We start from the raw sequence: 72,089 nt of genomic DNA on the forward strand, positions 1-72,089 counted from the left end.
ACTTCTTGCCTATCAAGTGGTCTCGATTCAACTCTTTCAGACATAGAAAGGAATTGAATCACATCTTTCTACTTAGTCTATTATGATTGAAATGTAACAAAAGGAGACTTAATTTCTCAAAAAATAACACTTCTACTATGAATTACCTTTTGTGCAACAGGGTCCCAAAGCTTGTATCCTTTCACACCATAATTGTAACCGATGAAGATACATTTCACAGCCTTGTTCTCCAACTTTGTTCACTTCTCCTTTGGCACATGTGCATATACCTTGCAACCAAAAACTCTAAGATGTCTCAATGAAGTTTTTTGACCTAACCATGCTTCCATAGGCTTTTATCAACAAGAGCTAATATAGGAGACCTGTTAATCAGGTAGCTAGCAGTGGCAACAGCTTCATCCAAAAACTTTTGTTCTAGACCAGCACCACTCAGCATACTCCTAGCCTTCTCCATCAATGTCTTATTCATTCTTTCTACAACTCTATTCAGTTGTGGAGAATACAGAGTTATTTTTTGTCTATTAATTCCACGGTATTTACATAATCTATCAAAATAATTAGAGAAAAAATCACCATTATTCTCAATCCTCAAACATTTTATTTTCTTTCTAGCCTACAACTCAACCATTGCTTTAAATTCTTTAAAATAATTAAAAACTTCAAATTTACTCTTTATAAAGTATACCCATGTCCTACTAAAATCATTAATAAATGAAACATAATATGTGGATTTCCTAATTGAAGGAACATCTACAAGACCAAACACATTAGAATGAATAAGATCCAAAACACCACAAGATTTATGAGAACCCGAATAAAATTGAATGTGATTTTATTTTCCATAAAGGCAATGCTCACATAAATCAAAGTCAAGATTACAATCATTCAAACCTTCAAACAGGTTTTTTATTTTTCAAGGTCATTAGACCTTTTTCTCCAATGTGGCCAAATCTCTGGTGCTATAACATAGTCTTCTTTGCAGGTAACTTTGCTTCAGAAAGAGCACCCTTAGGTACCCAAAAGCCATGTCCATTTGTTGAAGGTGAAACCTTCAAATCTTTCAACAAAGTATCCACGGATTTATTTTTTACAAAAGTTCTATTACAATCAACAATGTATGCCTCTAGCTTATACAAAGTGCCCAATCTAACACCTCTAGCAATCACCATAGCACCCTTAATCATTCTCGTATCAGATAAGACTACCTGTACACCCGCATCTATCAGTTTGCTCACAGATAATAAATTTCATTTTAAACCAGGGATATGCAGCACACCGCTAATCTTTTTTGTTCTACCATCAAGAAACCTGATTCTAACTTTACCTCGACCAACAATGTCTAGATACACCTTACCTCCATTAAATTATTCATATACAGAAAACCAATCTCTATTGGAATTCATATTAAAAGATGCACTGAGTTAATTAACCATGCGTCATTACCTGCATGAGTAGCCAAAGCTGCAATGAATGCATCACCATCTTCCTTCTTAAACTCAGAATTAGAATCGAACTTCTTCTTTTCTTCTTTGCAGTCCTTACAAATGTGACCTAAATTACCGCAATTCCAGCAAATGACTTTAGACTTTCCGGGAGATTTTGATCTCCCTCTGGATTTGGACTTGTTGCGCTTCTCATTCTTCTTGCCTTTTTCCTTAAGTCTTCCACGAATGGTTAGGGCTTCTTTCGAACTAATAGATACCTTGCTTCAAATCTCTTCACCAAGTAAGGCACACACCACATCTTCAGACTTCAAAATAACAAAAATACTATCGACATCCATAACAAGAGAATGTCACGAATCGAGAAAAGAACAAAGCAAGATCTGGCATTTCTCCTCCTCGTCCATCTTAACACCAACAGATACCAATTGAGCCACCAACATATTAAATGCTTCTAAGTGGTCTACAATTCGTCCACCCTCTTCCATCTTCAAGGGGTACAATTTTTTCCTCAAAAAAACTTAATTTAATAAAGATTTTGCTCGATACATTTCACAAAGCTTAGTCCACAGCTTTTTTGCAAAGTTCTCTTTGTGGATATTGATTAGAACAGAGTCTGTCAGGAACAATCTGATTAGACCCTTGGCTTTTTAGTCCATAACATCATACTGAGCAGCCACAGTAGGATCTACAGATCTTGAGACATTTGCATACACAGCATCCCACAGATCTCGATCTATTAGCAGATCTTCCATCTTTAGCTTCCACATCTCAAAATTACTTTCATTAAATTTCTCCATCTCTATTCTCTCTAACGAACTTGCCATCAGAAAAATCCTGCAACAAGATCAAAAAGTATTTTCTACACAAGCTGCCACTCAAATATAGATTAGTTCAAAAAACTCAACAATCCACAACTAAAACCAAAGGTGACTAGGCTTTGATACCACTTGTAAGGAAGTTAAGTAGCAGAACAACTTCCTACACTAATCTTGAGATGAGCGTAATGCAAAACATTTTTCAGATCATTACAATAGTTACATAAACTTAACAAACATAAACATAATATCATGCATACCAAAACACAACAACACGGTGATTTACGTGGAGAAAATCATTTCGAGAGAAAAAAAAAAAAAAAAACCCCACACTCCAAAAGTAGCTCAATATATTATTCAAAAATTAATAATAGATTACATTATGCTTTAGAGAAATCTCTTCACAGGGGTACCACTAATCAGAGATTCAGAGGTAACTCAATAACTATATGACTCTTACATGCAACCTCTATCTCACGACCTCATATATAGGAGATACAATACAAGAAATCGTCAAACGATATTACAAAACCACGGGCTAAAACCACCCAATAAGGTAGAGCCGACCTTATCTCCATTATAGATACCCTATGACGTGTCAAAACACACATCAACACATGTTCCTCCCTTTTACAGCTCATTTATGTGTCTGATGCAATTTATATTTCCTATTACAAGAGTCCAAACTTCCATAGGCCATAACTTTTGAGCCGTGTGTCCAATTGACAAACCATTTGAAGCGTCAGAAAGTTTGTGAAGTGCTCTATCACCCTATAAACTGTTGAAATGTGGTGACTGATTAGCAAAGTACTATACACTCAGCACATATCCTCGGTGGGGTCCGGGGGTGGTCCGGGCCTCAGGCAAGTGTTAGAGGGCGGCAGCTCCCGAGAAAAGCGGGGGTCCCCGAGAAAAAAAAAATAGTCATTTTTTCGTTGATGAAAACCGACTTTTTTTGTTGCAAGCAGCTGGGATGCTTAAGACATTGTAAGGTTGATGTACTTTTTTGCTGGATAATAAGAAAGATTGGACGACTGTGTATGGTGGATGTAACCCATTCTGGGTGAACCACGTTAAATCTTTGTGTTATCTGTGTCCTGTTTTATTTCTTTATCTTTTGTATTTAAATCTGCATATAATTGTTAGTTCATATTTGCTTCAGATCTGCTTGAAACCCTAACAATTGGCATCAGAGCGAGGTTTTCTGTAAATTGGCAGGACTTTCAGATTTGAGTGGGAGCAATGGAGAATTCCAAATTCAAGGTCAAAAAGTTTAACGGCCAGAATTATCAGTTATGGAAAATGCAGATGGAGAATTACCTATATCAAAAAGATTTGTGGCGGCGATTGGAAGGAAAGGCAAAGAAACTGACCACAATGTCAGATGAAGAGTGAGACATTTTAGATAGAAAGGCACTGGGATCTATTTGATTGTGCCTTGCGCCGTCTATAGCATTCAATATAACAGAAGCAAAAATGGCTGTAGATTTGATGGCAACATTAGCTAAGTTGTATGAGAAACCCTCGGCTTCAAATAAGGTATTTTTTATGAAGCGTTTGTTTAATTTGAAAATGAGTGAGGGAGGATCTGTAGCAGAGCACTTAAATGAATTTAATACAATTACCAGTCAATTGTCTTCGGTAAAAATTACCTTTGCAGAAGAGGTTAGGTCTCTCTTGATTTTATGTTCTTTGCCAAAAAGCTGGAATAGCTTGGTTATGGCTGTAAGTAACTCTATCTCTGGTAAAAATACTTTGGTATTTGATGATATTGTTGTTGTTATCCTAAGCGAGGAAATGCGAAGGAAAAGCACAGTTGAGACTTCAACATCATCGAGTAGTGTTTTGAATGTGGAGAACAGAGGAAGATCAAAGGAAAGAGGAAAAGGCCCTGGGAATGAGAAGTTACGAGGGAAGTCAAAGAAAGGATGCTCTCAATCTAGAGGAAAGAAAGATTGTTGGTACTACGGAAAGCCTAGTCATCTAAAGAAAGACTGTTGGTCTCGGAAAAACAAAGAAGGAGACAAAAATGAAAATGACAGTAAGGAAGCTAATATTGCAAGTAATACTTTACAAGATGCTTTAATCTTATGTTTGGATAATGTTAATGATTCCTGGGTAATAGATTCTGGGGCTTCATTTCATGCTACACCCCATAGAAAATATTTTCTAGATTATGTTCAAGGTGATTTTAGACAAGTATATTTGGGTGATGATGAGCCCTGTCAAATTGTTGGAAAAGGAAAGATAAAGATCAAGTTGCAGAATGGTAATGACTGGTTTCTGCAGGAGGTAAGACATGTTCCTAATTTAAGAAGAAATTTAATTTCTGTAGGGCAACTAGGTAGTGAAGGTTGCATAGTTACCTTCTCAGACAGTATGTGGAAGGTCACTAAAGGATCATTAGTAGTAGCTAAAGGTGTGAAGGTAGGCACATTATATCTGTGTACTGGTAACACTTACTCTACCTTAGCTGCTACAGATAAAGTTACTGCAGGGACAACAACAATAAATGTTGCAAGAACAGATTCGATAATGTGGCACAATAGGCTTGGGCACATGAGTGAGAAAGGGATGAAAATCCTTCACTCCAAAAATCTATTGCCAGGACTAAAGAAGATTGATTTAGAGCTATGTGAAAACTGTGCTTATGGTAAACAAAAAAGAGTCAGATTTCTCAAGGTTGGGAAAGAGAAGAAGAGTGAGAAGTTAGAGCTTGTACATTCAGATGTATGGGGACCGGTTCAGGTATCATCTCTTGGTGGTTCTTGTTACTATGTTATTTTTATTGATGACTCAACCAGAAAAACATGGATATATTTCCTAAAACAAAAATCAAATGTTTTTTAAACTTTTAAGAAATGGAAAGCTTTGGTTGAGAATGAGACAGGAAAAAAGTTGAAGTGTCTCAGATCGGATAATGGAGGTGAGTATTGCAAAAAAGCATTTGAAGATTATTGTTCCTTAAATGGGATTTGAAAGCAGAAGACAGTTCCAGGAACTCCACAGGAAAATGGTGTGTCAGAGAGAATGAATAGGACTATCATGGAACACGCGAAGAGCATGAGATTGCATGCTGGATTGCCCTTACATTTTTGGGCAGATGTTGTACATATTGCTGTCTATTTGATAAATAGAGAACCTTCAACCCCTTTGGATGGTGGTATTCTAGAGGAGGCATGGACTGGTAAAAAGGCAAATTATTCTTTTCTAAAAAAATTTGGTTGCGAAGCTTTTGTCCATTTTGATAAAGAAAACAGAACCAAGCTTGATGCTAAATCTCATAAATGTACCTTCATTGGATATGGGATAGATGAATATGGCTATCAGTTATGGGATTTTGTAAATAAGAAAATAATGAAAAGTAGAGATGTTATATTCAATGAGAAGGTTATGTATAAAGAACAGATGCAGGAAAAGAAGCATGAACAGGACAAACAAGAATATGTGGTGTTGGATGAGATTCCTGAAAATGAAATGCCATAGGTACCTGATGCTCAGCAACAACAGATGGTCCCACAAACTCCTGCAAGTGTTAGACGTTCTACGAGGACAAGTAGACCCCCTGAAATATTTTCTCCTTCTTTGTATTCTATTTTATTAATGAATTCTGGTGAACCAGAAGAATATGAAGAAGCAGTGCAGATGGATGTCAAACAACAGTGGCAGCGAGTCATGAAAGAGGAGATGGACTCCTTCATGAAAAATAAGACTTGGGACTTAGTCCCTTTACCTGCAGAAAAAAGAGTCTTGCCTAACAAATGGGTTTATCGGCTGAAGGAGGAGGAAGGAGATCAGAAAAGATATAAGGCCAGACTTGTGGTAAAAGGTTTTGCACAGAAAAAAGGTATAAATTATGATGAAATATTTTCTCCAGTTGTAAAAATGACTTCAATTAGAGCTGTACTTAGTCTTGTGGCTGCAAATGATTTACATCTTGAACAATTAGATGTCAAAACAGCTTTTCTCCATGGAGATTTGGAGGAAATTTACATGTTGCAACCACGGGGATATGAGGTCAAAGGTAAGGAGAACTTGGTGTGCAGGTTGAAGAAAAGTCTGTATGGCCTAAAACAAGCACCCCGACAATGGTATTTAAAATTTGATAGTTTCATGGCTGAACACGGTTATCATAGATGTCATTTTGATCATTGTGTATATTTTAAGAGATTTGATAATGGCAGTTATATTATCCCGTTGCTTTATGTTGATGACATGCTTGTTGTTGGGTCTAACATGCAACATATAAATGATCTTAAACAAAAATTAGCCAGGTCATTTGCTATGAAGGATTTGGGTGCAGCTAAGCAAATTCTCGGTATGAGGATTACACGGGACGGGAAAAATAGAACCTTGAATTTGTCCCAAAGTGAGTATATAAAGAAGGTGTTGAAAAGATTTAACATGCAGAATGCAAAAGCAGTTAGTACACCTTTGGCTAGTCATTTCAAATTGACTATGGAGATGTGCCCAAAAGCACAGGAAGAGGTTAATAAAATGTCTAACATCCTATATTCATCAACTGTTGGCAGTCTGATGTATGCAATGGTATGCACAAAGCTAGATATTGCACATGCAATGGGAGTTGTGAGTAGGTTTATGAGTAATCTAGGTATGGAACATTGGAATGCTGTGAAATGGATTCTTTGGTATTTGAAAGGAACTACTACGAAGGCATTATGTTTCAAAGGATCTAATGCTGCTCTAAGTAGATTTGTTGACTCTGATCTGGTGGGTGATATTGATTCATAGAGGAGTACTACAGGGTATGTTTTTACTATAGGGGGAACTGCAGTCAGTTGGATTTCTAGGCTGCAAAAGGTTGTTGCACTTTCAACCACTGAAGCTGAGTATGTTGTTGCTACATAAGCCAGTAAGGAGATGATTTGGTTGCAATTTTTTCTGGAGGAATTGGGTCAGACACAAGAGGATAGCCCATTGTATACCGATAGTCAGTGTGCCATTCATCTTGCGAAGAACTCTGCTTTTCATTCAAGGAAAAAGCACATTCAGCTCAAGTACCACTTCATCTGGACTGTTTTGGAGGAGGGTCAGTTACGGCTTGAGAAGATTCACACAAGTGAGAATCTTGCCGATATGTTCACAAAGGCAGTTCAACAGGAGAAGTTGATTTCTTCATCAGTTTCTATTGGTCTTCTTGATTGATAATTGTGGAATTTATACCAGTCGAGTCCTAGTGTTTTATCCAACGGATGTTGCATGTACAGTGGTGTCATGTAGTATCAGTCTCCAAGTGGGAGATTGTTCGGTGTGGAGCCTGATCAGTCTCCAAGTGGGAGTCTGAGTCGGGCCTCGGGCAGGGGTTCGAGGGTGGTAGCCCCCGAGAAAAAAAAAATTGTCGTTTTTTCGTTGATGAAAACCGACATTGTAATAAAACCCTAAAAAAAGCCAACTTTGTTTGTTGCCCTAAAAACACATGTTATAAGCAGCTAGGATGCTTAAGGCATTGTAAGGTTGATGTACTTTTTTGTTGGATAATAAGAAAGATTGGACAGCTGTGTATGGTGGACATAACCCATTCTGGGTGAACCACGTTAAATCTTTGTGTTATCTGTGTCCTGTTTTATTTCTTTATCTTTTGTATTTAAATCTGCATATAATTGTTAGTTCATATTTGCTTCAGATCTACTTGAAACCCTAACATAAACTACTATGTCATTTATGTCTGCTTTTTAAAGAATTTTGGAGCCTCTAAATTCCTCAAAATTAATTTTAAACCTTTCATCGCACCCTTAAAAAATGGAAACTTTAATAGCTTCAAAACTAGCTATGATCTTGCGACGAAAATTTAACGGCATGCTCATCTATCCAACCAGAAGCTTCGGGGATAATTTCGCACCATTTCACGCTCAAACGAAAAACTTACTATAAATAGTAACCTCATTTAAATGCAAGGTTGAGACACCATTTTCCCAACAATTCTCCTGGAATGCTTCGACAGACCTGTCAGTGGATGAATTCCTTTCCGTTATGAAATTATGTGGACAACACATCCCAAGTTCAAAGACTGTATTAGTGAACGGTGGAGTGCCCTAATTCAAGGAACTCCTATTTATAAAATTGCTCATAAACTTGATAAGGAAAAATTTGAAGGTGTGGAATAGGTTCACGTCTAGTAAAAAAAAATTAATGCAAGATTGGTTGCTATTCAGGAGAGAATGGCATAGGGGGACTTCTCAGAATCTACCCATAGGATTGAGGAGGATCTGAGGGAAAACGAAGGAAAATCTGAAATAAGAGGAAATCTACTGGAAGCAAAATCTAGAATCTAGTGGTTGAGAGAGGGTGATAAGAATTCGGCTTTCTTTCATAGATCAACAAGAAAACATAGGAGGAGGAATATGATTCTAAGCCTTCGAGATGAGTCAAGGAAATAAATTAAGGATGATGCCAAGTTGGGGATCATGGCATCTAACTACTTTTGTAATAATTTTAGAAATGATAACAGGGCCAGGAATTTTCTTTTGGAGGACCAACTTCTCCACTATCCTCCTGTTGCTTTGTATGAGGCTTACAATGTGCTAATTATGGCCTAAGCCACTAATGAGGAGGTTAAAAGTGTTGCTTTCTCAATAGGGGCCTTCAAAGCTCTAGGACCTAATGGTTTCCTCTTGGCTTTTTTCCAAAAGTTTTGGGACATTGTGGGCTTTGATGTGACCATGGCTGCAAGGACTTCTTCAAAACTGGTAAACTGTTAAAAAGCTCAATAACTCATATTGCTCTGGTTCCTAAAATCCAAGAGCCCTTGAGGCTAACAGACTTCAAACCTATCATTATGTGCAACATTGTTTATAAGATTTCTTTTCTAAAATATTAGTTAATAGAATCAAGCCTTTCCTAGATGGGTTCACCAATTTCAATCAGAATGGATTTGTTCCAAGGAGGCAAATCCTTGATGTTGTGATTACCACGCATGAAACTATTCGTTCTATGGACAGGAGCCACCAGTTAGGAATAGTCCTCAAGCTTGACATCTCTAAGGCTTATGACAGAGTTAATTGGGACTTTCTTTATAAAGTCTTAATGAATTTTGGCTTTGGGAACAAATTAATTGGTTTAATCAGGGAGTGTGTTACTATTGTGAGGTATGAAGTGTTGGTTAATAGAATTTTCAGGGGATCTTTCAGAGCTACTAGAGGTATTCGGAAAGGGGACCCCTTATCTCCTTACTTGTTCATCATCCCAACGGAGGTTCTAGGGAGAAATTTTCTTAAACTTATAAGCACAAACAAACTTAAAGGAGTTAAGTTTGCATCTTCTCTACCGTCAATTGTTATGTAGTAGTTTGTTGATGATACCATATTGTTTGGGATGACTTTTGTGGCGAAGACAAGGGAGTGGAAGAACTTTCTTAATTAGTATGTGAAAGCCTCGGGACAACACATTAACTACAATAAAAGTAGTATTTATTTCTTCAACACTCCAGTGAAACTTTAGGATAAAATTAGGGCTATTCTTGGTTGCAAGTTTGTTGTTCTTCTAGGGGTCTTCTTAGGGTTGCCCCTCACGATTAAAGAGGTCTCAAATGCCTTTTGGAATACAATCCTGGAAAGAATCCAAAGGAAGATAGCTGATTGGAAGGGCAAGCTCCTAAGTAGTGCAGGGAAACTTCAACTCCTTGTTGCCTCCTTACAAAGAATCCTTGTCTATTTCCTCTCCCTATTTAAATTTTTGGGTTCCATGGCAGAAAAAATTGAAAGGACTCAGATGACTTTCTTATGGACAGGCTTGGAGGAAAAGAAAAGAATAGCCCTGGGACAAGGTTTGTTGTCCTAAATATATTGGGGACCTGGGGATCAAGAAAAATTATTTTCTTAATAGGGCACTTATGGCGAAAATTGGATAGAAACTAACCCAAAATAAAGCAAATTGGTGCAAAATAATGTGTGCTAAATATCTCAACCAAGAGAATTTTTATAGAGCTCTTCCAACTCAAGGGCTCCAAGTGGCTCTAAGATATGGAATAATGTTCTCAAATGCAGGAACATCATTCAATCGGGTTTGTTGTGGTTGATTGGGAATAGAGACAATATCCATTTTTAGGAGGATACTTGGTTGGGGGACAAATATTTAGCTCTACACCATTCCTTTAAGAACATTTGTGATGATGCTAAGGCATTCTTTGAACATCGGGTCTTTGGACAAACTAGAATTCCCCTCTTCCAAAGAGGACAAATTTATATGGAGACCGAACCCTATGGGTGAGTTCACTGTTAATTCTTCTTATCTCTCTCTTCTTGAGGATAATAGCTCCCCAGGGTGTTTGAGGAAAGTTTGGAACCAACAACTAATCCCTAAGATTAACTTCTTCTGGTGGACTGCCCTACAAGACAATGTTTTTAAAAGGGTTTTTCAATTTTCCAATCGTTATGTCTTATGCAAGCAGGAGGAAAACCCTTCCCACCTTTTATTCCATTGCACCTTCACTAAAACTCTTTGGGGCTTGGTGTTGCAAAAGCTAGATTTTTCTTGGGTTATGGATAAGGATCTCCAGCTATTTGTTTTGGGTCGGTGTGGTCCTCACATAACCCTTTAATTAATTAATTATGGAGATTGATCTTGCCCCATCTTAGTGCATTTGGAAAGATTAAAATAACAAAATCTTCCGTGATCTTGAAAATCCAATTGAGGTAGTTTTTAGAACTATTTCCAAGCTCCTCCTGAAAAACCTCTCTACCATCTTTTGCCCTTGTCCTATCTTTCCTCCCTCATTGTTTGATGATAAAATTGCTAGGAACTAGGGCCTACCTTCCTCCTATGTCAATTTTGACAATTTGAAAAGGTTGCTAAGAAGGAATACTAGATGGAGTCCATCTTGGGGTGGTGTAAGTTGAATTTTGATGGAGCTGCGAGACAGTCTATAGGGGAGGTGGTTGTGGGGGGAGTTAATAAGATTGAACATGGGGAGTTGGTGGTAGCGTATGCTAGGAATTTGAAGTGTAATACAAACAAGCTAAAGAGATGGCCTTACTTTGGGGCCTCAAAGTTTCCCTCTCAATTGGATTGAAGACATTTGTCATTGAAGGTGATTCCAAACTTATAATTGATGCGGTTAAGGAGTTGAGCAAGATTAACTGGTCCATTGAGGGGATAATCAGAGACATTCACAAGTTTCTTCTGGGGATAGAGCACTTTGAAATTGGTCATGTTCATAGGGAGGGCGATATGGTTGTTGAGGCCTTGGCGGTGCTTGGCCTCCAAGTTGAAGGATAGAGATGTTGGAAGAGGAAGGATACCCTTCCTAATAATGTTTAGATACTCCCGCATGGAGAGTCCCTAGTTGTAGAGTCTAATGGATAATTTCCATCTCTTGGAGAGCTTGCTCTTGCAACACCTATTAACCTGGGTTGGGGGCTGGAAGTTTGATTGTAGATGATGGGAAAAATTGAATTTCAAAAAGAGCAGTGTTTGGATGATGTGGAATCTACAGAGGTGGACTCCTAGGCAGAGAGGGTACAGTCATGTTGGATTTGGCAACTCTCCTACGTCGATGTGCGGTGGGGCCCACCTTTTTTGTTTTGTGAGTATTTTATTTTGCTACGATATGCTTTGTTGGCATTATTGTAGCGAGACGTGTGGGAGTTGGAGTAATGATGACAAGTTAATCCTTAGGCAAAAAAACCCTACGGAATTAAAATCCATTATCACTTCACATTTATGACTCTGATAGACTACACAAAAATTGCCTTCACATTTACTACGATACTTCTAGAAAAACATTCACAATTTTCTCGTGTTTCCATGGTTTTTCTACAAAAGTCTCTTACTACTCACAGAATGGGAGGAGACCGTGTGCACATTGAGCTTGATAACCTGGATGAGTTCAGAAATATTGAAATTGTATGGCACATTTGTAAGGAAGGAGGGGTTGATGGGTACCTTGAACTAATGCAGGGGTTTGATGAAGAATTGTCGATACAATTTGCTCCATCATGCGTGAATAGAAGGTTCATTTCATTTGAGGTTAGTGAGGAAGCGATTGCACAGGCGACTGGCCTCTCCATGGAAGGCAGGAAGTGGAAGAGAACAAGCCATGTGACGAATAGTGAAATTTTAATTTGATTCTTTTAGGGAAGGAAGCCCCTATGAAGTTGCAGGGTGGATATGCAAGAGAAGAGTTGCTCGACCACTAGAAAACGATATGTTTAATGATAATGAAGTACTTTACTCTCGAAGGTCGTCATAAAGTTTACTACTTCTACCATATGTCACTTCTGAATCATTTTAGGAACGATGATACCATCTCTTTCCCCTTCTATCTATTTCCCTCCTTGGAACGTTGTCAAAGAGGCCCATGACCCTAAAAACCAAGATAAAAAGTTGATGCCCTTGCACCAGGGTTTTGATTTACAGACTATATTTGTTTCATCTAGCCCTCTATCCACCTAGGAATGTTGTGGTTATGGAAGCCCTTGCCACGAGTGCTCACCCCTTGTTAATTGGTGCACCTAGTGCTTGGACCAAACACTACATTCCCCATTTGGAGGTTGCTTTCATGGCTTCCCCTAGAACCCCTTCCACTTCAATGGTAATCACAAAAATTGATATGCCCAAAACCCAAAAGGCCTCGACAAGCAAGAAGAAAGGGACGAGCTCGAGCCGCAAGAAGATAATGATTTTAGAGGAGTCGAGTAAGGAGGAAGAGGAGGAAAGGGAAATTAGTAGGAATGAGGGTAGGAGACGGTCAAATAGACTTGCATCCTATGAGTTTGGGAAGGGTAAAAGATTAAAGCTTGTTGATTATGGCTCAAAAGATGAGGAAGAAAAGCAAGGCAGGGAATATGAAGAAAAAGAGGATGAGGGGAATGTTGATAGTGGTGGGGAAAATTTGAACGAGAACCCAGAGAAGTCAGTAAACAATAACTAGGCCGAACAGGGGAACCCAACTGGGGATGAAAAATTGGAGGTTGTCATGGAGGAAGATGTAAAGATGAATGTTGCGGGTGAGAGTTGCATGGAATGTCAAAGGGCTAAGAAAGAGCTGAAGGATATGGGGGAGGAACTGCACAGGGTGAAGGACAGGATTATTGAGTTCGAGTCGAAGATGGGCAACATATGCAGATTCAACAAGACCATGAATTGTACACCTCAAATATAAAACCATATGTAAAAATTATGGACTTGGGTTACTATCTGGATGGTTATGTTTATTGTTGTCGAACTATTGTGACTTTAGTTATTACTAGTTTGTTGTAGTTTTGTTGTTGTTTTTGGATGCCTTCGGGTTGTGGATGTTAGAGGGACAACACCCTTGTTATGTTGCATTTAATATCAAAAACAATAAGAATTAACAATTTCTCATTATGAGGGTCTCAATCGTTGGATTACGAGGGTCTCCTCTTTCGTTGTCGTAGATGCTTGTCAACCGGTTACTTAGCTACGGATTGTTCTCTCATGTTGTAAAAGTGTTACTACTTGGTAGAAAGTTGCTAGTGTTGATCATTTGAATGTTGATGCTTCGGATTCTAATGACTCTTCACATGTTGATGATAATGACTCCTGTCAAGATGAGGTTGTGCCTCTTACTATTCTGGCCTCCTCTACCCCCCTAGATCCAACTCCCCCTCTTGCTATTGGTGTGGCCTCCTCTAACCTTGAGGTTTTTACTCTTGTTGCTCTTGTTTTGCAACAACCTTTGTTGGTTGGTACACAGTCTCTGCAGGTTCTGACAAACCCTTTAAAGGGATTTCCCCCCTTGGTAACGACGTTCCTGACAGTAGTATTGTTTGGACTGTTGTTTGTCATAGGCAAAAAGATGATTCTTCCCCTACCACCCACCCTCCACAAACTCTTCCTTGAGTTGCAAGTGATTCTTCCCACTCTTGAGTTGGGTTCCTAGCTTTCTACTAGTGTGTTGTTGATTGTCTATTTGGCCTTTCTTTGTTAACAATGGTCTCGTGACCTACTATTAATGGCCTATTCGACATGTGTTTGTTTAGGGTCAGCTCCCTTGTTTTGTTGCTTATTATTTTGTGTTGCCTACAAACTGTTTGTATATAGGGTCAACGCCCTTGTATTCATATTGTTAATATCAAAACCAATTTTTCATTAAAAAATTAAGAGCCAAACAAAATGGAAGTATTTATAGAGCAAATCAAATTGAACTTTGACAAAGCATCAAACGAAATGTTAGATGTAACAGGAGCTAAAGTTATCAATAGGTAGAAAACCCAAATTGTACTGCAAGCGATAAAAGAGATGTTAAATTAAAGACTATTTTTAGCCTCGTGGAAATTAAAATAATTTGCTTCTTTCTTTCCAAATTGGAATTTAAGGACATTGTAGGCAAGCATCCACGTGGCTTGAAACTTGAGGAAACATCCATCTCTCGTTGCTTTCCTAAACAAAATGTTGTGACAGATTACTTAGCAATGCAAGGCGCCCTCCAAGTTAATCTTCCTTCGATAGAAAGCAATGATGTGCATAGTTGGAAGAATTTAAATAAATCTCTCTTAAATGAGTGTATTGTATTGTCTCGTGTGGAGTTATAATGATTTGGCATCTAATTCACATATACCCTGCCCTGTAATAAGTACACATCATACTTGCAAGCGGATTGGCCCCCATTCCAAAGGGACGCGTCCCCCCCCTTTTTGGGCGCGTCCCCCTGTCAGGGACATCTCAGGGACGGGGGGACGGGGACGCGACATCCCCCGCCGTCCTGCCACCGCCACCCAATCGCCGCCGAGACGTGGAGACGTGGAGACGTCTCCTCGAAGACGTCTGGGCGTCTCCCGCGTCCCCACGCCTAAACAAACAAAAAAAGCAACATTTTAAAAAACGTGCCTTTTGGGGGGATTAAGGGGTAACCCTAATTGGACGTGAGCCCCACCCAACCCCCCAAAACAACACAAAAGCATGTTTTTTTTAGATTTAACTCTCATTTTGGTAAACTGATTTTTTTTTCCAGCAAGCTAAAGAGGAGGAAAAACTTGAAGAAGACTGATTGAAGGGGTGAGAAAAGTTGATTGCAAGTGTGATAGGAGCTAGAAGAAGCAAGAAGAAGAGGAAGAAGAAGATTCTTCTACATTTTGGAGAGATTTTTCAAGCACAAGGTAGGGTTTTTCAACTTTTTCTTGTTTTATTTTTTATTTTTTTTTAATATTTTTTTATTTTCATTGTTCTATGTCATTTTTGGATTTTTTTTCCCTATTCATCTCAAGACTAAAAATGAGATTTGATGTTGAATCTTGAGGTTCATCATTTTGCCCTCAAGATTCAATATCAAATTTCATTTTGAGATGAATAGGAAAAAAAATTAAAAATATATTGTTAAACTAGGCTAATTTTATTTTTATTTTGTGAAATGCAGTGTCAATTTCACAATGAGCTCCCAAGGCATGAGTGAAGATGACATAGAAATCCATTCTCATAGTGAGAATGATTCAGAATATGAACCTGAAAATGAGGGGGGTGACCATCGGGCTGATCCTCGAGCCCAATCTAGCTCTATGGCAAGTGCACCAGCTAGTACAAGTTGCCCTTTAGAGTTGTTGGCACCATATGCTAGGGGTCATTTTGATCATAAGTCTCCTCTAAAACAGTTTGCTTCACGAATATCAGTACAAGGCACTGCATCACATTCAAGTGGGGGAACAAGGAAGTGGAAGTGCAATATTTGTGACACAGAATGGTTCGGTAGCATTAGTAGGGTGAATGCACACTTTCTGTTTTGGAGAGGAAAAGGCGTGAAACATTGTAAGTTTTTGGAGGAAGCCAAAACTATACAGTACAGAATTGAGTTTAACAGGATTTGGGGGGTTCCAGATGACACAAATATTTCAATGCCTACTACTTTGTCTGCAAGGGCAGCACTTCATACTTCTCATGCTTCGCAGACGAGAGGAATGATGTTTGGATCTCCATCCACTTCCACTTCTACTGCCGCCAGGGCTGAGAAACGTAAGTTGCAGACAGCACAGAGCAACCCCATTATTGATATGTTTAATGTGCAGCTGAGAGATGAGATAGATGAATCCATTGGCAATTTCTTCTTTGCCAATGGCATTCCATTTCATGTTACACAGTCTCCTTATTATAGGGAGATGATGGCTATGGTGGCCAAGGGAGGACCATCTTATGTGCCACCAAGGGCGACGAAAATGAGGACCTCGATCTTGGATAGAAGCTATTCCAAGATCAATATTTTGATGGAGAAGATGAAGGCATGTTGGGTGGCATCGGGGTGCAGCATAGTTATGGATGGGTGGACGAACATTAGCCATCGTCCACTCTTCAACGTCATGGTCACATGTGCAGAGGGCCCATACTTCCTTAGAGCAGTTGATTGTACAGGGCATCGTAAAGATGTTGATTTCTAGTTTCAGGTCCTCAAGGAAGCTATTGAGGAGGTTGGGCCACAAAATGTGGTCCAAGTAGTGACAGATGTAGCCCATGTGTGTAGAGCAGCAGGGAGACTCGTTGAGGCAGCCTATAAACACATTTGGTGGACCCCATGTTGTGTGCATGCCATGAACAATGCACTCAAGGACATGGGGAAGATAGACTGGATTAGAGGAGTGGTCACCGATGCGAGAGATGTGCAGATGTTTATCTGCAACCACCACACTTCACATGCACTCTTCAGGACCTTCGTGAAGGAGGAGTTCTTGAAACCAGTTGAGACTAGATATGCATCCTATTTCATTCTCTTGGAGAGAATGATTGAGTTGCAAGAGGCATTGCAACTCATGGTTATGACTAATGAGTGGAATAGGTGGGTTGAGGCCAAGAAAGAGCAAGGGAGAAGGGTGAAGGAGATAGTGAAGAGTGATGTGTTTTGGACTGATGCGAAATACATTGTCTCTATCATTACTCCAGTATTCCAGGGGATCAGATATGGAGATGGGGATGCACCTAACCTTGGAGAGATGTATGAGTGCATTGACTCTATGCTTGACCAGATGAGAGCTGTTGTGCGAGTGAAGGACCCCTCTTTAGCATTCTACAATGAGCAAATCCAACCTATCATTCAACGTAGATGGGACAAGTTGAACACTCCTTTGCATATGGCTGCCTTTGCCTTGAATCCTAAGTGGTACAAGGCTAGACCGGGTAGACTGACACCGATTCAGGATGATGAGGTGAAGGCGGGTTTCTTTAGGTGCATAGAGAAGATGTTTGATTCCAGAGATGCCGGCACAATGCGCACTGAGTGGGGAAGATTTGCCACTCTTAGAGGTTATTCAGATGCGGCAAAGATGGATATAGACAACATGGCACAGGAGGACCCACTTTTATGGTGGAATTGTCATGGCCCAAAATCTTTGACCACCACTCTAGCCATCCGTCTGCTATCCCAGATTTCCAGTTCTTCAGCTGCTGAGAGGAACTGGTCTACATATAGCTTCATCCACTCTCTTAAGAGGAACAGAGTTACCTCTAAGAGAGCAGAGAAGCTTGTGGCTGTACACAGTGCTTTGCGTCTCATTGACCGCAAGACACTCATGTACAAGGAGAGTCCAACGGAACGATGGGATGTAGAGCCAGAGGAGCCTTCACAGATTGATGAGGATGATCCTACCACTTCAAATGCAGGGCTAGTTGGTGTGAGCTTGAGGGACCTTGATCCTCAGGAGTCCAGCAGTTCCAGTGAGGAGGAGTTCGCAGATGATTAGAGGCCTCCATTAGCTACAATTTGAGTTTTCAGTTTTGTCATTTTGTATTTGACTCTAGTCTCTTTTGTAATGCTATTGCTACACGTATTTGTATTTGGCTACTCATTGTAATGATGAATCATGTAATCATCTTTATTATTATAGACTTTGCAATGGCATCAGATATTCGTATTTTCATTTTCCTTTTTCGATATTCATATGATAGAAATGAGAAATCTGAAATCTCCAATTTGACAATTTCATTTGTCAAATTTTATTTACTTTTAGCAATTAGTTACTTATCACTAATCTAAGTAATCTACTAATCTTGGTATTTACTATTTCCTATAGTTTCATTTGAAATCTAATTCTTATACTGTTATACTGTTATACATCTTTTCAAAACTAGTTTTTCAAGTACTATATGTATATGTATAAGTATATGAGCACCGCCACCCCGCCACCCCCCCCCCCCTGGCGTCCCCAAATTTAGACCCTTGGTCCCCCCGTCCCAGAGACACGTCCCCGCATCCCCCCATCCCCGAGGAACACTGGGATTGGCACTTGAAGGAGGAGTTGTGTTGAGAACGCAGCTATTCTAGCTCAAAAAACACAGTACATTTGCACAGAAAGTGTTTAACACGAAAGTTAGTCGCACTTGATACACCGTTGATTTTGCAAGCTACGGCTGCGATTTCCCAAGCGGTCAACAACACGATGTACGATTTGGCTGTTTTGGAGCCAGTTTAGCTTCTGCCGTTTATATCATAACGTTAGCTTCATGCTGTGTTGAGAGTTGGATTTTGGTCTGTATTCTTTGTATGATGTGTTATTTTTGTTTTTTTTTGGTATGCTTTAAAATGTAGATTCAAAAAGCCGTGTGGATCTAGACCATTAGTGTCTCTGACCATATACTTAAAAAGAACTCCCTCAAGTTGGTGAAGGCTATTCTGGTCCAGATGGGCTATGCGACAATGGAAGTGTGAGGGCTTGTTGATCCATCATGGGCAATTTTTAGCAAAAGCTAAAAGGAGTTGCAAATATGGAGGTCCAGCCTAACCTACACGCAATATTTATGACAGATAAATACGTGGAAGAACAATAATCCCACTCCCAAGCAATGACAGATAAATACGTGGAAGAACAATAATCCCACTCCCAAGCAATGACAGATGAATAGGTGGAAGAACTAAAGTTGGGCATAGCAGCTCCCACAAGGTTAAACTAAGGGCATGTCGAGTCTGAAGGGAGATTTCTGAATCCTAGATTTATAGATGCTTCCACTGATAGAGCATGTCAATTATTTGAATTCGTATGTTAGGGATTCAAATCTGGTGTTGTAAATTTTGATGGTTTCCAAATATAAAAAGGTGTTAAGAGGTGGGAGTCATACAAGTTGCCTATTCTAGATGATGAAAATATAATTCAGACCAGGAGGATGGTCACACCTTATGCATAGCGTCAAATCATTATAAGTTACCACTCATATCAGCTCATTCAAAGCCTTTTCCAATTATGACAATCTCTGATACAAAATCTCTCGTCGAGCTAGTTGATCTTAGCAACAATAACACGTGCAAAAGCAGACAAATTTTGTATTATTTGAAGCAACTCCCAATATGATTGTGGCAGTAGTTAATTATCCATTGCCTACTAATGCACAGCACTCCTTCGACAAAATCTGTTGAAGTGATTTGACATTTCTATGTTCGCGGAATACAACCAGAACCATATGTCGTGGTCTTGTGATTTGAATTAATTTCATATGTTTATAAAATCATATACAACAAAGTTCAAACACAATTTATAAGTCAAAACTTAAGTTCAATATCAAATGCAGGTAAAAAATATTGAAGTTGTGAATTATAAAATTGTCATAAAAGTCAAACTCAAATAAAATATAATTTGGACTTATCAAAGATTTCAAAGATTCATGTTGTACTTACAAAGTCGTGAATATTCTATAAATACTGGGTTGTAAAAGAGCACATCTCAGTGGCGTGAATTTATGATACAAATTATGATGCCCAGCATCAGCATCAACACTAATCATTAGTCAAAAAATCAAGACCATAATTGTACACCTCAAATATGAAACCAGATGTAAAAATTCTTTAGAAATGGTGAGCTAGAAAAGCCACCATCTTTTTCCTTCCACTCTTAACAGCCTAATAATCTATGGAATTCATCAGCACTCTAAGCTGACTACAAGAGTTCAGAGGTGTTGATACAAATTATGATGCCCCGCATCAGCATCAACACTAATTATTAGTCAAACAAGACCATGAATTGTACGCCTCAAATATAAAACCAGATGTAAAAATTCTTTAGATATGGTGAGTAGAAAAGACACCATTTTTTTCCTTCCACTCTTAACAGCCTAATCTACAGAACTCATCAACGCTCTAAGCTGACTGCAAGAGTTCAGAGGTTTTTAACCATAAGTGGCGACCTACCAAGGATGGTTCATGAACAGCAATATAAGCTGCATTCAATCTGCAATCAGAAGAGAATTAAGGTTAGTCAAAACTTGAGTGATAATATATCAAACATGCTGCACCCTATTATAAGTAGTTTACTGTAAAAACGCACTTTTCAACATCAGCTGGTGCCAAAGGATCAAACACTTCCTCTTCTTTATGCTCCACTGACTGGATGGCACTGGTCATGCCAGCTGTTGCTACTTCTTGGCCTTCAGTCTATGGATCATTACAAGACACCGAAAACATATTCAAACATTGAAGATCTTACGATAACATACATTCAAGTCTCATACTTATAACTGGCAAATACATTCCACCTCTTGTAAAAACAAGTACACCCAATTTACATTAATATGATCAAACTATCTGAGACACATTCATTTAAACATTATGAAATGCGGAGATGTTGCTAAAAAACAAAGAATCAAATCTTACCACCTGCTGATTATTCCCATAGCCAGGGTAGGCACCATAAGCATACGTAGAAGGATCTTGATATTGAGCATACCCACCATAAGCATCATACCCCTGCCCGTACCCATAGTAAGCTCCATACCACTGATTTGGATCGGTGTTAGGCTGACCCCAGGAAGGCTGGTCCTGTAAAATATTTAGTCCATAACATAAATAGGATGCATTTTGTGGAGTGAATCTCATATAAAACAACAAAATAAACATTTGATAAATATTGATTCATTAATTTACCTGCTTGTATGCAGGAGTTCGGCCCCAGGAAAGACGAACAGTTTGCTGACCAATGATAGTACCATGCATCCTTTGCAAAGCTTCCTCAGCAGATGCTCTTCATGCACAAAACTCAAGTTATTAAAACGTGATTAAAAAAGGCTATTTCTTTGCATTGCTCACATGATACAACTACGAAAGTTGCAATCCAGCGCACACTAACAGGACTCACCAAATTTCAGCAAGGTAACTTTAATTCAATCAAACTTTGCTGAACTCTGCAAAACTTGGGAGCACATGGCTCAGCACACTGCAAAAACTGGGCATAGAAAAACCTATGGATTTAAAACTTGCTGAGCTACTTGTGCTTGCAAGAAATTTGTCTTCCATAGTAACTCGACCTCTAGCTCACCAAGTTTCAGAAAATGAGGTTCCATGAGTCCGCAGTGCAGACTCATCGCGAGTGCTAGCAAGTACTCATTGAGTCTGCCACACGAACTCACAAGACCCACAGGTAAAAATGAAAATGCAGCAAAAATGCAATTAGAGTGCAAAATAAATTACCTTTTTAAGTAAATCCAACCCATGCAGGTGTGTTTGTGTGACTTTGGAGAGCTTTTCAGCTACATTTGGAAAATATCATTAACCATTGAAGTTAGGGTCTTAAAAGCCTTAATTGAGCTTGGTGGCAAGGCTCTGCCCCTCAACCCTGCCCTGTATCACGACAAGGTGCACACCAAGGCCACTGGCCCTCAACGCTATTGGGAGCTCTGCCCCCAGATCCAAATGAAGGGGGGTACTTACCCTCAAACCCACTGGAGGCTGCCACCCCTAAACCCCAAACCCTCACTTTGGTTTTTAAAAAGTAGAAAGTAAAATTTGTTTTGGGCCCTTATTTTCCTCAGATGAAATTGGTAAAATATTAATTCAGATAAATAATTTTAATTTATAATCACACTGATGTTAAATGAACTCATTTTTTTATCTATAAAGGAAGGAAAACTACTTATGACCTCTACAATTTCGTTTTTGCATGTTTGTTATGATTATTTTACAAACTTAATGTTTATCAATCAACCAAGTTTTGTATTCAAATCTAATAAAAAACACTTCCCCAATGTTTCACATACTCTTTGATACAATTTGTACCATATTTTGAATAAAATTTATTTTTTTAAGAAATTTAAACCTTTTTTAAGTTGCCAAAGCTTTTGCTGAGTCACCTTGCCCACATCAAACCTGATGTCTCCTGGGTTTTTGCTGAGTCCTAGTTTTTGAACAATGGAAGAAATACATAAAATATTTACAAATTTGAATTTTTTAAATGCCATTTTTAAGCCAAGTTTTGCCAAGTGGTCAGTAGCACCCAGTTGAGTCTTCTTCTTTGGCTTGCCAGGTTCTCAAGTTTAATTTGCACAAGCCTAGTCTTTAAAACTGAGCGATAAATCATTAAACTGGTACAAATCAGCTATTTGGCAAAATGATTCAGGAAACAAAAAGGCAAATTAACTCCTGCAGTAATTATGGTGCGTCCAGTGGGATTCATTAACAAGCAACTAATTAAATATTCAATAAGATAGATAAAATAGGAGATTTATAGTATTATACACAATACTCCCTGAGGCCAACACAGTGGAGACTGACAAATGCATCCATGTTTAAGAGCCTGCCTTAAAAAGCAATTGCCACATTTCAACTCCTAAATTTCATTCATATTCAAATCAATGTAAACATAAGATTTAAATTTTAATCAGTTAGGTCAAATCTACCTGTTGCCAAACTGCACGAATCCACATCCCTTTCCCTGGGGTATTTTGACATAGACAAGCTCCCCAAACTGCCCAAAAATTTGCCTCAGCTCCTCATCTGAAACATTTGGATCCAATCCACCAACAAATATCTGCCAGTATATGGTCAGTAAGAAAGTGCATGGAAAGAAAATTTGATGTACAGATATAAAAAACTAGATAGGATTTACCCACAGTTGTATTATTTGAATCATTTTCTGACTGAAATCCATGAGCAGGTGGAGCATTGTATGTAGGTGTTTGATAGGAAGCTGCAAAAGAGCAAGAAACAAGCACAAATGTCAAACAACTTATGAACCCAGAAATACATGCCCAGCAACAAGCATAGTTAATTGCTAACAGATAGCGCCACATTCAGTATCAAGTGCCTGTAATGCTCTTTTAATTCCAAAAGGCCACTTCAAATGCCCCAAAATAATATTATAGTTAAAGAAATACAAGAAGTTGCAATTACTCGGTCCTGAAACCCTATTTATAACGAACAGAGAAAATTTGATTGATCGGTGGATGATTATAGAAAAGTCGCCTGCCTTATAACTAAGTATTTGCAAACATCTTTTCTCTCTTTGAAAGTTCAAAGTTTGACTATGAACTGTGAAGTTTGAAATACGTTATATATAAACTATATCATACATGACAGAATCTTGATAATATTTGAGTTTTGCAAGTGCAATGGTGGAATTTTTTGGGCCAAGGAAGACAAAAGCATTGAACGGATGGTGATGCACATCTTGAGTCAGCCAATGTAATTCACCTAATTCAAATTGTAATTGACTCAACAACAGATGAATGATTTGGTGTTTATTCAACATGACCTTGATTGTAGACTCCAGAAAATTAGGCTTAAAAAATTGCAATTCCAATACCTTCATATAACTATCTAACTTATGCATTCAATTTGATTATATCAAGAAGCATTGAGGACGATTGGCCAATTGACCTCAGCAAGATTGCTCAATATTCGAAGTGGATTGCAAAAGATGAGGAACCACTTTTGAAGATGAGGACCTAGCTATCTTGAAGAAAGTTTAAATTCTACATGAGATAATCAAATTAAATGCATGAACCTTGGAGCACAAAATCACAATCTGCAGCCTTTGAACCAGAGTTCCAGGACTCGCCAAAACTCGGCGAGTAACGGGTCGAGTCACCCTCGGCGAGTCCTGGGTGGCTCGAACCCGTACTCGGCGAGTTTTGGCCGAGTCCTGGCGAATCCTGGAACTCGGTGACTCGGCTCGGACCCGGTGAGTCCCGAGCCCAAAACTCGGCCAGCGTAAACAGCCGAAAAAAGCAAAAAAAAAACATTTAAAAAATGGTTTTGCTTGCTTTTTTTTTCATTTATATTTTTAGCTTAGTTGTAAAAGGCATCTCATTTCATTCTATTGAAAAAATAGGAGGAGAAGAGTGAGTTGTGAGGAAAAAGAAGAGAGCATAGTAGGGCAACCAGCAAGGAGGAGGAGTAGAATTTCTTCAACAAATCACATTGGGGCAGTGTAATACTTGCATTTGGTGCATCAAAAGCTTGTTAGAGAGGATTGGAAAGAGGTTGCATTTCATTTCAACCTTCTTATAAGAGATAAGATTTATATTTTTTGGTTTTTTTGGTCTTTTATAAGCAAAATTTACATTTTTTTTGTTTTCTTAAAACTTAAAGAAATCAGCAAACCCTACAATGTACATTTTTTTTGTTTAAAAATGTACATTGTAGGGTTTGCTGATTTTTTTATGTTTTGAAATGAAAAAACAATCTACATGGTAGGTTTGCTAATTTCTTTGAAAAAAATGATGCAAATTCTATTACATTGTTTTTTGTATCAAAATCAAAACATTGCTATTATATTTTTTTTTGTATTAATTTATAATTTAACAATGGACAAATATTCATTTTTTTTGTAATTGTGTCTTATTCCAGCAACCTTCAACTTTTGAAAACAATGTCTACTTCCAGTCCTCCTCATAGAGCAATCCCGGGTAGAAAAGATCCAGCTTGGAAATATACAGAACCTTTTCCTGGGCAAAAAAAAGGAGAGGCAAAATGTAAATTTTGCAAAACAATCTTTCATGGAGGCATAAATAGATTGAAACTTGCCGGCATACGTGGCCATGATGCAGAGCCTTGCACAAAAGCACTTCCTGAGGCTATTCGTGAGTGCCAAGTGCTATTAGAAACATTTGAGACTCGAAAAGAAATAAAGAAAAGGCAAAGGGAGGAGTTGGCTCAAGCTAGCATTGGTTGTGTTGGAGAGGCCTCTTCCATGCCTTCATATTGTCCTGGTGGGAGTGCTAGTGCTTCTGTTGCCGGTAGTGTCAGTGCTAGTGGTAGTATCAATGCAACTCCAACCATTGGTCCTAGAGTTCGTAAATCTAGGATGGATTCATATTTTGAGCCACGCACTACTCCTGGTGCCCAACCTTCACTTGAGAGCATGGCTTGGAACAAAGAGGTACACAATAAGGCTAAAGCTGCAATTGGAAGATTTTGGTTTTATTGCAATATTCCATTCTTCGCAGCCAGGTAATTCCTTTTAGTTTTTATTTGATTGTTTTAAGTTTTTAAGTTGTTAATATTCTTAATTTGTTTTGTGACTTTGTGATTGTCTAAGACTCTAATTTTATTATTTTATACTTATCTTATTTAATTTATTTGTGATAGGTCTCCTTATTGGCAAAGCATGGTTGATGCCATTGCTATTTGTGGGGCGGGTTTCAAAGCCCCTTCTGATTCCGAGATAAGTGGCCCAATCTTGATAGAATCGGTGGCTGATGTAAAAGCCACATTAGAGGAACATCGAGAGATATGGAAGAAGAAGGGTTGCACCATCATGACCGATGGTTGGACTGATAGGAGAAATCGGACGCTCCTAAATTTTCTTGTTTCTTCTGCAGGTGATTGAATAACTTGAATTTTATTAAATGATTCTTATTCGTTTGTTTTTTTTGAGTTGAGATTTATTGAATGATCATTGATCACTGTTTTTGCTTTGTTTTCAAATTTCAGGTGGCACCATGTTCATTAAGTCCATTGATGCTTCCGCACATTCTAAAAATGCCACTTACCTATGTGAGGTTATAGAGGAGGTCATATATGAAGTGGGCGAGGAGAATGTAGTACAAGTGGTGACCGATAATGCAGCAAATTATGTTGCTGCAGGTAAACTTTTGATGGAGAGGCACCCATCTATATTTTGGTCTCCCTGTGCTGCCCATTGCATTGACCTCATGTTGGAGGACATTGCTAAGATTGCATGGATCAGGACATGTGTAGAGAACGCAAAAAATATTTGCAAATTTGTATACAATCATGCATGGGTCCTTAACTTAATGAGGCAATACACGGGGCAGAAGGAGTTGGCTCGTCCTGGAATCACTAGATTTGCCACTAACTTCATCACACTGCAATCCTTGATTCGCAGTAAGGCAGCTTTGAGACGTATGCTTGTTGGTAAGGAGTGGACTTCCCCATCCTATGCTATGAGTGTTGCAGGAGTTGATGTTGCAGATTACATTTTTGATGAGCCAGGCTTTTGGACCCCTTGTGCTGAGATCGTGAAGGTAAAATTTTTAAGCATTCTAATCTCTACCTTATGTTTTAAGTTTTAAGTTTTTATTTTTATTCGTATTTTTCTTTTATTTGCTTATTTTCATTTACAATTTCACACTTACATTAACTGATATTACATATTGTTTCACAATATTTGTAGTTCATTGAGCCCTTGGTAGTTCTCCTATGTGTTGCTGACGGGGAGAAGCCCGCAATGGGCTACATATACGAGGGCATGGATAGGGCCAAGGAGGGCATCAGATCTGCCTATGAAGAGGATGAAAGTAAGTATCATCCCATTTGGGATATCATTGACAGGAGATGGCAGACCCAGCTTCACAGGCCCCTTCATGCAGCGACTTATTACCTCAATCCGACATTCCATTTCCGCCCTGATTTCAAGGCGGATGAGGAGGTTCTTAGTGGGCTCTACTCAGTGATAGAGCGAATGTCCCCTGGTCATAGCAGTAATATAGTCCAGGAGCTAGAGGCTTTTTCTAATGCTGAAGGGCAGGTCTTCTCTCGTATGCTTTGCAAAGAAAATCGGACAAAAATGCAGCCAGGTAAAATGTATATTTTAAGAAACTAAGAGCATAATTTTAATTATATGTTATTCAATTTGTTATTAATTATTAAATGAGGCTGATTTTGTTTTCCTTTTTCTCATCTCAGATAGGTGGTGGCAGATGTTTGGTCCTAAAACACCAAATCTTCAACAGGTAGCCATTCGTATTTTGAGCCAACCATGCAGTGCTTCCGGTTGTGAGCGCAATTGGAGTATGTTTGAGCACATACACTCCAAGAGGCGCAATAGACTGTCTGTGGAGAGGTTGAATGATCTAGTCTTTGTTCATTACAACCTCCGTCTTAGACACAAACAGGTTATGGACCATGACAGCACCCCGATCACGCTAGAGGAGGTTGATCCAGAATCTGAGTGGATCAGTGAGGCTACAGATCCTATGTTTGGTGATGAGGACTTAGATTGGATCGACGAGGTAGATAGAGAGGCTGAGGTTGTAGCCATGGCAGAGGAGGAGGTTAGAGCGTGAGGAGAGCCAGAGCCAGAGCCAGAGCCAGACACAGCTGATGTTTGTGAGGGTAGAATGGAGTCACGGGCAGAGAGTATGGCTATTGATGCATCCAGGACCTACCTTAGGGTTAGACGCCTTCGTAGGAAGGACCCAAGCTCCTTTGAGCCATAGACTTGTAGTTGTTTTACTTTTGATATATGTGTGGAACTGGAACATTTGAATTTTGATGTCATGGATTTGATATTCCATGAGTTTTGTAATATTTTTACATTTGACACTATTTATATATCTATGGTTATTGGTTGCTATTTCCTTCAGCTACAATTTGCGTTTATACTAATGTGATCAATGTATACTTGTGTATGTGATCAAATTAACTTCTATTTGATGATGTTATTGTGTATTTAAGGTTTGTTTAATAAAGGGTGCATGAAACAAGTTTTAAATCCTTAAAAATCGCTAAATTTCTTGGGTTTTTCACTTTGCCGAGTCCTGCCGAATCCTAGCCGATCCGAGTCTCGAGTCCCGAGTCGAGTCACCCTTGCCGAGTCCACGCCGAGTCTGAGTCCCATTTCTTTGCTTTGAACCATAGCAGCTAGCCAAGAGTGATCTTATCAAAGAAGGATTGAACTCCCTTCTTCGTTCTTAGTAGGGGAATTTGTTAAATTGTCCATCCTTTTTCCAGATCTATTTTGATTCCTCTAGATACAATACAGCATCACAACTTTCCTTCTGTCACCCCAAGATTACTTTTATGGGATTCAAGGAGATACCATATTCTCTATCCCTACCAGAAACTTGTTAAGATGTTCCACATGATCAGCTCCATGCTTCAAGAAAATGGTTGAATCATCTAAATTGATGACAATAATTTCATCCACCATAACCCCTGCCACACGCCTTCCCCCAATTCTTAGGCTAAGGGCAAAATCCAACGTGACTCTATAGAATGCAGCACCTGCATACAATGAGCCACCTAATACACATAGGTCTCATAGGCTCCCTCTGTATTTCGTTACTTTGTTGTTTGACTATGTATTTTGTTACTTGTAATTGACTTCTAAGTTTGAAATTCAAAGCTGGACTATGCAGTAGTAATGTACCAAGCAATGTAATCAGCAAGACAGCATCCTCAATTAATGAAAAAGACCCATAATTCATGTTGTACACTTTCCTTTGTTTCAATTTCTATCTCTACAATTTATTTGGCATGAAATCGAAAAAGTTAAAACCATAATTCTTTTTCTATCTTTTTGAATTTCCCTGTGCTTTGTTAGTTTCCCAATTTATGGAAAAACTCTCTATCTATTGGTTTGCCGAGTTTTTTCAAAGACAAAGAAATATTACTATGGTTGATGCCTAAAAAGTCTGAGGATAATGTATGGGTAATAATATGTTCTTTTTAAATTCCATTGCCAGGATCATGACAGACATCCACCAAACATTATCATTGCAATAGTACTAGAACGATAAATGTTTTCAAAACATAAAACCCTCCAACTCACAACAATTTTAAAAAAAAGATGAATCTGCAAACCAACTAATCTATATGTAAACAAATTATCAATTCATCGATGATAGACAATGAAGATCTTGTTGTACATCATACACTTCATATTCTGATCTCCAAACTCAAGACTGGACCCATAAACAGGGCATAGTTGAACTTCAGATGTTGATACTTAATGAACTCATATAAAAGGCCTTTAACAATGTAATCATTTCAACAGCATTTCACAATCTTTGCAAGCATGAGGAAACCTGACACATTGATTTATCATTCTACCCTTGAAATTTAAAACAATTAAAATCTGAGTGAGTTTGATTTCTTTGTGCATTTTTTCATAGAGGACTGCACAAGATGCATTGCATTCAAAAAGAAAGTTTTTTGCAGCAGAATTACATGTTTTTCTCTCTACTAAATGCTAACCAACTCCAGGCAAAATAGAGTTGGAATGGATTATCCAACTGGTATAAGATTTGCAGAAAAGCATGGATTTTTAAACCCCAAATTGCAATTCATTCAATTAGTTTGGCATTGCATGTCTCCTGATTTCCTCTATTGACCACAATGATACAAATGTGACCAACAAGAAGAAATAACTGCAGGAGGTAAATATATTGATATTGCATTGCATTCTACACCCCAGATGAATATGGATCTGTTCAAGAGGGGCTCTAGCGAATGCACACATAATCAAAATAGAGTTAGAATGGATTATCCAACTGGTATAAGATTTGCAGAAAAGCATGGATTTTTAAACCCCAAATTGCAATTCATTCAATTTGTTTGGCATTGCATGTCTCCTGATTTCTTCTATTGACCACAATGATAGAAATGTGACCAACAACAAGAAATAACTGCAGGAGGTAGATATATTGATATTGCATTGCATTCTACACCCCAGATGAATATGGATCTGTTCAAGAGGGGCTCTAGCGAATGCACACATAATCAAAATAGAGTTGGAATGGATTATCCAACTGGTATAATATTTGCAGAAAAGCATGGATTTTTAAACCCCAAATTGAAATTCATTCTATTTGTTTGATGTTGCATGTCTCCTGATTTCTTCTATTGACCACAATGATAGAAATGTGACCAACAACAAGAAATAACTGCTGGAGGTAGATATATTGATATTGCATTGCATTCTACACCCCAAATGAATATGGATCTGTTCAAGAAGGGCTCTAGCGAATGCACACATAATCAAAATAGAGTTGGAATGGATTATCCAACTGGTATAAGATTTGCAGAAAAGCATGAAATTTTTAAACCCCAAAATTGAAATTCATTCAATTTGCTTGATGTTGCATGTCTCCTGATTTCTTCTATTGACCACAATGATAGAAATGTGACCAACAACAAGAAATAACTGCAGGAAGTAAATATATTGATATTGCATTGCATTCTACACCCCAGATGAATATGGATCTGTTCAAGAGGGGCTCTAGCGAATGCACACATAACCAACCATAATAATAAACCTGCAAAAATTTAGCCAGCTAGCACACTTATTTATTTATTTTGCAATCCTTCGCATGAGTGTGACAATAGAATGTATTTTTTTTAAAAAAAATCAATTAATTATTTAAGTTTTTTCTAAAACAAGTCCTAACATAAATCACAAGCATTTATTATTAAAAGTTAAATTTAATCCATTTTATTTTAAAACCCCTAAACTTTGAGTTTAGGATTTTAACCTCCCATAAATAAATTATAAAACTATTTAGAATTTTTAACATAAACCTTTGCAATACTCATTAATGATTGGTTATTTTATTTTTTATTTCTTACTTGTTCTAATTTACTCCAGTTAAAGGAAATTATAAACTAAACCTGTTGAGATCTGATATTAATTAATCAATGCAACAAGAATGTGATTTCATGTGGCGCGATTGAAAGCACCAAGTCCCTGTGGGTAAAAAGGTGAAATGCCACTTCTTGCAGTAATGAAGCATGTAGAGGCATCAACAGGTTCAAACGTATAGCAAAATTCCTTAAGCATGATAGCATGTTGTGTAAGAATAAAAGATTTTGGATACAACCCACCAGGCAAGATGATAATTTAGATTTTGCAGACTTCGAACTTTGAAGAATATAAAACATATTAAACCAACCTGAAAGCTAAAATTGGATCATCCTCTCATACTGGCAAAAGGTCCTCTTCTCCAACTAGACTGGGAAGAACAAGAACTACATGTCAAATCTATGCCCATGCCCCTTTCCTCAAGCTACTACACCTCTTAAGAATAAACCTGATACACAGTTCTTATGCGTCCAGTATTATCTCTCAAGTTAAACCTGACTTGTAATGTATGAGTGGGTAAAAACAGTCCATGCTCAAGTGAAAAGTGGAATGGGAAACTTAAGGTTTTCTTTTTTACTACCATTTAATGTCACTGATCTGGCAATAGGTCAGAAAAATTAAAAATGATGATAATATAAAAGCTTGTTGAGGACACTGTGTGATGCTTTAGCTGTGTTATTTCAACATCCACCCAGGTTCAAGTCCCTGCTGGGCCAATGCGCTCACAGGCTTTATTGGGAATAGGTCAGAAAAATTAACGATGATGATAACATAAAAGCTTATTGATGACAAAGTGTGATGGTTTAGCTGTGTTATTTCAACATCCACCCAGGTTCAAGTCCCTGCTGGGCCAATGTACTCACAGGCTTTATACCCTTGCTGGGCCACTGAACTGTGGACAAGGACAAGCACATTAATGCTTGGGGATGAGGCTCCCCATTGCAGTTTCCCTGGCTAGGCCCAGTTGATGTCAAGATTTCTTTGAGCAAGGAACCTATTAAATCCTTTGTTATATAATCAATAATTATTAAAATAAAATAAAAAGACAACAGAAAGGACCAGAAAATCAAAATGACATTGCAAAAACAAAAAGCAGTCCAGCAAATAAAAAGAACACAAGTTGAATCCCAACCCACACTGAGGCACATCAAAAACATATGCTACAGCATATGGGCAGAGGTAAATTGAAACTGCGGCAGTGTTTTATTCCATAGGGTAGTTGTACCCGTAACTTGCTCTATTGGAGCCCTGTTCATTGTAAAATTAAACTCGACACCAAGTCCAAGAGCCAGCCACTTCAATGCTGGAGCTTTCTCACAATGAGTTTCTCCAGAATAAACCCCTGTATTGTGAGTACTCTTTTGTAAGTGTGTGTGTGCCTTTAAACTCATTGTTTTCATGTTATGGTAATTAAACACTAAATGAATAGACTCTTGAAATGTGACAGCACCATTTTAGCTCATGCTTAGAGTAGCAACTGTAATTGTTCAACATATGACTGTTGACACATTCCAACATTGCACAAAAAATGTATGAGGGAGCTATTAGTTGTATCTCACTTCTGCATCAGCTTTCTATGTTGAATTTCAGTAGCCAATTAAATTATCAGCAACATGATTCATCTTGTAAATTTGCAATAGCAAAGATTGTTCAGAGTTTAGGGGTCATTTTGGTATCAAAGCAGCAAGTACCTTATGGCTTGTTGGGGATATTTCTAACACATTTGCATGTTTAGCAGGTTCACATGTCAATTGCTTGACAATCATATTGCAGAATTGTGTGATTGCATAGAGCAGGCACAACCAATTATTTAAGAAAAAGGATGGCCCAGCACTTAGAAAAGAGAGAACCTCCAAGTTAAATTGTCTCAATACACACATTTCCATTTCCTTGTTGGCATAATGCAAGTGATGGAAAAGTATAGGGCCCAATCGCTTGCATATGGAGGAGTCCTTTTCAGATGCAGTTAATATGACAGATAGGGAATGCTCTGCATAGATAAGCTGCACCAAGATTTGATTACAAAAAGATCCAAGAAGCACCTGAAGATGCAAAATAGGAAACTGAGTACTATACCACTGAATTCCACCTCTGTACAAAAAGCTCCACCCATGAAAGAGGAACACACAGTAAGAACCTCACCCCTTGTTCATTCTCACAGCAAAATGTGACATAAATCCCTTGCTAGCTTTCAAAAATACACAAACGGAATTGACTCTACACTATTGCTGAGACGAAACATAATAGCAGAATTCTTCACAAGGATGGCCAAGAAATTCTTGATTCCATTGAGATTCAGGAAATACCACAATATGCAAGCCTGGAATTTGTTGGTAATTATATAGCATAAGCAAGAATATATTCTATAGAAGAGCAGATTGCTAAAATCAGCCAAAAGAAGGTAATTGCATCATTATCATGATTTCTCCTTTTTGTGAAGTCTCAAAAAGAGTGTATAGTCACCCAAAAGATGAAAAATTCTAAGGACAATGATGGTGGCAACAGTCCACAACATCAAAGAGCAAAAATAGTATGCCAAACATCTCCAAGGAGTGTGAATCATTTGAAGTAATGGAGGAGGGCAACAAAAAAGAAGCTTCTGAATCTCCATACGCTTCACCAGTTTGAAGCACAAGCAAGATAACAAGCAAATTGAAAGGCAACCAAAGAAAGCTTACAGAAGACAAGTCTTCTATTGTCTATTTCAAACAATGGAGATAGGATATGCAGTATATCAATCGTAGAATCTCTCCTCAAACACTAATAAGGTCGTTCCATAATTGTTCTGTTCCATTGTGCTGAATTATTTTCCAATACCACTAAGCTTGGACTCAAAAAAACCTACTCAGAAAACCTGCTTCTCACTGGATCTACTTAAACACAAAAATATTTCCCTCCAATTAGACAGCTTAACTGCAATCCAAATACCAACACATATCCCCTTGTCACTTCCAAAAGCACCCAATAATTGTATGGCATGGAACAATAATCATAATGAAAACAAGTTAAGAAGAGTGAATCAAGCATTGGGCCTCAATGTGAGAAAGCCAATTGGCATTCCAGTTTAAAATATAAATTCATATCAAGTGTATAGACAAAACAAAAGGATAGATCTCAACTCTAGCAATGCCCTGCTGCCACTCCTTCCCTTTCATGCACTCCTCTGTTTGCAATGGCTATGTGTCCAATAGTGCTTGGAATGCCCTTCCATCTTTTTCTTCTAGTGCATGGTCGTCGATCAAGCAAGGAGATCCAAGGTTTCCAAGGATCGAGTGTGGGTTTAATGGTGGTGCGAGTCAGGGCAAGGGCTTGGAGGGAGTTGTTCAGTGACGCCCCTTCCCGGAATGGGAATAGGCAACGCTGCCTCCCACCTTTGCGAGGCTTCAGCAGGGGTTCGTAGGCCCATTGAGAGACAGGCGAACAGGGCTTTAGTGGATGTGGGGAAGCAGCCATTGGCGAAGGAAGAATACCCTAATCCAGCCCATAAGCCAAACCCTAGAAGAAAAAATAAAGAGGCTTTGTGCATGGATCCCAAGGTCTTGAGCATGGTGGACACTAATCCTGCAAACCTTCACTTCGATACAGCCAGTAAGCAGAACTCCCATTTTCCTATCTATCCTTCTTTATTAACCCCTGAAATTTGTTTAAACGATTTAGCATTGGAGAGGGAGGAATTTTTAATGGACCATGCTTTTGATCTGCCGCTTCACAAAGACATGGCCAAAGTTATGTGATTTGCATGCGTGGGTCACCGAGAGTTGGAAGAAATATCTGGCAAGGGAAGCCAATTATTTTCCTTGTGCCAAAGGGTTCTTTATTCTGGAGTTTGATACTCAGGAAGAAAAGGAGATGGTGCTGGAGAATGGTCCTTGGATCTTTCAAGGGTATTTTTTGTGTATAAAGCCTTGGTTTCCAGCATTGGACCCACGCTCAGAAATTTTCACTACTGCACCTGTGGGTGAGGCTTCCATATCTTCCCATTCGATTTTGGGAATTAGATTGTCTAAAGGCTGAGGCTTCCATATCTTCCCATTCGATTTTGGGAATTAGATTGTCTAAAGGCCATTAGGAATGGTCTTGGAAGGTATTATTGCTCCTCCATAGAAACTATTTACTATCAAGTTTCAACGTGTTCTCGCATCTGTGTGGAAATGGATTTAGTTAATGGCCTTTCTGCTGAGATTTTACTGAAGGTGGACACCAAGAGTAGGAAGAAACCGGTGGATTATGAAAAAATTCCTTTCAGATGTAGGGTTTGCTTCTCAACGGAACATTTGGCTTCCCATTGTCATAAACGGCATTCTGGGGGTCTCATAACTTTCACAAGCCAACTTGGTGGATGATTGGTGCTTAATAATCTCAAGGATCCAAATCCGTCTAAAGTTTCTTCGAATGTCAAGAAGGTTTATTTTCCTCCTATTGAATGCCCTCCGCCTTTCCCGAATACCCACTCAGAGCAGGCAGTGATGGTAAAGCCCCTTTGCTCAATGGCGGATCCAACCCAGAAGAAATCAGAACTAGAGTGTACCCCTGAGCATTTCAAGGTTGCTGAGAAAACGGGAGTGGCAGATTGAGTAGTGGAAGAGTGTAGCAATCAAGATGGCCAAGGGTGGACTGAAGTAAAAAGGAAGAAGCACTTCAAACAGAATCAGATGAATTTGTATTCCTCCAAAAAAGGGAAAAATGAGTCAATATAGTTTTAGACTTTTAGTAATGCAGCACTTTGGGCTGATCCTCTCGTTGTAGGGGTAGGAGATTTGTAAAGCACTAAAGAGTAGTTAAGTCTGTTAAACTGGGGACTGGGGAATGCATGGGTACTGTTGAAGATATGTACAAATCAGCGGATAAAGGCCACATTTTCTATGTATTGTAGTTTCTTTTGGGAAACGATAAAATACAAAACTTTTACCAATCAAAAAAAAGAAAACAAAAGGATAGATCTCATGAAGCATATCAAACTAAAATAACTGTTGCTCTCTCAAAATAGCTAATATGGCATTAATGTGTGCATGCAACCACATCATACAATATAAACTCATGTTCAAGAAATAAGTTTTACAGAAACACAAAGAAGAATTTATTGCATACGGGTTAACAAACCACCAGATCCCAAGAACTGTCTTTCTAGACATTTCAGATGGGAAATACCAGTTATGGTGAGGTTCAACCTCTTTGTCTAATTCATTGGCATCAAACCCAACAGACTCTAAGGTGCTTAGCTACCTGAAAGTTGCTTGTTCAAGATAAGCGACAACTATGGACACCATCTATTAACGAAATCAAAGCTGATATGGGTTTCAGATTTTTGTGTACTACAGGTTCAGAGCAATCACTATGTTATTGACCTGCAGCAGGGCCCTTGATTTTGGCTCAACAACATTTTAGAATGCAAAACTTCGTGCCAATCCAAGCTCTGCCCTTGATAGCTATGTATACCACAGTTTGAAAACTCAGATTTAGTGCCCTGAAATTTTGACACAGAGTTGGTACTCGGCAAAAAAATTTGCCAAAACTCAACAAAATAAACACAATTACACAAAAAAATTAGAAACTAATACATTTAGAGAGCACATAAGCATATAATGATCATCAATTGGTCATAATTCAAATATTACATGTTATATGACCCTCAAACCAATAAATGGCATAGATCCACAGAATCTCGAAACATTGGGGACCAAGGGCTTGGACTTGGGAACATGTGGGCAACAGGTGGGTGTTTGGGGTGGAGCTAGGGTGGGATGAAGGGACAATATCCCTCGCACAGTCTGGGAAGCAAAGCCCCCACCACCAGACCTTCCAAACCAGACAAACCTTCATGGCTTGCACTATCTTTCATAATTTTATCACTACATTTTCAACTTTTCTCCAGCATGAGGTCCTCACTATTTTTGATGAAATCTTCATTCTTCCAATCCCTTCTCTTAGTGTGTTTTTCTCATGTGGATGCCAAAGACATCCTCTATTGGGCTAAATGGGACCAATAAAGCCAAAAAATAAACTGAAATATTGAAAATTGAATGGGTTTTGTTATAAACCCATCACCAAGCGATTCGGCAAAAAAAACTCGCTAGTCTAGAAGGAAACTCGGATTAGTCCCAGCAAATAATCGCCGAGTACTTGGCCTGACTCACCCCTAAGTTGGCTCATGAGTCCGAGTCAACTCAGCATGGCAAGCAGAAAGTCAGCCAAGTACTTGCCTAGTTCTCCTACAATGATACATACAAATAGGAGCTCTGTAATACCAGCGATGATTACCTTAGATATCGTGCATTCTTGGCAATTATAGTTCTTTGACCTGCAGCATTGTTCTGAATTTTGGCTCAGCCATTTTTTTAATGAAAAACTCTTCTTCATGCTGATCCTCGGGATTTAACTCCCAAGGTCTGGCCTATATAGCTATATATACAAGTAGGAACTCTATCATACCAATGGTCCTTACCTCAGATACTTGGGTTTCTATTGGTAATAGAGTCATGAAAATGGCTGAAGAAACCTTTATAACTTGTTCTCAGCATTCCTGCCAAGTACTCCATGGCTTTCAAAAACTAAAACTAGCTACAAAGAAAGGAGTGAGCAATTAAAAAAAAACAGTCTGACTAAAGCACAGAAGCTAATAGAGTAGGCAGCTGCCAGCAACCAATGAAACATTCCAACATATCCACATAATGAAGATGGCACAGGAAGATTAAATTAATAAAGTAAATTAACATCAAAGGCAATGAAAACACTTGGTATGCATACCTTTTGCTGAATACGGTTGCTGAAATCCTACAGGCTTCTTTGGAGTAGCCGCACTTATGCGCATTGGTCTAATAGAACAATACATGCCATTCATTTCAGTCATGGCACGGTTCCTCTCACTCTCATCAGAAAACTTAACAAACCCATAACCTTTTGAACGACCTGTGCTGGGATCTGTGACAACCTTTGCACCTCTCACTGAGGTATAGTGAGTCCGAAAGGTTTCTTGCAACATATAATCTGTAACATCAGGGGCCAAATCCCCCACAAAAATAGAGTGTTCCGGCCCAACTTCTGGACGTCTTTCCCCAATGCCAAAAGATGCCCAATTCATCCTAAATACTTGTTCAGTATTGGGCATCTGTGTGCCATTGTATGTCTGCAGAATTCTCTCTGCTGCGGCATGAGATACAAACTCAACGAAACCATAACCTTCCGGCTGGCCAGTCAGCTTGTTACGGATAATTTTTATAGAGACAACCTACAGGGTCAGAAGAACAAAATTAGAAAGACGCATACTGACGCAATCATGCATCCAACAGAAGCAATATCTTCTGTATTAATTGGAAGACCACCAAATTCAATATGAAAGGGCTAAAAATGCAGGACAATATGATTTAAGAAAACTATTCTGAAATGAACACCAGATTGTACAGCACACTCAAAATGGTACATTGGAAAAGCTAGAGGTGTATGAAATGGAGAATTGGAAAAAGTCGCCATCCAATTGATAATTGAAAATAAATTACATAACTTTCTACTTCTGTAATTAGACAGCTCCTCTAATAGATTTCAGACTAGACTTTAGCAACATAAATACAGAACCGTCCGCAGCTGCTTACTAATAACAACTTGTCCTTTCTCTAAGAATAACTTTTCTACTTCTGTCATTGAACCCCTGTTTTTTATAATTGATCTCCAAGTTGCAAATAATGACAGGTAATACACTAATACACAATTAAAGATCTCAAAGTAGAAATCAGTAACAGAAATATGCCAATAGTTGTTCACACAACAACTACTTGTAAAGTGGTTCCCAAGACGAATTTTGCAATACTTCCAATCAAATGAATTGTTTAAAAGACATTCACTTTAAACCGAGGGATTCTGATGCATGTCTTGATTGATAATAACAAGTTTTAAGCTAATAAACTTTTTTTTATCATAGAAACTTCAGAGAACTCTTCTCTGGATCTTGACTCCATTCAATACATAGGTATTAATCTATATACTTTATAGCCTGTAATTTCATAAGTAGGACAAGGGTAAAAATTAGCTAGGACTCCTGGTTTGAGAAGGGTATGACTTTTAAATCAAGTACCTCGTTCCAAATGACTGTCAGAATATAATACCTAAAAGTTGGTCTACAGTTGTCACGGAGTGATGGTTCACAGTGAGCTAAGCAGAGCTTCATGCCATACACCTCTTCCACTCCAGGCATGGTCTGCCCCTTGAGTGTAAAAGAGATAGAGGATGGGTCAAATTCCTAGGCAACTCTGCTGGACCAAGAAACCTTAGACACAACACCTAGAGCCAAACAGAAACGAGGGAGTGATCCACATACTGTGTTACTGGATCCATGGGATACGCAGCTAAATCGGGATCTGATTCAAACTCAATTCAGAATCAGAATTGGTGGGGTAGAGAATTCCATAAAGGGGCAGCCAAACAGTCTGCAGATTCAGAAAAATCTAGCATAATCTGAACAGAACCTGAGTGAGTACTGACAAATCCACACAATCCCACAGAGATAAAACAGCATTTCAAATCCCCCAGTTAATGGTAATCAACGGCTTAATCCATATTCTAATCTTACAGCTGAAACAAGATGGTCTCCACCGGAGGAAGGATGGGTTAATGTAAATTTCGACAGTGCAGCTCAGGAAAACCCAGGACCCCGAGGGCAGGATGAGTAATTAGAGATTGGCTAGGAAACATCTTCACAACCAAATCAAAAAAATTAATTGATGGTACCAATAATGAGGCAGAATCCCAAGCGGCTTTGGTTGGCCTTAAGAACTTGCAGAAATCTAGGCTATGTTCAGATTTATTTGGAGGGTGATTCTCAAATAATTGTAAATGCAATCTGACAAAGGAAAACACCAAATTGGAAATCAAGCAAATTTTTGCATCCAATCTGGCAACTTCTGAAAGAATGTGACATGTTTCATATTACACATATTTAGAGAGGGCAATGTGTTAGGTCAATAGACTGGCAAATTGGGCATCGGAAAGGACAGCGGAGGACAGGAACTTATTATTGCAAGATATTTGGCACGAGCTAGATTTTTCCTAGCCAAAGAAGGAACAGAGGCTTTAGAAGTGAATTAATGCAGGGATGCCTTAAAATGCAAATGGGACAATTTAAATAAAGAATGAGGGCAGTGGCGGGAGCTAAAGCATGCAAATTTATGAGGAGATTTATTTATAGATAAGAGGAGAGACGGATGGCATGAGAATCATGGAGGCCTCTTTTGGGCTAAGGGTTAAAGCGTGGCAGATTGCGTAAAGAGGGAATATTTTAGATGGAAGACTTTGCAATATCTTCAATTAGCGGTCTCCTATGATGCTACAGGACCTAAAGATGGTGTTGGGGATGAATATTAGGAGCTCAACTATAAATATAGAACTAATGCAGACACTGTGTCAGTCTTCCTGGCATGGTTGCTAGAGTTAGAGGAAAGGGAAACGATGCAGAAAATAATGGATCTCTATGTAAAGGCGAAATGAAGGTAGACACGAAGCTGTATATGGAGATGGTGGTGAAAGGTGGCAGTTTCAGAACCCACAGCAGTTGCTGGCCAAGAATTTATCAGAGATATAATAGCCCCCTTGTCTCGTTCTCAATCTAGGGCATATCCATGGATGAAGAGCAGGCACAGGCACAGGCAGGTTTGGGCTTTCTGAAGGATAAGCTGTTCAAAGTAGAGCCAGGGGACATGAAGCTGGGTCAGGGGACAAATGTCGGACAGACTTCTATGGTGAAGGGGTGACGGATAAGGTGTGGTTGTCAGGTGGACAGAGATGCAAGTATTTTTTGGTTTGCCATATGGCATAAACGTATAGTTTAGTATGTTAGTCTGAAGTTGCAGTTTTTTGCTTTGTGTTTTGTTTGACGACAGTAAGGATGTACTTGGTGCTCAGAGCACAATCTTATGTAACCTCGGCAATGGCCCCTTAGCCACATTCATACATTAAAAAAAACAGTGTTTTCACATTATTTTTAGACTACAAATTATATTTATTTAAACTGTCTGTTTTTACTTTGGGAAGAAAATGTTACCTGTCAGATTTGATACCTCATCATTTGGCATAAAAAGAGTGGCAGGCACACTGATTACCAATTTCATATAATCCTTGAAAAATAAATAAGTAATCTTTATAAATATGAAATGATTACTGATTACCAATTAATGTTTTTTGGGACTACAGTGAAAGGTTTAAATAAAAGATTATAGACTTATTATTTTGTATAAAGATTAACGATTTTGTATATTTTGGGCTACTTTTGGTCAGGTAAAACATGATATAGTTTTGGTAATTGATATGCTATGTGGTAATCAATGTGATTGTTTAAACTTAATTAAAGTATGTTTACCTCACTGGGTAAACAGGAAGAATACAGAAACTGAACAGCAATGCACAATGCAAATACAAAAGAAGTGCCAGAATAAGCTTGCCATTAATGTCAAAAGATGTTCATATTATAATCTGTCGTCAACATTACATGTCCTCCAACACCCGGAGATGGTACAATATATGACAGCCGAAGGGGTGCGACACAACCGTCGCGACTCCAACTACCTACCCGTCGGCTAACTAACTGACCGCCGTAACTCATTATTACCGACGACAACATAAACATAATATACCAACATAACATAATGATTATTCCCGTCAACATCATCCCCCCCAAGAAAAGAAGTCAACTCCGACGACTTAATACAAAATAGAGATGAACGGCAGGAACTACTGACGCCAGTCGGGCCCGGATCTTATACACTTGCTGCGTCCTCGCCTGAAAACCCTTTTCTGCTACCATCTGATGCTCAAGTGCGGATTTCACCAATATTGCTTCCTTTGCCATCACAGTTCTCCTGGGCCTAACCCAAACTTGTCTGCAAAACACGTTTTTCAGTCTCAGCTTCCACCAACTGCTACTCAAATGATTCTGTCTCCCTAGCCAATTTGTCCTCGATAGCCACCCGTGCTGCTCTCTCGGCATCCAACTCCTGGGTACGCTGAACTAAGTCTCACGCGACTATTGCCTCCAACCTGGTGGTCAGCTCCTCCCGAGCCCTCTGTGCATCCACCAAGGCAACCTCACGTCCAGCCGAGACATACTCCGAGTTCCTCAAAGCGTACAAATGCTAGGAGCCACCTCAAATCCTCCATCACACTCCCTAAAGGCTAAAAACTGAACTGAATAACTCCCTGGTGTCATACAACTGTGCGGACCTGCAATGCCTTCCCTCAAACTCTGTTTGTTCGCAACCTCCAAATCCATCTCCCTCTACGGCTTATTTCTTCCCCGCCAATGCTTAGCTGCAAGCTTCTTTCTCACAAGACGGACAACCACAACACTTCTCGTGGTCTTTTGTAGCTCAAAATAATCTGGGGGTCTGGGGGCAGCGCCCCCGCCGCCAACACCAATTTACAACCTTCAGAACCCCACGAAAGTCCATGGCGCGCATCATTTCTGTGATATTTTATGATGTCAAAACCCTTCTTCTACACTCCAATATTTTCAGTGTCTACGCTCCAGACTTCAGCAAATCATTTTAAATCTAGCCGCCGTCGTTTTTTTTTTTGTTTTTTTTTTTTAATGCACCCCGGCCATACAACCTCCCTACAACCTCCCTGTACGGTCAACAACAGCACTGGCACCTCCAATTGTGCGGCTGCTTGGTCTACCTGTGGCGGTCGTTTTGCCCTTACGTGGCTGTGTGGCTTTTTTTTTCTACACTCCAATATTTTCAGTGTCTACGCTCCAGACTTCAGCAAATCATTTTAAATCTAGCCGTCGTCGTTTTTTTTTTTTTTTTTCTTTTTCCTTTTGCGGCTGCTGCGCGTAACCCTTGCTGTGCATGTTGATCAGGTCGTGCGGTGTGTCTTCCTCCTCCTTTATCCCTTGCTGTGCGGTGGTGTTCGGTGTTGTGCGGTGGTCGGGCTGTGCGGCGTGCGATGTCTTTCTTGTTGCGCGGGGTTGTGCGGCATCTTATCTTTGCGCAGCGGTGTCTTCTTTCTATCCTCCGTGTGCGGCGTGTTATCCTTGCACGGCCTTCGGTGGCTCCCACCGCACGGTGGTGACAACGTCGGTGGTTCCACCGCACGGTGGTGTCACCGTCGGTGGTTTCACCGCACGGTGGTGATTCCACCGCACGGTGCCACCGTCGGTGGTTCCACCGCACGGTGGTGCCACCTTCGGTGATTCCACCGCACGGTGGTGCCACCGTCGGTGGTTCCACCGCACGGTGGTGCCATCGTCAGTGGTTCCACCGCACGGTGGTCTCACCGTACGGTGGCCATTTTCCTCTCTCTCCTTTTTTCTTTTCTTTTTTTTTTTAAAATTTTTTTGACCGTACGGTCGCCTGTCATACGACCGTACGTTTTTTTTTCCTCATCTCCTAATTTAGATGTCGTAGAGAGTCGTCTGCTCGGGTCCCGTGTCTCTGGGATTGCCCTTCATCCTTCTCGGTTTTCCTCGCTCGAGAGTCTCCTGTTTTGGTCCTATACCTGGCGAGTCGCCTACCCGGCCTCTCGAGTCCCCTTCCATCCCCTCGGGTCCCCCTCTGGACTCCCGGGTGTCCTTCCGGCCTCTGGGGTCCCCTACACGCTTCTCGTGGTAGGGTTTCAATTTGAACCTATTGGTGGCAAATTTATTTTCCATGGCCATCCGAAGACCTGGAACCACAAATTCTATAGGGACCATGGTCTCCTTCCCGTACATAAGAAGAAGAAGAATAATAAATATTTTGAAGACTGCGGTCTTCCACACAAGGTTCCAATTGTTGCCAACACTCTTCGGATTATCTACGTCGCCAAGGTTTGGGGCGTCTCCCTTCCAATATTCTTTGTATTTCGGCAGGTACACCTTTGTTGGTTGCTCTGGTTCCTCTACTTCTAGCCTGTAGCTTTGGAACATTTCGTAATCCCCCATTTGCCAGTGGAAGAGCCCGTTAAGTGAGCATACCTCATCTTCAGAACATCCCTCCAATTCGAGCACCCCTTCACTGTTCGGCTCCATCGCGTTCTTGCCCTTGCTTTCATCGGGACCCCCTTCCCCTTTATTAGAGTCCTCCGAGTCGGAAGAGGCGAGCTCTTCGCCAACATTTTGGGTGTGTAGGTCAGTGGTATATTTTCGCCCTCCCTTCTCCATGGAAAGTGTATTTTTCTTCCAGTTGTGGTTTACCCTTGCGTTGATCAACCACACTCTCCCCAGGATGGCGTCATAGCCTTTCTTCTTCGAGGGAATAACCACGAAATCTAACAAGAATGGTTGCATACCAATTGTCACTTGCTGGGCCATCAACAGGCCGAGTGGCTTAATGCCGTGTTGGTCCGCTCCCACCAGGTTGAATGTGGGTGGCCACAGGGTGGGCTTCCCCAGCCGCTTCCATGTTTCTTCTGGTAGTACATTCACCCCAGATCCACCATCCACAATGGTGTCCTTCAGAATGGTCCCACGGATACCCATTTCTACCACAGCTGGGTGTCTACCACTGCTCAAGGCTAGTAACATCGGGTCAGTCGAAGGGCTGACGGAAACCTCCACCTGTGGTGTACTCTTCGAAGCAGTGGCGGGAACCCCTACCAAAGGTGCACTCGACGATGCGGTGCTTTGCACATTGGTGAGGATGGCAGTCCTCAATTGTGGCATAGAGTCTAGAAGGTCTTTTACCTTTATCGGCACCTCTATCTGCAAGATTTGCTCAATGATGTTATTTTCCGCTTCCGTACGGAATGATGTACTCGCCACCTCGTTGTCCCGTCGTTCGGTCGTCATCTCACGTTCAATATTGGCCTTTGCCTCCCATAATCGCTCCTTCTCCGTACGGGGGTCGGGATAAGTGGCTTTTTTCGTCTGGGCGCGGGTGATCGCCAGTACTTCTTTCTCACCAGTCTTCTCAGCCTTCTCAATGTTGAGGAGATTAACCCCTGCCTGCGGGCAATTTGCGTCCTCATGGTCGCCTGGCCCACACCAACGGCAAAGGTGCTGAGGGGTGGCTTCCTTCGTGCAATCATGGGCGAAGTGCCCCCACTGATTACAGGCCCTATATTGGATAATTGGCCGGCCCTTGGCGTCATACTGGATACGACTTCCGTTATTGTTATTGTTGCCTCTTCCTCGCCTGTTGTTTCGGTAGCCGCCAGACGAGGCGTTGTTGCTCGCAGGCTGGGACGTGCCGGCTGACGCAGATGGTTCTGTAAAGAGAACCTGTTGGTTACGGGTCCTCATATTGTACGGACACTCCTTGGTAAGGTGTCCGGCAATCTGGCAAATATCGCAAAATGCTTTTTTCGGACAAGACCCCTTGGTGTGTCCGTCGGTACGGCAGTCCGTGCACGATAAATCCCCTTCGTCGCCTTTGCTTGTGCTTCCTTTGGTTGCCTTTATCTCTCTCATCATTCGCTCCATATCTTTCTGGAGAGCCCGTACCTTCCGATTAGAGTCGTCATCACTGCTATCACTTTTGTCAGAAGAGGAATCATCCTCCGACGAGGATTTATTTTTCTTCTTCTTGGACGTCTTCTGTTCACTTTCTAAATCCATTGCCCTGTTATAGGCGTCGGAGTATGAAGAGGGAGGTACTATCTTCATTTTTCGTCTAAGGGATTTCTTTAGACCTTCCACGAACCACCGTTTTTTCAGTCCGTCTGCTGGCTGGTTCTCCATCTTTCCTAGCAGCTCTTTGAGCCGCCGGCTATAGGTTCGAACAGTCTCGTCCTTTCTCTGTTTCGTGCCGTAGATTTCGGCTACGATCTCATTATCGTCTCTTAGGAGACGAAACTCTGCTTGAAATTCCTTCTTCAAGTCTAGCCATGTGCTAATTTTAGCCTTATCGGTATCTGAAAACCAGTCGATGGCTACGCCCCTCAAGGTTGCGGGAAACTGTGTTACCCACTCGTCCTCATCGGTAACACCATTCGCTCCCCAAATTGTTTCACAAGTGCGACAATGGCGGACAGGGTCTTCTTTCCCATCCCCATGGAACTTTGGAAGTTTTTGTTTTTGTGCCATGCCTTGTCTTTTTACTACTGGTGGTTGTTGTCCTACTCCGGATGGGTCAGATCCTATAAGGGGTGCTTGACCGCCGTGCCCCGGTGTCCCTCCGACACTCCTGGCAGCCCCGGTGTCTTCTCCCTCTCCTGCCTCCTCCCCACTCCTTGGAGTTTTCCTAGCCTCTGGTGTGTGTGGCAAGTCCCTCAAATCCCTCAACTGAGTTTTGGTATACTCTATCATGCGGCGAGTTTCCGCAAGTAACTCCTCCCGACTCCGTGGGTGGCCGCTGGCCTCACCGTCCCCTTCGGAGCGTTCCTCCTCTCTTCGCTTATACCTCTGTCGCCTTTCCGCTTGCTGTTCAAGGATCAAGGCACGTTGGGCTACTGCACGTTCATCTATATATTGTTGCTTATTTTTGTCTTTATTCAGTGTATTGGGCATTAATTCCCAACAGCTTTCTATATACTTAATGACATAAAAAGTAGAACACTTTTATTCATTCATAATGTGGAAGACAAGTTTATGCCAACAATATGACATAATTATTACAATAAGTGTTCTTTATTCTGTCCCGTATGGCTCACGGTTCAAATGCCCCTGACCTGGCGCCATCTCGTTCTGCTTCCCGTTCCTCGTACTGTTGCAAAATTTCTTGGCGTCGCTCCTCCCAGGCAATCTCCTCCAGGCGAGCTTGTTGTGCCAACGATGCTTGTGCTAGCAATCGGGGGAGATGGTTCATCAACCGATTTACCTCCGGACTCACTTCCAACGCTGTCCAGACGGCACTTGGTGGGACTTCTGCCTCCGCCGCCTCTCGTCGAACGTAGGTCTGAATGGCTACTTGGAGTAGAATTGAAAATTCTCTCGTCGCGGTGTCTTCTCCTACATAGAGTTCTGTTTGGGTATCGTCGACTTCTGGGTTTATTTCAGCAACGGGTAGGCCCATTGGGTCTGTGCGCCATCCGTGTCTTCCGTTCCGAGTTCGTCTAGGCAACGGCGCCAAATGTTTACCTCACTGGGTAAACAGGAAGAATACAGAAACTGAACAGCAATGCACAATGCAAATACAAAAGAAGTGCCAGAATAAGCTTGCCATTAATGTCAAAAGATGTTCATATTATAATCTATCGTCAACATTACATGTCCTCCAACACCCGGAGATGGTACAATATATGACAGCCGAAGGGGTGCGACACAACCGTCGCGACTCCAACTACCTACCCGTCGGCTAACTAACTGACCACCGTAACTCATTATTACCGACGACAACATAAACATAATATACCAACATAACATAATGATTATTCCCGTCAACAAAGTAAATATTTATTAAATTAATTTATTATTGTATTATAAATTAATTTACTAATATTTCATAAGGTTTATAAATATTTCCATATATGAAAAATACTAAGAGAAATATATGTTGTTTCTAATATTCCTGTTTTTAGGCTATATATTTATGATTTTTACATGTTTTAAAAATTTTGTATGGATGAACCCAACCACAAAAATATTTTGCCAGATGCACTAATCAAATTCATAAACTGAATCTGCGAATATGACAAAGGACCAGCAACACAATCCACATATTTAAACATAACTCTCATGAACTCATGAAGCTTGAGATCTAACACACTTGCTAATTCACAAAGAATAATCAGGTATCGAAATCAGAAATAGACACTTCCATGCCTAACAAATTTAAAATAGGAACAATATTTTCACCCTCAATTTAAATGATACAGTATTTCAGTTATTTGATTTCCCAATTAATCATTAGTACCTATTGAAAGTACTTGTTGCAGTGTAATATTTGCAAGACTGGATATATTGTAAGTTATGTCTATTTGCAATTATAGAGACTGACTTCTATTGAACATAACCTGAGTTACTTAACTACCACTTATGATTAATTGTTTGGACATCGATTCAACCCAAATAGTTAGTGCAGGAAATACTGTAATAACAAGAAGATGTAGAACATGGAGATGAGAGCAGTGATTTTGAAATTTGGTAAGGGAGCGTGTGAATAAAGACTCGGCTATAGCCTATACTACATTCAAATATAGATATAAGAGAAAAAATTAAACTCCTAAAGCCAAGTTTCCTTGAAACTATGAAATGCTCTACTCTATTGCAGACTATAAAGTTTTAAACGTGATGGTTATGTACTCAGTCATAAAAAACACGATGATGTGCACATTTGATGTATTTGTTATGTTGTGGTATATTCTCCTGTCTTCACAAACAGTCCTTCACCTTACCCTATATCTTGCATGTGCAACTGGCAAGGACATATACCCAGCTATGTTACCAGAAATAGGAAACGGAAACAGCAATGACAACAGCAATGACAACAGCAACATAACAAGAAATGTGAAACTGAGTGGTTGCTTATAAGAAACAGAACTTATATATACGTGTTCAAATAATAATTAAAAAAATATATGTGGTTCAAAAATAATTATATATTCTAAATTTATTACAATTAAAAATGTTCAAAACAATCATATACTAACATAAAGCATTTTAAAATCACATAGTCTTCCATTAAATCTAATTCATCCATTATTTTTTTTATTACTTTTTAATCACTAAAGTATAACCTATTTAGTTTTCGTTTTTTTCCCTTAATTGTGAAAAATATATCTTCTAAAAGGTAACAAAAAATTGTAGAAAGAAACAATACTTGCAGAATTTGTGAAATGAATACAAATGTTTTTTTTGGAAAAAACAAGTGGTCTTGAGGGAAAAGAAAACTTAGCCACTGCTGCAGCCCTTTAAGTAAGCATTACAAGAGCGAAGAGCGTTGCAGAAGAGCCCAAAAACAGCCGTTTACAATAAAAATGGCGTTTCGCCCATTAAAAAGGAAATCATACCTCTCCGTAGCATTTCTGGTTACACAGATACCCAATCAAGTTCACTGGAAACTATCCTATAATTGTGTGAATGGTGTTCTAAGCTGAATTGTATACTCTTCATCTTCAAAATTGCTTTTCATGTTTATAACATTGTTTGGATATCATTCTGTGACAGGGAAGACTAATTAATACAGTCCGAAGACTAATTAACATAGTCCAAGATTAATTTGGGGTACTCCCAAGCCAGTGGGATTGCTTGTGTGTATGCAACTGATAGAGACTGCCAGTATGGAGAGAACTGAGAAGCCAGAGAGTGTCTCTAGGAGCGATGATAGTAGCTTTTACAAGCGTAAGAAACACATGGCGTGTGTTTGAAACTTGAGATTCACCAGCTCAAAGTCAATACTTGATACCATACTTAACGTTAAGGATTTCAAAAGTATTTGTGCTATGTTCACATCATGTTCCTTTTCAACTTGCTTGTATGCTTGTATCATGTGTTCAAACGTATAGTTTAGCATGAGTTGGATTGGCAAAGTATCTAACTCATTAGGAAAACTGGAATAGTTAATATCTTGCAACCTAAGTATCAGAGGTTCGAATCCCGTGGAAGCAGCAAACAGCATATCAAAAGGGTTAAAAAATTTCCTACTACATTTTGCATACACGATTGTACATACAAACGGAGAATACAAAACCTAAAAAGAAGAAAGTTAAAAAGCATACCTCTCCTGTATGTGCAAAGCAGCCGTGCATATAGTTTTCATCAACCCAATACTGTAAATCCCCAATCCACAGCGTTCTAATTTCATCATTGGAATACTGTGGTTGTTGATATTGCTGCTGCATCCATTGCTGTTGTTGATCCATGGCTATGTAACACAAAACCCTCCCAAAAATTCCCAGGAAGTTTACCCTGTGAAGTTTCGTGCAATGAGAGCGAGAATTCAAAATGTGAAGTCAAAAGAACGGAACATAGAAGAAATGAAATAGGGTTTAGACGCACACAAAGCAAAGCGAGATATTTTAAAGGGAATTAAACTTTCTCCCAGTTTAATCTAGTAATTAGAGCTGTGAGTGTGATTAGTATATTTTAACTTTAAAAAAAATATGTAAAATATATAATCAAATATCAAAAGAATTTAAGAATTTATGTCTTCAAGTACCAAAAAAATTTGGAATGGTGTTGAAATATTTAATTCACATGATTGTCTAGAAACATTGTCTTAAAAAATTTGAAACATTGTCAATGATTTAATTTAAGTTGAATAATGAAAAAGAAAGAAGTTAATGTCAATTCTCATTAAACTTCATAAATAGATATATCTCTTGATATATTACAATATTTAATATTTTCAAATAATATATTTAATATTACGTTTTATTCAATTTTATAAATGTTAATATCTAATATTAAAATAATAATATTCATTATATTATGCTACTCTTGTGAAATTAGTGAAGGTGTGGATTTTGCAAGGTCTACCAAGGGTGCAAAGGGCGTTCAGATTTCTAACCCACCTAGGGTTCTGAAGGAAGGTTTGTGTGTGGTCCTTCCTCTTGATACTCCTTTAGCCACAATCCCCAGCCATTGGCTCCTCTCTTCATCGAGGATTGCAAAAGCAAGCAAAATCCATACCATGTATGCTCATTTTTTTGCAAATCTCGAGTCGTCATGGAAAATCTTAAGCCACCACCAAATTCGCCTTTACAGGACGCTTTTGATCCTGATGTTGCTTGAGCCTGCAAAAGAGTTTTCTCTCTAGGGGATTTAGAAGTTTGTTTGGTGAAAGACCCAATGGAGTTTCATTTGTCATATTCATGCATTGAAGAGGTATTAGTTGAGATTGGGACCAAGTCCCTTATTGTTCATTGTCTAAGCAAGAGGCCTCTAGTTGATTAGTTTGCCAAGTGGATGAAGGTTACATGGAGCAACCTTTCCACTCTTCACATTAACATTCTTGATTTTATTTTTTTTCATGCTTCATTTCACCTCTATGGAGGATTGTAATTTTGTGAAGTAGAATGGTCCTTGGTTTTATGGCCAGTTGGGCCTCTTCTTTTTTCATTGGTCTCCCTTCTTTGATCATATTGCTAATAATATATGTGTGCGGGAAAAGTGGGTCAATGAAACTTAAAATGTGAAAAATGAAGCTCAAAGGGACTTATCCACACACACCCACAGGACTTCTTGGTGCAAGCTATAGAGTCATGAAGGATGACTCAACTTCCCAAGGTTGGTTCCATGGTTCTCTATCTCACAAAGTCCCTCAAACCAATGTCTTTGCTCTCATATCACTGAGCAAAGTGGTTTAGGGATGACAAATGCAAGAACGAGGGATGCTTTGGTTGATTTTAACATGAGAATGCATCCTATCTATGCATGATTCTATAAATGCAACAAACTAGATTATAAGATGACAATATTAGTATAAATACTATCCTAACATGCTATATTAGTTGTATGATTTAAGCTAATGATAAAGGAATTATTCTAAGATGTTTATTAGATTAATTTCTATTGCAAAGAGAGAGTAGATGTGCTAAAATTGAGCATAAGTATGATACTAAAAGCTTGCATGGATCCTTAAAATGGAGGAGGGAGAGCTCTATTTATAGTGAAAATAGGGCAATGGATGGCCAGAATTGAAAGAGTTTATCAAAGGTCAAGATTGAAAGTTTATCAATCTATGTTTGCAATTTGCACCAATGAAATGGTGACAATTGTCAACATAAGACTGGTTGAGAGGGGAGGGTGGTGTTACCTTGTCATTCGTCCCTCATAACAAGAGTGAGTCGCCTTGCAAAAATTTTAGTTGAGTCTTTGTCTTGTTAAAAATTCGTTGGTTCAATCCCTAATCCTCCTGTAAATCATTTCTAAGTCCTTAGCATTACATTTCAATGGTCTGTTGAATCTCTTGAACTCCTTGAACCATCTTGAACAGAGTTCGTAGTGTTCATTTAGGTACTGCAGGTTCTAAGTTGTGTCTAAGACATTTTCGAGCTAACGTTCACTTAAGTGTTGTGCAAGTGATATGTCATACACTGTTCAAATAGTTCATTCAGTTTGAGCAGGTTCATACAGTTCAAACAGTTTAGGGAGGTTCAAACAGTTCATTCAGTTCGAGCAGGTTCATACAGTTCAAACAGTTCAGGGAGGTTCAAACAGTTCATTCAGTTTGAGCAGGTTCATACAGTTCAAACAGTTCAGGGATGTTCAAATTGTTCAGGGATGTTCAAACAGTTTAGTGATGTTCAATATGTTCGATAAGGTTCAAGGTTCAAGCTCTGCGGGTTTGATTTTATGATAGTCATATAGAGCCGCACACAGTAGCTCATATCTTTTTACTCAAACATCATTTTTGAAATCGCTCTAGTCAGGATGGAGAAAACTAGGTTTTGGCCAACATATCCAAAATTGAGAAAGATCCAACGGTGGAAAAAAAAGTTATGGCCCCCATACCGAGATAGACTTTGATTGTCACAAATATTTTCAACCCGCCCAGCATATTGAATATTTTCATCTTGTTTAAAATATTCAAGTGCCACCTATCCAAATATTATTATAAACTTTAGAGAATTATATTTCTAATGTTTATAAGTATTTTATGTTATAAAAAAAGAGTAATGGGGAAAGTGAAAAGCGTAAGTGAAAAGGTTTTTCAATGTAGCTATTTATGGCGAAATGATTGAAAGAGCAAGGGTTCTTCTTCTTTTTATTTGCTTCCAGCAGCCTGTGGGTGGGGGAGATTAGATTTTTATTTGCAAGGGAGGAGTTGAAGCTTTTCTAAGCAATGCTTTATACAGAAAATATCAATCTTTGAGTTGATTTCCAGACATGAATAAAAATGCAGATGATATCTTCAATCTTTGTGTTGCTAATATTCTTCTCATGACTGTAGTTGGTCTTTGAGCCTTTGCAGTTATTTATTAATGTCTTTTCTGTTATATTCAATTGTGTATGTGGATTTATTGCAAGTTTGTGTGCTTGAAAGTAAGCCATATTGGAGCAACGACTTTCTCTCTTGGTTTTTAGTCTAAATGCTATCCATAAGTGCAGAAAATTAAACTTTGATTTAATGGTCGTCATTTATATCTATTTTGTAAGTCTTTGGCATTCATTTTCATGGCTATGGATGAATGTTATTTTCCTTTATTGCTTTCTGGTTAAAAGCATCTCAGCAATTTAATTCATTGTAAATCTTCTAAGAGGGAGTTGTACCTCTCAATTCAAAGGAAGATTATCACTTCAATGATAATCTATCCAACTGTTAGTACTTTTTGTCCTTCATTCTGGGCATTTTGAGTTTATTTGTATAGTTATCTTCAAAGGACAAATCTGTTCACTAACAGGTGGAAATATTAAATGCTTGAGAAGACCTCATGGTTACCCTAGGTGGTAAGGGTTAAGGTTAGGTTAGGATTATCCAATGGATAAAGCTTTTATCCAAATGATAAACTCTTGTGCAAGGGTTAAAGGGATAACTATGGTCAAAGCAATGAATGCTTGATGAGACCCTTGGGTTAGATGAGGGTTAAGTTAGTCAAAAAGTCTCTAACCATGCAAGAGGGTTGAGTTGACCGTTAATGGTTTGGAAGACTTTCAAAGTTAAGTTGTTGAAGCCTTTAATGGTTTTCAAAGACTTTGAGGGTTTGAGAAGTGACTTCCCCTTGCTTAGGGATGTGACAATATTTAGGAGATGGGTTAGGCTAATTTAGAAGTGATTAGAAGAATCTAGAAGGGGGTTAGGATGCAAGTGGGAGATGTAGGATTTTGCAAGTGGATGAGGAATAAAAGGATTTAATTAAAATAAAATGTTTTATTTCAATTTGGTTGCAATTTGGGAAATTGAATAAATTAGATTTATTCAATTTGGGGTAAACTATTAATTAAATATAAATTTAATTAAAAGTAGAGAGATGGGGTTTAATTGAATAAATGATTTATTCAATTTAAATGACATAAGTGAATTTAACTAAGTAAATTGAATAATTTACTTAATAAAATAGAAGAATGTAGGTAATTTAATTAAATTAAATTAAACTAAATAGAGGAATGAACATAAAATATTCATTTAGGAATATGGTCATTTTTATACGTCTACAATATCACCTTTGTTCCCATTTGGATTAGACTATATAACCTCCTACTAATTATTTATTTTTCAAAGCTCATTAAGAACTTGATTGAGCAAATTAGCTCCTTTGGGAATTTGGATTTCATTTCAGTTGTCCCCTACAAAAAATAAACCAAGGTTGTGTCATCATTGATATCTCTAAACTGGTGTACCATTCAGTTTTGTTCCATTCTAATCACGACACTTGGACCCAATACCTTCATCATGAAGGTCTTCCCTTCAGCTGTTTTTTGTCGCGACAAGATTGATCCAAAGTTGCTAGTTGTTCTTCTCTCAAGGTAGTCATTTCAAGGAGATTTCGCTTCAAAAAGTGGGTCAAGAAGTCAAGTAATCCAAATGCTAATTTGATTTCATACAATCAAGGAAGGTTTATGGTTTCTCATGAGGATATTGTGCTTGCTCCTAAGGCCCCGATTGTGGACTCGACTCCTTTGGAGCAACCCTCCTCTTTGCCTATTAGCACTCCTAATGAGTCACCTCCCTCTCAGCTCATTCAGACCCTCCTGCTCATGCCCAACCTATTAAGGTGGCTATAAATGGTTTTGATTTAGAGGGCTCTTTTCCCTTCATGGGTGATCTAGATGAGATTTTTTAAAATTTTTTGGATATAGACAACATGGTCATTCCAATAAGAAAATGCAAGTTATTTCCCAAACTACTAGTGTCATGTCCAAACCAAACTTCCCAACCATAAGGAAGAAAGGGTAGAGAAGCCCTATATCAAAGACAAAGATGTAGTTGATGAAGGAACTTGGTGAACCATGGATGCCTTTCTTGCTAAGAGTATGAGGAAGGGGATAGCCAAAAAGGCTAAATGAGTTATTCTGAACAAGTGGTTGATTCCATAGCCTTTGTGATTGTTGTAAGATCAAAATTATTTGAATAACATAAAATGCAAGAGCGACCACAAATTCTAATCTACGCAATAAAAGAAATGAAATTGAATACAAACCAATGCAATGTTGCATCCATTCTTCAATATATTCATACATATGGAATAACCAACATAATTAATTAAATCAAATATAACATGAAAGCACATACACAAAATAGATCACACAATGAACACTAGATGTGATGTGGAAAACCCAAGAAGGGAAAAACCACATAGAATGTTAGTTCTCAGTACATAGCACTGGTTAAGATGACACTGGTTAAGGTGATTTTTACAAAGGGTGGCTCACTATCAGAATGCTCACTGCAAGAGGGCTCACTACCCAGAAAAAGGCTCACAGTCGAAGGAAGAAGAAAGAAAAAGAGAACCACCACTGTAACACAATCTGTAATACTGGAAATGTTTTCGGTGCCTCAACAACAATACACTTCGTGCATCATCAATCATATCATTCTTTTTTAGTCTCGCACATCTTTCATATCTCATACATTCAAATCATCTACATATTTATACTGTCTCCGGGAAACATAATCTTCTAAGTTGACCAAGACAAGAATTTGAAATAGGTTGACACTAAACATTCCAGTGGTGGGAAGGAATGAGAAGTAGATCATACCACAACACACATCAACGGTCATATCAACACGTTACATCCATCACATATTATAGACCCAAATCACGATTCATGTGCTACACAAATGTCATCTCATCCTCGAATTTCGGACCTGATCCAGACCCAAAATAGCACTACCCTACACATCAAAAATAAGAATGGGGCCAAGATACTCATGAATACAAATCGATCAACACCATATTCGGAAAACAGAGAAATCTGGATCACAATCATCACAAACAATCAACACTGAATATCAATTGTAACACATCTTCCAAAGCACCAAAGATTCTGGGAACACATCTTTCGAATCACTAAGACCAATACCATATGTTGACATCAATGACAATCATTAATAACAACCATCAATCACATTTGCAACAATCTCCCCCTTTTTTCATTGATAGCAACATCCATCAACAATAAAAACATAACACATAATTATATTAGCATCTCTGCACATCTCTCCAACTCTCCAACTCAAAATACATGTCTCCAACTCTCCCCCTTTGACATCAAGGATAAAGGCGGGCATAACTCCCCCTATCAAATTCACCCCTTCTCCCCCTAAGAGGAAGCACCCAAACATTAGTCCACCTAAGAATATGCAAATAGTTCACTAGACTAATGCACATCCAAATGTACATTAGTTTAAGTTAGGAAGGGGTAATACCCCTAACTTTTGCCAGAGATACTCAAAAGTATCTTTGCACAATGCCTTTGTGAAGATATTTGCAGTCTGCTCTTTTGTGGGCACATTCTTAAGATTTACTTCATTATCCAACACCTTTTCCCTCAAGAAGTGATACCGAATAGATATATGCTTTGTTCTGGAATGTTGTATCAGATTTTTAGAAATGTTTATTGCAAGCTAGTATTATCACACATGATTGAGATGGGTTCATTGAATATTACACTAATATCCCTCAAAGTCTACTTTGTATATAGAATCTGAGTGCTTTAGTTGTAGATAAAGATACACAATCCTACTTCTTGCTTGACCAAACAACCAATTGGGAGCCAAGAAAGAATGCTCCACCACTCGTACTTTTCCTATCATCAACACTTCCAGCCCAATCTTCATATGTATAAGCTACCAGAGTGAAATGTGAATCTCTAGGATACCATAAGCCAAAGTCTTCTATCCCTTTTATATATCTAAAAATTCTTTTCACTATCACAGCATGTGATTTTTCAGTTCTTGCTAAAATCTAGCCGCCAAACAAACTGCATACATGATATTCGGTTTGGTAGCAGTTAAATATATCAGTTATCCAATCATTGATCTATACTGACTTACACAAATTTAGGAGATTTGTCTTCTTTGGTTCACTTGCATTTGGTGGTCATATGTGTATACGCTGGTTTGGAATTCTCCAACCCAAACTTTTTCAACAATTCCTTAATGTATTTAGACTCAGAAATGAAAATTCCTTTTTCATTTTGATTTACTTGCAAACCAAGAAATAAATTTAACTTGTTGATCATGGACATCTCAAATTCCTTCTGCATTTCATTAACAAACTTCATATGCATGTCTTCATTTCCTCCAAATATTATGTCATCAACATATACTACAACAATCAAGATTTTACCTAAGTTAGTTTTAAAATATAAATCGTTGTCAATCGATCCCTTCTAAAAACCTTGATCAATCAAATATTTACCTAGCCTTCCATACCAAGCTCTAGGATCTCAAATGTTTAATCCATGTAGGGTCTTCTTCAATCTCCAAACAATGTTCGAATCATCTTTCCATTTAAATCCTTTTGATTGTTCAATATAGACTTAACTTATTTCAGTTCTCCATTCAAAAATGTTGACTTCACATCCATTTGATAAACCTTTAAATCTTTAAAAGTTGCAAAAGCCAAAAACATCTTGATTGCCTCCATCTTAGCAACAGGTGCATATGTCTCCTCAAAGTCAATGCCTTCAACCTGTGTGTAACCTTTGTAAACCAACCTTGCTTTATTTCTCACAACATTTCCATCTTCATCCAACTTGTTCTGGAATACCCATTGTGTTCCAATTACGTTTTGTTTGTCGGTATGTGAACTAGTTCCCATGTTTGATTCTTCTCAATTTGATCCAACTCTTCTCTCATTTCTTTTATCCAATTCTAATCATTGCAAGCTTCTTCTACTAATTTTGGTTTAGTCTTAGATAGTAAACATAATAGAGTTTGTTTTTGAGCTACTTTGCTTCTTGTGATAATTCCTTTATTTTTATCTCTATTAATCTAATCTGCTAAATGATTCTTCTAAACATATCTTGGGGTTTTAAATGTAGATACAGGAGCATCCTAATTTTACTTTTCTTTTTCTTCCTCTCTGGTTTTCTCTTCCCTTTTTATATCAGCAGTTGATTCATCACATTCGTAACCTACCAATTTGTCACTCTTTAAAAATTTCTTCATCAACCTTTGCATTTGTCATAACCTACCAATTCGTCGGAGTCTTTAGAAATATCTTCATCAACCTTCACATTTGCACTTTCAATAATCTTGTTCAACCTATTGATGATATAGTGTCGGTCAATATTCTTCTAAACTGACTGTGTAAATCCAAATGTCTAATTGGCCTTCCGGCCTTAGACATTTCATGGGATTGTCTTATATGCATATAGATCGATTTGCCCCTATTTATTGATAATTGGTTATGTGCAATTCCTACCACCCTTATTAAATTTGGGTTAATTATTAGCATGTTAACACCTTAACGTAAGACGTGTTGATTGGACTATGCCCGCTCCTTGTGAAGAGGTGTGTTGTTCCATGTAAAGTCGACTTCATTGCATGAGATGTGTTGGTTGGTTTAGCAAATGTGTGGGTATATAGTTAGATCATTCATATCCTCCAAGTAATCGATGCAATAGTTTGTATCATCCTCACAAGAGACAGTGTGTGTTCATCAAGCAGTGGTTCATCCATCTACAGTAGAGCGCGTTCCTTCTATCGCAGATCAAAGTGCATACATTCTACAACACTTTACTTGGTAGTCCATTTATATTTATCTTCAGTAGTTGGCGAATCAACTAAGGAAGACCAAGTTTCATAGCAAATTGTATATTCTCTATTGTGGATTGTTTCCATTCATATATAGCTTCAAGAGTGAAGCCAATTAATTACAAAGACATCTATTATATTGATAAATACAATAAGGAACATTATTGTTGGGTTTTTCACCTTCAAGAGGAAGGTTTTCCTAGGGTAAATTATGTGCATTTGTGTTTGATTTACTATCTATCTAAATCAACATGGTATCAAAGCCAGGTTCTAAAATTTGATCAAATTTGTAAGTTCCCTTCCCTGGGTAACGACATAGAGCAAACAAAAGAGAAGTCACAAGAGTGCAGGGTTTATGGGAGTTGTTTGGGTTGTTGTTATTTCTAACAAGGAACAATAATTATCACCGTGCATAAGAGTTGTAGCCATTCAAATTATATTTCTGGTGGAATAAAGTATTTACTTTCTTGGAGAATCTATTTTGGGCGAATGTTGTACGTGTCTGCAAGCAATCGAATGTTTTTTCATCCAAATGCCTTGCGTGGGCATTATATCTTTGCATCGATCCTTCCTGTTGTATGCAAGGGAAACAGGGTTATCGCAACTTTCAAAATATTTGACTTTTCACCATTGATGGGCATTAGGATTTTGTGGTGCAACTTCTAAAGAACGAGTATTCTCCAAAGCATGTCTCCACTCTTGCACAAATATAGTCTTGGTAGCATGAGTTGTAATATTGGCACAAGTTTGATGTTTGGTGTTTGGGATTCATGTTGGCTGCTAGGAGTGAGGAAATCCCTCTAACATTGAGAGCTTGGGTTTTTCAAAAACTCCTTCCAAATTTGAGAGTTTGTTCATCAGATTCTTGAGTTCATTTAGCTAGCTGAGAGGATCCTTATCTCTAGAGGGCGTGACTAGTGGATCTTGGCATGAGCTTTGTCACATGTTGATCTTTTTCTTCAGTCATACGCTACATGCACACTGATTATATGCTTGTTGTCCTCAATTTCAGCACGACTAAAATCATGAGGCAACCCTATGAAACTGGTCTATTTCCTACCTCATGTCCTTTGGGAAAGGTTGATCGACTTTGTCGGTTAGTCGCTTTTTACTTTTCATCATTTGTTTTTCTCATTTTTGAGTTGTTAGATTTTGCAGTTTTTCTTGCAGGTCGGACTTTAAAGTCTGACCTGCAGGGTGCTTCTAGGTTAAAACTGCACATCAGACTTTAAAGTCCGATGTGTAGTGTTTTATGAGTTTTTCCTACAGATTGGACTTTAAAGTCTGACCTACAAGGAAATCTTCCTCGCACATCGGACTTTAAAGTCCGATGTGCGGTCTTGACAGAAGAAAGATGCATGTCAGACTTTAAAGTCTGACTTGCAAGGAGTTTTTTCCTGCATGTCAGACTTTAAAGTTCGACATGCATGACACACCTTACCATTAATGTCTTGTTTATAGGTTATTTATTGGTTTTTTGGTTTGTTTAATCTCATTTTTAGCTAGTTAAGTTGCTTCTCGCGTGCTCTACGATTCTCCTTTCATGATTTGATCATGATCGTGTCACTAATTTCTTTTTCTTGTTGATCGCCATTGAGGTAGGGTTTGTTGATTTTCAAGTTTTTCTTTTTCTTTTGCATGCTCTTTTTGTTTTAGTTAGTTTTTTTTGTTTTTTCTTCTAGGTTTGTTGTAGAAATTAGGGCACATCCTATTTTAAAATTGATGCCCTAATTTCTTCCTCCTTCCTCTCTTTCTGCCCTCTCATGTCGAGTTTCAAACCCCGACATGCAAGGTGTTGATGTTTTTTGCCTTCCTACATGTCGGATTTTAAAATCCGACATGCAAGAAACGTACTTCCCTGCTAACAGGTCGGGTTTTAAAACCCAATGTGTCGTGTTAGGAGAATATGTTTCGTTTCATTGTAAAGTCTGATATGCTCACACTAGTCTTATCTAGTTGACATGTTAGGTTTTAAAACCCAACATGTCGATCATTGCTCTTCTCCCTACACATCGGACTTTAAAGTTTGATGTGCATATTATTTCTGCATGATATCATTGCATATCGGACTTTAAAGTCCGATATGAAAATATCATTTTTCCCACCTGCATATCGGACTTTAAAGTCTGATATGCAATGAAAGACGTTTTTCCCCTGAACGTCAGACTTTAAAGTTCGATGTGCAAATTTTGATTCCTAATGGACAGGTTAGACTGTTTTCTCCGGCCTGCCAATTTTTGACAATATTTTTCCCAAGTCCATTTTAGCTCTGGATTCTTGGTCCAATTGATAAAATTTGGTTTTCTGATGATGATGATTGTCAAAAAAGCTAATCATCGATGTTGGATGCAATACTTTGCAAATATCAAATCCCTCTCAAGACAAATCAGAGCCTTCCTCAAGTCAATTAGAATCCTCACCAAACAAACCATCGGTAAAAAAGATGAAGTACAAGTATGATAAATACTTGAACATGTATCCATAAAGCTTAGTTGACTCCAATATCAAGGAGATAAAGGATACAAAAACTGGCCATGTGAATATGCAAGAATTCATTGATCAAGTTGAGAAAGGTTCTTCACACTTGTCGAACTTGATCAAATCAGAGCTGCACAAATATGCTTCCTTCCCAGTCGTACCTCATGATCCAGACTTTGTACTTGCAGTGGCAGATCATTTTAATCCAAATACAAGACAAGTAAAATATGTCAACCAGAATGTTGTTATGACATTAGATAGTATTTTCTTCAACAGTGTATTCAAGGGTTCTCCAGTTGAGGAAGTAGCTGACATTACTCGGGAAAGTGCTTAAGAATATTTTGAGAAAAATGAAGCAAAGTGTAAGTAAATGATTAATACAGTTTTTCTCTCCTCTGCTAGGAATTCCACCACTTCAAGATGGCCAAAGTATTTTCATAGAAGTGACTTCAATGAGGAATATAACGATATGGTTACCATGTTGGCACAAGTAAAAAGCCTGAAAGATTCTCATTATTTTCAAAACTGGATGTGTTATTATATGAATATAATCGGGAAAGGAGCTACCAAGATAGATTGGGGTGAGCAGATCAGTGATGCACTTTGTGCACAATTGAAAGAGGTCAAAATAACATTGAAATTATACATGACCTCATACCTTGTATATGCAGCCACCTCCATGAGGCAATATCCAGGTTTGTCTACAAAGGGTGATAGGAGGTTAGTGTTTGTTTGGAATTATTATGATTAACTCACAATCAATAATCAAGGAAATCATTTCAAAAGAGTCAATGATGCATTCTTTGTTGTATGGAAATGTATGTTTGATAAGGACTTATAGAAGAAGAGACTTTTAGAGGCAACATACAATAAGGTTTCTCATTTTGGATGTGTCTTTCTCCAATTCCCCACATTCACTTACATCCGCATAGGATGTTTCACAGGAGAACCCTTTATTTTACCAAGATATCCATCTGATAAGGTTATAGTCATGGATTTATGTTGGCAATTGATTTATGTACATGAAAAGTAGTCCCAGACTCATAAGACTGGCTTAAAGTTTCCAGAATCTATTGGTCGATATTCAGTTATGACCAATCCCAAGGCCAAGAATATGGAAGAAGAAATAAAATGGAATACTATGAGGAGATTCAAAGCCCGAAATAATTTTGATTTTTGTGGAATGAAGAATAAACTCAAAAGAAGTTACACTCATGTATTCAGGTTTGAATATGTATGGGTTGATTGTCAGGATGAAGAGGGTGTGAGGAAAATGGATTTCAGTCACCTTAGATTTGAGCAAATTGAAAATATGGATTTGGCCAAATTCCTAATGATCGTGGAGGATACTAATGACATAGTTGACCCAGTCTATTTTGAACAAAAGATTGTTGATTCCCCACTACCACCTATTCAATGGTCAAAAAAGGAAAGTAAATCCATTACTCAAAGAATTGCTCCTATTTTGGCCAGTACTAATGCATGGTTATTAAAGAAGAATATTGGGATGAAACAACTTACTGCTAGTTCTAGTGATAATGATAACAGCGATGGTCCAGTTGGTAAAATAACTACAGCTAAAATGAGGACCAAAAGCAAAGCAGATGTGCGAACACCACCATCAATCCCTTCGACACAATCTAAGGGAAAAGGACATAAAATTAAATTCACAATCAAAGGGTCTAAGAAAGGTGAATCTTCTTCAGCAGTACAAGAGACACCAACAAAGGAGCTAGAGCAACAATCTGTTGAAGAAATTGAGAAAGAAAAAGAACCAAAAGAAGGGGAAATTCCTCATCAAGAGGAAATATAGGTTGAAGAACTAGCTCATCAAGGAGAGAGCAATACTCCCATCACTTCATAGGTATCAACTCATACATAGGTTATTATTCATTTTATTGAATCTGATTCAGATCAAGATAATGAGGAATATAATGATGAAGAGTTGAATACGGAAATACCACAATTGGAGGGTGCTCAACAATATTTTACATTGTCTAATTTCTCCAGCTTGGATGATATTCCTTCATCCACTATTGAATCCTCAATTTTGGATTTTACTGAAACTATGGAGCAATCATTTACAGAACAATAGATGGTGCCTTTACCTTCCACAATAATCATAGCTGAAGTTCCACTCCATGTGAGTATTGTGGTTACCACTAGTGTACCATCCACTCTTCCATCCATAGTTGTTACGAAGGAGGCATCAATAACAACTACTATTGTTGCATCAGCTGGCATACCACTGGACACCGCAGCCTTGATACCAATGATTTCATCTACAACTGCCACAACTTCAAGTCAGAATGCTCCTCAAATACAGATTGATACTCAACAAGAGGCCACAACTCCATTCACTAACACAAAATTATCACCATGGATGGATGTAGTAGCACCCAAAAGAAAGAAATAGGTAATTTCACCAGAGGAATTTGATTTTGAACAATTGGCTCCTCCCAAATTCAAAGGTACTAAAAAGACAAAGATTGTTTCTCCGGTACTAGTGGATCTGACTACCAAAAGGAAATATGTTGAGGTTATGGTGCCATCTTCAAACAAGAATAAGGATAATATACAACACAGGGATTATACTATGCAAAATGTAGAGCTTGGAGTGGAGACACATGAAAGTGTCAAGTTAGACTCCCAAACTGCTTTCAATTATTTGGTGCGAAGATTTGATCAAGAAAGAGATGAAAAGAATGAATTAAAGAAGAAATGTGAGCAATTGACTAGTGTGCTTCTCAAAGTCACACAATCTTTCTAGGAAATCAAGCTAATTGTTTCCTCAATGGATACTGAGGCTCTCAAGAAGGTGGAACCAGTGGGCATCAAGGGTCAAGTAGTGGATGAGTGGATTGCTCTATTGAAATCAGAAGGTTCTCATCTTCTAGATTCAATGATTAAGTTGTTGGCTGATTTTGAAATTATCCAAAGTCAAATGCAAGGTGTTAAAACTTATTTATCTCAAGAAGTCGAGGATATTGAAAGAAGTGTAACTCTTTGGGATAAAATGGAGGACTTCAAAATTGACGTCTTCGTGGAGAACAAGGTAATTCCAACAAGAGAGAAATATATCCAAATTCTGTCATTATTGTCTCATAAGAAGGAAATAATAAGATCAATGATTATGGAGCTGGATCGAGAAAAGAAGGAAGGTGATGATGAAATTGATCTTATTTCAGCAAGAATAGCTGATATTCCTTGTTATTTGTATGATGACAATCAAAACCTTGTGACTACTGATGCCATCATACAAGAATTTATTTCCTTAATGGATCACTGTACATAACATGATTTCTCATTGAATGCATTTGATAAATTGCGAGAAATACAAGTCAGTTTTGAATTCCTTGCATCAATGTTGAAAGATGGAAAAAAGAAATACATAGAGGTTGAAGATGCAGTTTCCCGTGTTCGCATCATCACCAACTCTACCCCAATGCTGGACAAATCCGAGATGGAAGCTATTCTGGTCAAGTTCAAGGAATTTCAAAAGATCCAATGAGGAGGAGAAAAATGAATAAAGAGTCCCCTTTTGATGCTTTCTTTTCATGTAGTTGCATTGTTAGATGCTGCAAGTTTTCTCGCAACTGCATATTTTCTTTCTATTGTAGTTGTAGTCAAGTGGGATTGTGCAGTTAAATTAGTCAATTGTGCCCACATTTTTCTCCACTCTTTTTCTATATAAAGGGGACCCTCATTTGTAAATATTTATCTTTTAATATGCTTAGCAAAACTTTGCCAAATTTTTATCTCAATTAAGACTTTGTGCTTTTGATGTAAAAGTGGATTCAAGGAAATAAAGATAGCAATCCGCTAGTTTCCAAACTTTGTGTTGGACTGAAGATTGTGATTGTGATTGGAATCATTCTTAGGTTTAGTTCTCATTATCGTTCTTTATAATCTTGAATCTTTTGGTGAAATTGTGAAAGTTTATGAAAGAGATTTCTAATTGTAGAAATAGACTTTGTGTTGTTTACATATTTGGGAAATTTTCTGATGTTAAGTGATTAGTAGTAGGCTTTGTATTGTTGCTATTACTTGTAGTTTAAGGAATTGGGAATTTATACTCGAAGACTTTGAGCTGCAAGTTGAATTTCTTATCATTTGTAAGCATTAGCTTAATTATAATTACATTCAAGAAAGACTTTGTGCTTCTTGATTGTAAGATTTGGTGTAATTTGTTTGAGTAGTTTGTTCATTTCTTTAAGTATCATAAGCGATAGAGAATTGTAACAAGTGGAGGGAAAATACATAAACTTTGAAAAAAGAGAGTTATATGCCCGAAACTTACCCACATATTTTATTTTCTTGTTAATTAGAGAAGAAATTTCAAAGGGAACCTCCCCTTGACGAGAGGAGAGATTAATTTCTTGACACAGTTGTGTGTGAATTATGTATTTTGTCATTGGTATGCTAGTGACAAAATATTCACCCAAAAATGCTTTTGGAACCTTCAGTATTGATTTACGGTGGTAATGATGAGAATCGCCACCCTGATATTCACCTTCATCTTTTGTATCAATAACGCTTCCTTCAAATAGAATTCGATCAAAGGTTTTGTTGACAACTAATCTGGTTGGCTTTCCATTTGTTAAAATTAGAATGATATCTATCTGTATATCAAAAAATTGGGGATAAGTTCAGTAGTAGACATGGTCATAAGGGAACTGTAGGCATGACATATGTCCTAGATAGTTGAGGGCCTTACACCTGATATTATAGTCAATCCACATGCTATTCCTTCTTGAATGACTATCGACCAACTCATTGAGTGTATCAAGGGAATGATTTATATTTTATTCATTCAGAAATTGAGAAGTCTCAAATTTGCTCTTGGAATGTGCCCGAGATTCTATCTTCAACAGTGAAAGACCTGCCCTAGATAGAAGAATCAGATAAGTTCTACAGTGAGGAAATCACATCATTAGTTTCTAGCATTACAGATTTCATAAATTGCATCCAATGCTTGTCTATACATATGGAGTTGTCTTAGAGATTAGCTATTCATTGTGCTGTGAATATCAGTTGGGTTCTTGTGCCACAATGGTTCTACGTAAGGAAAGGTTTCTGGAAGTCATTGTCAAAAATCTGCAATGAATTCTACAACATGGCTTAATATCCAGAACTCTTTATGATATTGATATTGTGAAGAGATCCAAAGATACTGAAGTTGATCATGACATTGTCAGATGTTTGTTGGAGTGCTATGAGAAGTTGGCTATTGCATCTGAGAATTTGGCTATTGCATCCGAGAAGTTAGCAATTGCATATGAGAAGCAAAATGTCTCCACCTCGGATGTGATTCGTATTTTAGATGATGAAGATGACTCTATTATTTTTAGTGATGCAATTATTGGCTAGAGTTGAAATCTCAACCTGATCACTCCATTCGTGCCCCTCCTTTAGTGGAAGTGGATAAAGGTTCTGAGATTCATCATAAAGAGATAAGTATTCCATGTTTGATGATTTTTTATGTAGTAATTAATTCATGCTATAACATTGGGATAGTGAATCTTCTTTGCTTCTAGCATTGGCATTTCCCCTTGGGATATATTAGTTCTATGAACTATTTGTAATCCTCCCTGAAATGCTTTCAGGACGGACCAAGAAGCATAAGAGATTGCATTCAAGGAAGAAAGAACTTGAGACTGAGTTGGTGGCTGAAGATGTTTCTTCGAAGAGGAGGAATGAACATTCAGAGGGAGTCCGACATTTCATCAGAAGCAACCTTGGATGAGGAGGTCAAAAGGTTGATATCTATTTCAAAGGGAGTCACATTATCATGAAGATTTGCCTAATGCATTCTTCTCTATGATAGAAGTTTGAGGTGAAAGCCCTTGTTAGTGCATTTTTCTTTGTGAGAGAAGTTTGAGGTGCAATCCCTTGTTATGCCTTCTTCTCTATGAGAGAAGTTTGAGGTTTCATCCCTTGTTATGCATTCTTCTTTGTGAGAGAAGTTTGAGGTATCAGCTCATGTTTTGCTTTCTTCTTTGTGAGAGAAGTTTAAGGTGTAAGCCCTTGTTCCACCCTCTAAGAGTAGGTATGGTGGATGTCATGTGAGAGACTCCATGACTTGGCATTTGTGCTTATTCACCCTCTAGGAGTAGCCATGGTGAACGTCATATTGAGGTGACAATATCATGTTGAGTGATTCTGTGACGAAGCACTTGTGTTCTCATACATTTCGAGACATGAGAGTAGCCATGATGGACCCACCCTTTGGGAGTAGCCATGGTGGATGTCACTACGTGACTCATACATCAAGAAGAATTCCTCCCTAGCTAAGAGGAAGTGTTGATGATACAACGTCGATCAATATTCTTCTAAACAAACTGCGCAAATCCAAATGTCTAATTGTCCTTTCAACCTTAGACATTTCATGGGATCATCGTATATGCATATATATATATATATATCAATTTGCCTCTATTTATCGATAATTGGTTATGTGCAATTCCTGCCACCCTTGTTAAAGTCGGGTTAATTATTAGCATGTTAACACCTTAACATAAGATGCGTTGATTGGACTATGCCCGCTCCTTGTGAAGAGGTGCATTGTTCCATGTAAAGCTAACTTCATTGCATGAGACGTGTTGGTTGGTTTAGCAAATGTGTGGGTATATAGTTCGATAATTCATATCCTCCAAGTGATTAATGCAACAGTTTGTATCATCCTCACGACAAACAGTGCATGTTCATCAAGTAATGATTCATCCATCTACAATAGATCATGTTCCTTCTATCGCAGATCAAAGTGCATACATTCTACAATAGTTTACTCAACAGTCCATTGATATTCATCTTCAATAGTTGGTGAATCAATTAAGGAAGACTAAGTTTTATAACATATCGTATATTCTCTATTTTGGATTGTTTCCATTAATATATAGCTTCAAGAGTGAATCCAATTCATTGTAAAGACATCTATTATATTGATAAATACAATAAGGAACATTATTGTTGGGTTTTTCACTTTCAAGAGGAAGGTTTTCCCAGGGTAAATTATGTGCATTTGTGTTTGATTTACTATCTATCTAAATCTAATCTCTAAATCAACACAACCTTTTGTTGTAACACTAGCATGCCTTGCTCCTTGTAGAATATCCCAGGAATATGCCTTCATCTGCTTTGCTGTCAAATTTTCCAAGATTATCTTCATCTCTTTGGATATAGCACTTGCTTCCAAATACCTCAAAATATTTTACTATCGGAGTTCTACCATGTCATAGGTCATATGATGTCTTTCCATTTCTATTCTAATATAAAATTTTGTTTAAGAGTATAGACTGTTGTGTGGATTGCTTCTCTCTAGTAAGCTTTCAATAATTCTGCTCCTTTGATCATTATTTTGGCTACTTCTTGTATAGTTCAATTCATCCTTTCCACAACACCATTCTGCTATGGTATCCTAGGGGTAGACAATTGCCTTTTAATACCTTGTTTCTCACAAAAATTGTTAAACTCATCAGAAGTAAATTCTCCTTCTCTATCAGACCTCAAACACTTAATCTTTCTATCAACTTCATTTTCAACTCTAGCCTTGAATATCTTGAATTTTTCTAATGCCTTCTGACTTCTCTCTAAAAAATGCAACCCATGACATTCTAGAATAATCATCAATCAACAACATGAAATACTTCTCACCTTGTATACTCCTTTATTTGGTCAGAGTGCATAAATATTTGTGCACTAAGTCCAACAATCTGGTGGATGACTACTCCTTTCCTCTGTATGTTCCTTTTGTTTGCTTTCCAACTTGACATTCTTTGTAAATATTGTTATCCGATTTGGTCAACTCGGTAAGTCTCTCACAACCTTGATGAACTGATATTTACTAGATTATCAAAGTTGATATGACACATTCTCTGGTGCCAAAACTAGCTATCATTGATCTGAGATAATAATTTCTTGCAGTTCCTTCCAGCAAATACATGTTTCCACTAGTCTTTTTCCCTATTGCAATCACAATTCTGGATCCCTTTCACATCCCACAACCACCATCCTAAAAAACTACATTGTAACCATTTTTCGCACATCTGCCCAACACTCAAGAGATTATGATGCAAACCCTTCACATAGTAAACATTGTCAGTATTATGTTTTTCATCAAAAGAAATCGAACCAATTCCCATAATTTGTGTTGTCCGATCATCTATGAACCTAACATAACCTCCATCATACTTTTCAAGTTTTACAAATTTACTTTTATTACTGGTTATATGATTTGAACATCCACTATCAATCAACCATTCATTTTTATCTCTCCTAGCACGTAAAGCAGTAGCACCAGTCTTGGGAATATCAATCTTAGGTATTTTATTTTCTACCAAAAACAAACAATTGCCATTTTCATAGTGATTCATCATTTGAAATACCAACATCATATTTAACATAGTAATCTCTCTTATTAAATTTCCCTTTACCTTCTCTAAACTTTTGTCTTAATCCTTTTGTGAACATCTAGTAGCTATATCACCAATCTTCCCACATCTAAAGCATTTAAGAGGTAACATACCTTTATATTTGTCGGTGCCCTTCTTCAGTTTTCTTACAAAGTTGACTTCCATCTCATTTGAATTTTCATCTTCTGGATCTTCCTCAGAGGCTTTACAAACAAATTTATATTTAGCTTTGTCTTTTACAAAATTTCTTATCTCAAATGTAGATAAGGTGTCATATAGTTGTTCCCTAGTAAACTTCTTCGGATCATAAGTTTCTTCAATACCAGGATTTTATCACTATAGCTTTTCACTAGGGACATCAGAATCTTCTCAATTATGTCTTCATATGTCAAGGTGCCGCCAAGTTCTCTGATTCAATTCACTGCATTGTCAACCTTTTGAAAATAGCTTGTTATATCTTCTCCTTCTTCCATTTTCAAGTTCTCATATTTGCGCTTACTTGTTAGCTTCTTTGATAATTTGGCTCTATCATTTCCTTCATAGATATTTCTCAACTTTTCCCAAACCTCATAAGCAATATTCAATGAAATAACATTTGTCAATTCAATCTTTGATAAAGCACTAAAGATAGCATACCTTGCCTTTTCATTCTCTTAATACGCTTGAATCTCCTTAGGAGTGGTAAGATCATTTGCCGATTGTACATATTACTTATTTTCCACAACCTTTCAAGTGTTATAGCCTAAGGAGATCAATCACCTCTCATCTTCACTTTCTAGAAGCTATAGTCAGGTCCTTCAAAGAGAGAAATGGTTAATTTATATGCCATTGGATCAAAATATACCTCAAGTGATTAAGCTCTTTTCCAAGGAACCAAAGCTCTAATATCAATTTTTAAATATCCAGGCAATTAAGAGGGGGGTGAATCAATTGATAACTTAAACTTTTTCTTCAATATATTCACACATCTAGAATAACCATGATTAATTAAAGCAAATGTAACATCAAAGCACATACACAAAACATATCATGCAATAAACACTGGATATGATGTGGAAAACCCAAGAAGGGAAAAACCATAGAGAATGTTAGTTCTCAATATATAGCACTGGTTAAGATGACACTGGTTGAGGTGATTTTTACAAAGGGTGGCTCACTACCAAAATGCTCACTGCCAAGAAAAAGGCTCACTACCAAAGGAAGAAGAAAGAAAATGAGAATCCATGACTGTAACACAATCTGCAATACCATAATTGTTTTTGATGCCTCGACAACAATACACTTCATACATCATCAATCGTATCATTCTTTTTCAGTCTTGCACATCTTCCATATCTCATACATTCAGATCATCCACATATTTATACTGTCTCCGAGAAACATAATCTTCTAAGTTGGCCAAGACAAAAATTTGAAATAGGTCAACACTAAACATTCTAGTGGTGGGAAGGAATGAGAAGTAGACCATACCACAACACACATCAATAGTCAGATCAATACGTTACATCCATCACATATTCTTGACCCAAATCATGACTCACATGCTACACAAATATCATTACTCATCCTCGAATTCCAGACCCAAAATAGCACTACCCAATACTCAAAATAAGAATGGACCAAGACAATCAATCAACACCATATCTAGAAAATAGAGAAATTTGGATCACAATCATCACAAACAATCAACATTGAATATCAAATGTAGCACATCTTTCAAAGCACCAAAGATTCTGGGAACACATCTTCTAGATCACTAACACCAATACCATATGTTGACATCAATGACAATCATTAATGACAACCATCAATCACATAAATGCAATAGGGTCAAAGTAAATTGAAATGACCAATCAACCCATTGGTAGTATAAAAATATTCACCTTCCACTACCCCATTTATGAGTTCCTCAAAAAAGACTAGAACAAGGGTGTTAGAGGCCCATCTTATGGGTGCCTTGTGAAAGTCAAAACCCCATGCGACATAAAGTATGAACCCCCCTTGATAGGTTGAGCATCCTAGGCTTTGGGACACTCTCTTGAGCACACCCCCTTTGTCACAACATTGTGAAAAGAGGACTTGCAAGCCATGTTGGTCAAGTCCACCCCCAAGGGAGAAACAGTCGGTGTTTGAAGACCACGCTCACCATCGAAAAACCCAATGGAGGGGGAGGGTAAACGTCGTGTTAAGGAATAAATAGTCGTAGGTGCCCTGATCAGATTAGGGCATGACCCAAACATGAATGAGGTAGCATGTTGCATGACAGTCAGACCACTTTCGCCATGTTTGTCATTGATAGAGCCTTGTGTTGGATGTAGAACGAAGCTGACTGTCATTAAGGAGGGAAAGTTCAAAGGGGAAGATGCATAGTCATGGAGAGGAGATAATTTTTGCATTACAAAAGAAATGAATTTTCCATTTTTAAATTAAGAAAAGTAGATAAGCTACCAAATTGAAATTCAAAAATCAATAAAAAGAAATAAAGATATTTGTTTCCATTTTCAAATTTAAAAAGAAAGCAAGTTGACTGGATAAATAAATAAATATATTTATTTATTTCACTTGCATAAAGAATAATTTTAAAAAATTAAAATGTATTTAATTATGAGAAATTTATATTTAATCATAGAAGAACAATTAGTTAGGATAATGAGAAGATTATTTGATTAAGGACAAATGATCGGTTTTAATTAAGTAATAAAAAATGATTTAAGTAAGGATTTTAGAGGAATAAATAATTAAATAATAAATTAATTTAAAATAATAATTATAGAAAATCAGGAGAAGGAGATTAGTGCTACTTAAATAATAAAATTTTAATTAGTTTGGATGAAAAGGTTACTGAAAAATGTCATTCCAGGCCAAGGACAATTTTCAGTGTTTGCAATTGTAGCAACTTGATTCCCAATTGATTGCTTTGTCTTAAGCTCTCCTATTGTGTTGTTGAGCTCTCTTTAGGATTCTTTAGTCATTT

At 38.2% G+C, this 72,089-nt stretch overlaps 1 protein-coding gene across 2 annotated transcripts; it reads right to left on the reverse strand.

The window, feature by feature from the left end:
* Nucleotides 1–19,766: 19,766 nt before the first annotated feature.
* On the reverse strand, nucleotides 19,767–49,597 carry LOC131065855 (polyadenylate-binding protein RBP47B'). Of its 2 annotated transcripts, none has more exons than XM_058000499.2 (8): nucleotides 49,300–49,597; nucleotides 37,486–37,966; nucleotides 23,027–23,103; nucleotides 22,814–22,944; nucleotides 21,066–21,162; nucleotides 20,799–20,960; nucleotides 20,470–20,576; nucleotides 19,767–20,373 (listed from the first exon to the last, which is right to left on the reverse strand). In XM_058000499.2, the coding sequence occupies exons 1-8, from the start codon at nucleotides 49,441–49,443 to the stop codon at nucleotides 20,283–20,285; spliced, it is 1,290 nt and encodes a 429-aa protein (XP_057856482.1). In that variant the 5' UTR covers nucleotides 49,444–49,597; the 3' UTR covers nucleotides 19,767–20,282. The 2 variants fall into 2 exon arrangements, with proteins under 2 accessions (XP_057856482.1, XP_057856481.1); XM_058000498.2 differs by having other exon boundaries at nucleotides 20,796–20,960.
* Between the last annotated feature and the right edge of the window lie 22,492 nt (nucleotides 49,598–72,089).

This window comes from Cryptomeria japonica, chromosome 6, assembly GCF_030272615.1.
Source record: "Cryptomeria japonica chromosome 6, Sugi_1.0, whole genome shotgun sequence".
Taxonomy (NCBI): domain Eukaryota; kingdom Viridiplantae; phylum Streptophyta; class Pinopsida; order Cupressales; family Cupressaceae; genus Cryptomeria; species Cryptomeria japonica.

What these genes read in the sequence shown, in the direction of transcription:
- LOC131065855 (XM_058000498.2), bottom strand. Translation starts at nt 49,443, where the DNA reads ATGGATCAACAACAGCAATGGATGCAGCAGCAATATCAACAACCACAG. An exon ending in ATGATTCAAATAATACAACT is followed by an intron (nt 22,945 to 23,026) that starts GTGGGTAAATCC and finishes ATATACTGGCAG; the next exon opens with ATATTTGTTGGTGGATTGGA. An exon ending in GAACTCCTGCATACAAGCAG is followed by an intron (nt 20,961 to 21,065) that starts GTAAATTAATGA and finishes AATATTTTACAG; the next exon opens with GACCAGCCTTCCTGGGGTCA.